Source organism: Carcharhinus amblyrhynchos, chromosome 29, assembly GCF_965287045.1.
Source record: "Carcharhinus amblyrhynchos chromosome 29, sCarAmb.v2.hapA, whole genome shotgun sequence".
Lineage (NCBI taxonomy): Eukaryota > Metazoa > Chordata > Chondrichthyes > Carcharhiniformes > Carcharhinidae > Carcharhinus > Carcharhinus amblyrhynchos.
In genome coordinates, this window is record NC_137352.1 from 19,470,626 (window position 1) to 19,542,714 (window position 72,089).

A 72,089-nucleotide genomic window follows, 5' to 3' on the forward strand; every position below is an offset into this window, starting at 1 on the left:
GGGGTGCGCCTGGGTACAACGCCCTTTTGAATGGGTATTCAGGCTCAATGAGCTGGATGGCCTCCTTCTGCACTGTAGGGACTCAATGGTTTTATAGTAGGATCGCCCAAAGGCACAGCATTGGCTTTCACCAATTGTACCTCACAAACCTCTCTCACGATTCCTCCCCACCTGCTGAATTCTCAGACTGCTTATCCAACAACGTAAAGATGTTTGGACAGAAATTTCCCCCAATTAAATATTAGGAGGACACAGTTAGCGCTCCAAACTCCGTTTCCCAATGATTGACTCCATCCCCATAGCCTGACAACATGCTTAAACTAAACCTGTCTGTTCACAGCCTTAATGTCACTTTTGACCCCAACATGAGCATCCAGCCCCATATTCATGCCATCACTGAGAGGCAGTGGCATAGTGGCATTGTCACCAGACCAGTAACCAGTAATGCTCTGGGGATCTGGGTTCAAATTTCAGCATGGCTGATACCGAAATTCGAATTCAATAAAAAAATCTGAAATTTTAAAGTTAATTTATAAGCACCACAAGTAGGCTTACATTAATACTGTAATGTAGTTACTATGAAAATCCCCTAGTTGCCACACGCTGGTGCCTGTTCAGGTACACTGAAGGAGAATTTAGCATGGCCAATGCAACTAACCACCATGTCTTTCGGATTGTGGGAGGAAAGGGGAGCACCCAGAGGAAACCCACGCAGACACGGGGACAATGTGCAGACTCCACACAGTCACCCAAGCTGGGAATCGAACTCTGGTCCCTGGTGCTGTGAAGCAGCAGCGCTAACCACAATGCCACTCAAAGTCTAATGACAAACATGAAACCATTGATCGATTGTTGTAAAAATCCCATCTGGCTCACTAAGATCCTTTAGAGAAGGAAATCTGTTGTCCAGATGCACTGCAAGGTGATTGCTTTTAAAATGCCCTCAGGGATGGGCAATAAATGCTAGCCCAGCCAACGATGCTGGCATCCCATGAAAGAAAAGACCATCTATTTCCACCTGTCACCACATTGCCCGATTTCACCCCTGTCTTAGTTCATTTGCTGCTGAATCCCTCAATCAGGTCTTTCTTGACTTGGCTGTGTCAATGTCAGGCTTCCAAATTCTACCCCCTGTAAATCTGAGGGTTTCCAAATACCTGCTGACCTTGTCTAAACCCGTACCAAATCCTTACATTCCCTGACCTAACACGGGCTCCCAGATTGGCTCCCCTGCTAAATTGCCCCTTAATATCCCAGGATGCATAGGTTAGACGGTTTAGTGGGGTAAATATGTGAGGTTACAGGGATAAGGCCTGGGTAGGGTTGTTGTTGGTGCAGACTGGATGGACTGAGTGGCCTCCTTCAGCACTGTAGGATTTCTATAATCTAAAATGGAAGCGCTTTGGAACATTTTACCAAGTGAAAGAAACTGTATGAATAAATATAAGCTGTTATGGCAGCATGGTGGCACAGTAGATTAGCACTGCTGCCTCACAGTGCCAGGGACCCAGCTTAATTTGCGGCCTTGGGTGACTGTGTGAAGTTAGTACACTCTCCCTGTGTCTGTGTGGGTTTCCTCTGGGTGCACTGGTTTCCTCCCACAGTCCAAAGCAGGGCAGATTAGACGGTTTGGCCATGCTGAATTGTGCCTTTGTGTCCCAAGATGATAGGTTAGGGGAATTAGCAGGGTGAATATGATGGGGATAAAGCCTAGGTAAGATGCTCTGTCAGAGAGTCAGTGCAGACTTGATGGGCTGAATGGCCTTCTTCTGCACTGTAGAGATTCTATGAATTCTATTTTATGAATTTAAATTGAGGACCTTGGAGGACAAAATCTTAGACTAACAGTGAGTGAGTTGTTGGGTGTGGGGACTTTTGGATAAACTGGGGCCCCGAATATTCTCTGAAAGAAACAATAAGGATCATTTGTCGGCTGCTTTGAAGAGTAGGGATGGTTTCCCTTGTGTCTTGACCAATATTTTAACCCCTCAACCAAAATCACTAAAAACAGCTGATCTGCTAATTGCAGTCAGTGGAAGTTTGCTGGACGCTAAAGCCTTGTTTCTGATATCTATAATAGTAATTACACTTGAAGAGTAGTTCATTGGCTGTGGGGCGTTTTGGGACATCATTAGTGGATGAAGGGATTTGTATAAATGCAGGTCTTTTCTCGACATTGTGGCCCTGATTTGAACTCAATCCCCCTGGCGCAAGGGGGTGAGTTTGGATTGGATCCTTGTTGCCAATCCTGTCCTGTGGGCATCAAACTAGTAGCTTGGTTACAATAACTGAATTTGAGTGTTGTTCTCTGGGTGGTTTCCCACTAATTAGCATTGAAACAAACAGCCCTGTCACCATCTGGGAGCATGATGCCATTATCACCATGACACTATCATTACATTCAGTAAAAACAATTGAATTGTTCTGTCTTATCTGATCAATATATTACCTACCAAAATCACTGTGTGTAATGCAAATAACTCCTGTTCTATTGGGTCTCCTTCTTTGTGTTACCAAGTAAGTTATTCTTTTCCTTGGTTTCCGCCAATTTTTGAACTAAAATTGATTTTCTTCCTTAAGAAGCGAAAGAACTGCGCTGTTGTACAAGAACATAAAGTTCGTGGACACAAGTGAGTGTGGGACTTGAGGAAGGCAAAGAGATTAGGCAAAGAGACACTGCAGCAATTTGTAATGAAGGAGAGTTGAAGGATTCTTGCTGATGCCTGTGATGTGAAAGGGACAATTGTTTCAGATGCGAAACTGAGAGATTCCTTCCCCCACCCCCCCACTTCCTGCTAACCCACCCCCCCTTCCCACCACCTCCATCCTCTATCCCCTCCCCCTCCAAACAGGCATTGCTGACACTTTAGGAAATTAAGTCTCTGATCCCTTCTTGAATAGGAATAGCAATTTGTTTTGTTGTTGAAGACAACGTTGTAGCCAAGGTTGGGCTTGCCAGCCCTGTTACTATTCAGCAGGAATTGCTGAGCTGACATGGGTGGCAGGGTGGCATTATGGTTAGCACTGTTGCCTCACAGTGCCAAGGACTCGGGTACCCCTATTGTATTGTAGGGCACATTAATACTGCAATGAAGTTACTGTGAAAATCCCCTAGTTGCCACACTCCGGCACCTGTTCGAGTACACAGGGAGAGAATTTAGCATGGCCAATGCACCTAATGTGCTTATCTTTGGACTGTGGGAGGAAACTGGAGAACCCGGAGGAAACCCACGCAGAACAGGGGGAACGTGTAAACTCTGCACAGACAGTGACTCAAACCGGGAATCGAACCCGGGTCCCTGGCGCTATGAGGCAACCTTTAAGGAAATCAATGGCAAACAATATCACAGCTCTCTCCATCCTACATATCTCATCTGCCATACTTCTGGAGATTTAAAGGGGTATTTACAGCTTTAATGCTACATGATTGAAATAACCACTTGGCAATGCATTCTGCCACTGAATACAACACAGCTCTGGGACTTCCATTTGTTAATATTATCTGCACTGACAATTACAGGGGCAAATAAACAAAAGACTTGCTTTATATAGCACTTGTCATTATCACCACCAGGTGTTTCAAAGTGCTTTACAATGACGTACTTTTAAACTGTACTTAAAGTTCTTAAAATTTATTTATTAATGCCATAAGTAGGCTTACATTAACACTGTAATGAAGTCACCGTGAAAATCCCCTAGTTGCCACACTCAGGTGCCTGTTTGGGTACACTGAGGGAGAATTTAGCATGGCCAGTACACCTAACCAGCATGTGTTTCTGACAGTGGGGGAAAATCGGAGCACCGAGGAAACCCACGCAGACACGGGGAGAACATGCAGACTCTGCACAGACAGTGGCTCAAGCTGGGAATCGAACCCAGGTCCCTGGCGCTGTGAGGCAACAGTACTAACCACTGTGTTGCCTTTATCATACCCTCTGAACAATACCCTCTGAACTCTATACAAATACACCACCTTGGCATCCCTCACATCAAGCTAACTGCGGCAGAATCATGATTTTAAAATCACGAATAGATTTTGGCTTTGTGTAATAGCTGACAGTGGGAACCAAAGTTAATGTTAAACCTTTATTTATTAGTCATAATTAGGCTTACACTAACACCGCAATGAAGTTACTGTGAAAATCCCCTAGTCGCCACACTCCGGCGCTAGTTGGGGTACACTGATGGAGAATTTAGCATGGCCAATGCATTAACCAACATGTCTTTCGGACTGTGGGAGGTAACCAGAGCACCCGGAGGGAGCCCACGCTGACATGGGGGGAGCATGCAGACAGACAGTGACCGAAGCTGGGATTCGAACCCTGGCGCTGTGGGGAAGCAGTGCTAACCACTGTGCCACCGTGCCATTGTGACAGCGAGCAAATTCAATAGAAATAAAACTCAAGAAAGTTATAAAGCAGCCTAATAACACGTTTTAAACATTTAACAGTTTCAGGCAAAGTCAAAATCTATCCTAGCATGTGTTGCAGGCTTGTTTCAGGGAATAAGGAAGGTGGTTAAAAAAAAGGTGGTCTCCGTCCTTGAAAGATACCATCAGACTGTTCATGCATATTCATATCAACTGAATTTGAATAACCTGGGTATTGGGGGGGAGGAGCATGCTGCCCTTGAGTTTTAAGCACAGCACCTGATTCTCAGGAACCATCAGAGCTAAAGCAGCAACTGACACCTCATCTCTTAGGAAATCCAGAGGACAATCCAACAAAGAGGAATGGCTTCAGTTTTGCCAGTGCTACTCCTTTGCCTGTTTCTTCAGTGCAAAGCATCTGCAGAAAAGCTGTGCATGATACAAAATGCTACAAGTGGAGGAGAATTCACCTTAAGCATTTCCCCAGAATACTATAAACCAAACAAAGCCTACAATGGTGAGTTGCTGATCTTCACAAAGGCATAGTTTCTTCTTTGGTTCAACTGTTCTTAAAGCATTTCAAATTGCCGCTAAAATCTGTTAAAATTCTTCTGTAAGGTGCAGACTTTTAAGCTTGTCTGTTTTGCATTCCACAGAAACCGTTCAGGTGAATGAATCTAGCCTTCTTTTTAGATTTCTTTTAGTTTGTCCTTGGGCTTGTATGTTACGAGGTAGACTGATTATTTCTCCCTCTAAGCCAAGAGCTTATCCACATTCAAGATTTTGCTCAGCAAGAATTTATAAATACATTTTGTTTTAAATGACAGTTTTTGACTTTACCATACTAGGTGCACAGAGAAAATCTTCCTGATTGGGTGTATGAAAGTTGACGTTTCACTGCATTTAAGGAATATTTAAAGGTTTTCTGGAAATCTTGAGTTTAAACCATCTATATTAATTGATTTCTAAGCCGGCTACCTGAATAGATTACTACCTGCCTGCAATATTTGTTCAGCTGCGATGCACATTTAAATAATTTCTGTTTGGCACCTGTACAGGAATAAAATGAAAGGCTCTGGAGCAATTAGCAATTTGGCATGATGAAATATAGAAAATAATATGAATGAGTCTTTTCAAAGATAGATATATCATAAGATACTAGCTGGACTTTAGCAGTCATGTTATGATAGATGGAGATCGCAAGGAGCATATCAATAATCAATAAATGATGGCGCAGTGGTTAGCACTGCTGCCTCATAGCGCCAGGGACCCGGGTTCGATTCCCAGTTTGAGTCACTGTCTGTGCAGAGTTTACACGTTCTCCCTGTTCTGCATGGGTTTCCTCCGGGTTCTCCAGTTTCCTCCCACAGTCCAAAGATAAGCACATTAGGTGCATTGGCCATGCTAAATTCTCTCCCTGTGTACTGGAACAGGTGCCGGAGTGTGGCAACTAGGGGATTTTCACAGTAACTTCATTGCAGTATTAACGTGTCCTACAATACAATAGGGGTACCTGAGTCCTTGGCACTGTGAGGCAGCAGTGCTAACCATAATGCCACCCTGCCACCCATGTCAGCTCAGCAATTCCTGCTGAATAGTGACAGGGCTGGCAAGCCCAACCTTGGCTACAACGTTGTCTTCAACAACAAAACAAATTGCATTTATAGAGCTTCTTTCGCATAGTAATGCACCTCCAAAGTGCATTATCAGATACAAAATTAATACCCACCTCCCTCCCTTCCCAAAGAGGGACAAGTCACCAAGTACCTGGTCATTGGACCCAAAAGATGTTCAAGGTCACACACAAACAATGGTGACTTGGGGAAAAGAAAAAAAGTAAAAACATAACCTACCCTGTGCAGAAGTTAAATATTAGGAATGTCCTTACTTTCTTTCTTCTTCCTTTGGAATAGTGGGTGGTGCGGTGGGTTGGAAAATGATCCCTGACAATATTTTGAGTTTAAATTCTTTGGAATGGTGGTATCTTTTCCCGATGGCTGTGCAGTGAGATTTTTCAGATTAAACTCAGTTCCTAAAGGGTAAGAGGCCACACCCCAGACTGGGACAATGATTTGCACACTTTACTTGTTGCATGGGGATTTCCCAGAGCCAAAAGCATACAGTTGCCTTCAGGAGGTGGTTAAGGACAGGATTAAAAAGATGTGTCTTAAGTGCTTCCAAGAGACAGAGAGAGTTGGCAGGTCAGCTGGGTGTGGGAAGGGAATTCCTGAGTGTTTGGAATAAATGGTGGAATTCTCTGCCACGAAAGTTGAAAAGAGGGATGCGGGGAGATGATACATAGCATGATAGCTGGAATCACTGAGGGTGTAAGTATGCGGAAGAAGCCGGGGGAAAGGCCAATGAATCACATCCCAAAGATATTAAAAGTTAAAAATAAAACTTTATTTATTAGTCACAAGTCAGCTTACATTAATACTGCAGTGAAACTACTGGGAAAATAACCTAGTCGCCACACTCAGGCACCTGTTCGGGTTACACTGAGGGAGACTTTAACATGGTCAATGCACCTAACCAGCATGTTTTTGGAGTGTGGGAGGAAACCAGAGCACCCAGAAGAAACCCACGCAGACACAGGGAGAATGTCGACTCCACACAGACAGAGACCTAACCTGGAATCCAACCTGGGTCTCTGGCACTGTGAGGCGGCAGTGCTAACCACAGTGCCACCGTGCCGCCCGGGATTACAAAATAGCACTGAATTTATAAACAAGCGTTTTGAAATCAGTGATTGGGAAATAGGGAAGAAATGGAATTCAGTGAGGAAAAGGGTGACATGAATAGAACTTACTTGCTGCTGGATAGGATTCCGTCAGAGAAGCTGTTAAAGTTTAAAGTGACAATGAGAACATATGGTAAGGCTGGAAATAGACAGAATTGTACAGGTGGAAATAAGTATCCGTGTCTTCAACTGCTTGGATCCTAGTCTCTGGAATTTCCTCCCTCAAGATTTATATGTCACCTACAGTCGTGATCAAGTTTTAGGCTTCTTCTGACCTGTTATTTCTTGGTAGGTTTCCTTTTTACCTCGTTATGAGATACTGTGGGAGATATTTTTCTAACTGCAGTTGCTGTCGTGTTCTGGATGTGAAGTTGGAAGCTCAGCTTAGATTCGGGGTGTTGTGGACACATGGCACAGTGGCAAGATAGTTCAGACTGCTGCCTCATGGCGCCAGAGACTTGGGTTTGATTCCTGGCTTGGGTCATTGTCTGCACGGAGTCTGCACATTCTCCTCGTGTCTGTTGGTTTCTTCCGGGTGTTCCGGTTTTCCTCCCATAGTCCGAAAGACGTGCTGGTTAGGTGCATTGGCCATGCTAAATTCTCCCTCAGTGTACCCAAACAGGTATTGGAGTGTGGTGACTAGGGGATTTTCACAGAACCTTCATTGCTGTGTCAATGTAAGCATACTTATGAGACTAATTCATAAGTTTAAATATATTGAAACTTGCACATGACACAACATATTGATAAGGAGTCCAAGGCAACACTGGGTGGGGGAGAGGAGTGTGCAGATGGGGAAGAGATTTGGAAGTGATGATAGGCACATGGAGGAGGAAATGATCTGGCTATATTGGAATTAGAAAATATAGGATTGTGCTACCCTAGAATTGGATCAGAAAACTAAAATGCTAGATTAAAGTAAAACAGTTGTCATTCCACAAACTATGGAAGTATTAAGAATAATGAATGTTTTCAAATGGCCTTTGAGTCTCTCGGGATGACCAAGATGTTGTGTTTGTTTGGGCACTAAAATTACTTGTAAAGGATTAAGAGAAATAAATACTGACAGTGTAAACTGTTGACTTGAAACCCCTTTGAGACGAATGGAAGCCTTAACTGGAGAGGTGGAAAAATCCAAGCTGGACATTTTAAAGAGAATCATAGGATGACTGATGTGGACTGGACTGGGGGGAACAACGTTTGAGAGACATGTCAGTTGACAAAACCTACCACAACTCAACACGAACTTAGAATTTATTTCAGTAACAACAGAAATATTAGATAGGTGCCATGAGAAACATTCTTTTGGGTGAAAATTGTAAAAGGAAAGAAATGTTATATCTGACCCAGGAATATTCCACAACTGGCATAAATTTCCAATAGGCCACTATCTCACACTTACCAACCTGCTTCCACAGTTGACATTCCATTGATTTATATTTGAAGTTAGTGGCCTGGCTAAGGGAACGGAATGGTGTTCCGTCTTAGTTGAATCATAGAATTCTACAGTGCAGGAGGAGGTTATTCAGCCCATCAAGTCTGCACCAACCACAATCCCACCTAGGGCCCTTTCCCATAACCCCATTTATTGACCCTACAAATCCTCTTCACATTAAGGGGCAATTTAGCATGGCCAATCAACCTAACCAGCACATCTTTCGATTGTGGGAGGAAACCAGAGCATCCGGAGGAAACCCACGCTGGCATGGGGAGAACACGCAAACTCCACACAGACAGTGACCTGAGGTAGGAATTGAACCCCGATCCTTGGTGATGAGGACATGGCCAGATACGCAGAAGAAGTTATTTTATTTTCTGCTTTTAAAAAATGCCCTTTCCTGGACCTCAGAATAGCTCCATTACAATGTAATTTTCTTATCCTATCGGTAGCTAAAGACATGGCCCTTGAGAGAAACTGGCAGATTAATGTTGTTAGCCCTGTTTTTATGCTTATGACTCAATGAGGCATACATTAACATCAAGATGTATGATGATGGTGCAATACCAGTGTTAGCCACATAACTTGGTCATTCTTCCACTGCATCAGCAATCAACATTTGAAATAGGAACAGAGAAAGGGAAAGGTGAAGGTCTGCACTGTGGTTAGCACTGCTGCCTCACAGTGCCAGGGACCCAGGTTCTATTCGAAGCTTGGGTCATTGTCTGTGCAGAGTTTTCACCTTCTCCCTGTGTCTGTGTGGGTTTCCTTCAGGTGCTAGGTAGGTGCATTGGCCATGCTAAATTCACCCTCAGTGTACCTGAACAGGCGTCTGCTTGTGGCAACAAGGGGATTTTCACAGTAACTTCATTGCAATGTTAATGTAAGCCTACTTGTGATACTAATAAATAAACTTTGATAAGAAAATGCCTGAGTGGAAGATGTTGCCTGTTTGCATTTCTGTTTGGCTTATGAACTCTACCCTGGTTGATAGGGTGAATGTAATGTTTGATAGCTCTGAGGATCTTGTTTGACTGGATAGCGGCCCCTCAATCCACTTTGTAATAAGAGCAGACCCATAGTAAAACATTAGCACTAATGTGCCATCCTCACTCAGCAAATCAGTAAAAAAAATGTGTGTGGGAAACACTACACTGGAGAATTTTCATCGGAGATGGAAATAAAAAATAAACCATTTTCTTATAAGTGAGCAAAGACTTGGAATTGGAAGTGTTTGATGTTAAATGTTGACTATTTAATTTCTCAGTTTCAATACCTCACCTGGGTGATCGAAATCAAAAGACATAACAAAAAACTCCAAATCTAACCATGTGGACATAAAGAAGAAACTGTCATTGTTGGCGATAGGGGTGCATCAGTGTTTGATGAGAAAAGGTTGTTTAAATGTTGGGTGGCGATCCTTTAAATAAGTATTTAAGTAAACACCGACATCTAATACTAAGTAGTACACTCACAAAAACCACAGTCATACAGCGCAGAAAAGGCCCTTCACTCATCCAGTCTGCATTAACAGTAGTGCGGCATGGTGGCACAATGGTTAGCACTGCTGCCTCACAGTGCCAGGGACCGGGTTTGATTCCCCGCTTGGGTCACTGTAAGTTTGCATGATTCTCCCCATCTCTGCGTGGGTTTCCTCCGGGTGCTCCAGTTTTCTCCCATAGTCCAAAAGATGTGCTGGTTAGGTATATTGACCATGCTAAATTCTCCCTCAGTGTAGTCATCAGAGTGTGGCGACTAGGGTACTTTCACAGTAATTTTATTGCAGTGTTAATGTAAGCCTACTTGTCATACTAATAAATAAACTTAAATCAGCAATAAAGGTGCACAAATCCCATTTTCCTGCATTTATTATCAACTATTGTATTTTGAGACTATGACCAGAATTTTACTGCTCTGCCCACCACAGGAATTGGAACTGGCGAGGGATGGACAATGAAAAGGTCCGTTGACCTTGGACAGAATTCGGGATGAGCGAGGCCATAAAATCCCGCCCAGTGCATGGTGTCAATGAGTTGAACATTAAACTGGAATTGGTTAAAAGAATGATAAGCCATGTTGACCAATTTATGGTCAATAAGAAACTTTAATTACTGTAATTAATGTGCAAGTCATTGATATTATTCCTTATTGTTTACACCCAGCCTGGTTAATGACTTATAACAATCCCAACCTATACTTTGGAGGAAAATATGACCCTACAACCCTCACATTCTTGGAAATTCAAAGCACAGTGCACACCTTTGTTTGCCTGTTGGGTAGCAGGCATGATGTCTCACCAGTATTTACATCAGTCACATCAAAGAGTAATGTTACACTTTCAGAGACTTCAGTGAACAGCGACACATTTATTTACAAGTATCCACAAGAGAAGCAACATATCTGCTGCTAGTTCTGGAATGCCTCTGCCCAGGAGAACTTCTCCCCCTGGGGTGATTCCCCACTCTGAGTCACAATTGGTCACCCAAGCCAGGCGGCCTTTACTCCACTGTGTTGCCCTGAAAGGGACAATCACCACACAAAGCCTTTGTCAATTGAAATTGTTTCTTGTGAAGTCTCGAACCAAATTCTGTAACTTACAAAGAGGCGGTTCTTGTCAGTGAATCACGTCCCAAAGATATTACAATGCAGATCTTGACACTAATGCGTGCAGCACAAATTAAGTTCACACACCCTTCAAATTGCAACCAAGTGACCTTTCTGTTATATTCTGCCCTAGAAGTAGATACATTTTCACATGTTGCATTTCATTGCGATTAACAGTACAGTATGTTTGCTTCCTCCCTAGTTACCATTGGCGGAAATAGCAAACTTGTTGAAGTGGCCCTCTCAGCTTCCTATAACAATAGCAGCTTTGGGATGTGGATGAACAAAACTTCAGGCTGCAATGGAGTTTTTGGGAACAGAACCCTACCATTCAAAGAAATATGGAACTCTCCGGATTTCATGATCATGATGCCTGTTGAATTCACGTATGTTGAACATTGTCTCCCTCATCATAAATTCTTACAAGTTGCTTCCCCTTGATGTCCATTCAATGTGCTATAGCTGTTACTGGCATGAGTGTAATATGTAGAATGCAATACATAGAAGTAAAAAGCCCGCGCACCATTTGCCATAGATGCGATATCATGAGTTTGATAGATGGGCGGGATGTTTATAGAACCATAGAATCCCTACAGTGCAGAAGGAGGCCATTTGGCCCATTGGGTCTGTATCGACCACCCTAGCCCTATTCCCGTAATCCCACGCATTTATACCCTCTAATCCCTCTGATGCTAGGGTCAATTTAGGATGGTCAATCAACCTAACCTACACATCTTTGGACTGTGGGAGGAGACCGGAGTGCCTAGAAGAAACCCACACAGACACAGGGAGAATGTGCAAACTCTGTGCAGACAGTGACCCGAGGCTGGAATTGAACCTGGGACCTGGCTCTGGCTATTCCTTTCGGCAGAATCTTCTGGTCCCACTAATAGTGACGGTGACGGCAACCCCCTCACCCGCTGTGGGTTCCCCAGTAGAATAGGGTGCGAACAATGGGAAACTCCCATTGACAATGGTGGGACTGGAGGATCCCTCCACCGGCCTATGGTGAGCTGTCTCCGTCGCTGCAAAACATGTCATGCGGGGGTGGGGTGAGGGAACGCTGAAAATCCCACCACTAGTATCATTTGTTCTGTTCTTCAGAGTCCTACACCTGAAATATACTCCAGAGATGTGCGGATTAGGTTGATTGGCCATGCCAAATTGCTCCTTAGTGTCAGGGGAACTTGCAGGGTAAATAGGTGATAGGACCTGGGTGGAATTGTTGTTTGTGCAGACTTGATGGGCTGAATGGCCTCCTTCTGCACTGCAGGGATTCTATGGTTCTAAGATGAGTGGAGGTAATGTAATCTAAATGACATGGATGTAGTAACTGTACAGGCATTGAAGCTTTTACTTGATGCACTTTTACCTGATTGTTTCTCCAATAGTTACATTTTGCCTATGCGGATACAAAATTGTCTGTAAAAAAACAGCAACTTGTATTTGCCACCTTGAACATGGGGTGCTTCACAGGCGAGTTTTGAAGCAAAATATCTCAACAAGACAAAAAGGGCAGTAGTAGGCCTGGCCAGATGCTCAAAAGCTTGGTAAAATGATTGGAAACAGAGATGGTGATTTGGAGCTGTTTAGGGTTGGAATTCCAGAGATTAGGACCTTAGAAATTAAAACAGTGGCCACCAATGATGGAGAAATCAAAATCAGGAATTCTGAAGGAACCAGAACTACGGTTAATATAGATATCCCACAGTATTGAGTCATTGAAGGAAATTAAAGTGATAGGGAGCGTTAAGGTCACAGAGAGATTTGCAAACAAAGTCGAGAATTTTAAAATTGAGGTTTCACTTAACTGGGGGGCAATGTAAGTCAACGAGCACAGAGCACACTTTACAACTGCCCATTTATCTCCTAGAAATCACTAGTTTAAGCTTCATGTACCTCATCAAATATATATCCTACAATCTTTGATTGCATTAACATGATAATGAATCACATTAGTAACACTTCATATTGTGTATTCATGTGAAAGCTGGAAGTAAAAAAGGAAAGGTTAGCTGATCCATCAAACATATTGCATCCACTACCTCTCTCACCAAATACCCATGACTTGCCACATAGCTAGCAAAGAACAATGCAAACTTTGCTCTGAGTGGGCACCCTAGCAGAGCAGACAATTTGCTGTCCCACCTCCAAAGGGTTCAACAGCACTTCAAAGGTATTTCAATGTCTGTAAAACCTGTGGTCATAAAATGCACTGTATAAATGTAAGCCCTGTTTTATACATCAGATTAAGATAAATAGACCAAACACAGATCCTTGTTGCAGTGACTCATAATTACTCAAGATAACAATCATGGTGAAAATACTTGAAAAATAGAACAAAGTACATTCGACCCATAAGTGCCATCTTCATTATTCAAGGTAGACGCATCACTTATGATTAAAATGAGGGGAAAGTCCAAAATTGCAAATAAGTTTCTAGTCGGATTGCTTTTGATTTTCATTCACACATAAATAATGAGGATTTTTATGACTTGTCCATATTTGGTGGGCAGAGAAATTTCCTGGGTAGATTTTGAGGATAAATTAATGTCTTTTAATATGTAATTCTAAATAAAGGCATGTGACATTCATAATTTTCCATTTTTCATCTAGAGTCTATGTCATGGCTGGAGGTGTAACTTATGTCAAGAGTAAAAGCATCCGATCAGGTAGGATTAATTTAAATGTTTAACAATGAATGGATCAATACAATATGAGTAAGTGCTTTTCTGTCATTTTGATTTCAATGAATTTTTTAGTTTTCTTTTTCTGTATTATTTCTCAAGTTTTGAACATTCAAGAGAATGTTTTGAATTCTAACCTCCACCCCACCCCCCCCACCCACTCCCTTCAATAACTTCAATAATTGAATCTGTAATTGTTTTGCTGTGATAATACTAAATTGGGAGTCTTGTGGTGCAGTGGCTAGCTTCCCTGCATTGAATTCAGAAGCTCAAGGCTCAAGTCCAGGAACTGATGGCTAAGGAAGGTGCAGTCACAATAAAGAAAAAAGAACAGTACAAGCACAGGAACAGACCCTTCAAGTCTGCGCCAATTATGTTGTCCTACTTAGACCATTTATATCCCTCTATTAAACAAAGAACAAAGAACAATATCAGCCTGGGAAACAGGCCCTACGGCCCAACGAGCCCACGCTGCCATCTCAACACTACCTCTCTACCCATGACCCCTATCTAACGTTTTATGGCCATCCAGATTGAGGGAAAATTGATTTAGGGACAATTTATTCCTGCCAATCAGCCTAACAGCACATCTTTGGGGTGTGGAAGGAAACCGGAGCACCCGGAGAAAACCCACGTGAGCACGGGGAGAATGCGCAAACTCCCACAGACACCGGCCCAAATCCATGTGTCTGCACAGCAGTCAGCGATAGTCACTGAGCTGTCGTCTTGCCCAGTATCTTGTCCAGTTTAGGCACACACTAACAACATCTCATCTGTTCATGTATCTATCCCAGATAAGTCTTAAATGTTGCTAACAATGTAACGATGTTGAGCATCAACCTGTAAATCTTTCTAAGGCGCACAAGTGGCAGGTGGTAAAGAGCGGGAGAGGTTCCTGTCAACTGTGTGTTGGGAAGAAATTAGAGCCCCGATTGTCAACGTCCACAGCTACACTACTCATGTAAAGACATCTGTTGCAACAGTAACTCACACTCCTCAGAAGGTTAGCTAAGTTGGCTGGATGGTCAACACAGATCAGGTTGGCGGCAACAGCACAGAGTTTGATCCCCATTCCGGCTGGGGTCGATTGAATACTTGCCTCCTTGCTCTAACTGTGGTGAGGATTGAGGCATTGTGAATCCAACCTGTCTTTCTGAGTTATATGGACTAAAACAGTTTGGATTCCTATCCTGACCTATCTTATCTGAGTTAGTTGGGGAAGCCAATGGAATGCTACATTTGAGCAGAATACCAATCTAAAAGCAAATTACTGAAGATGCTGGAATCTGAAATAAAAACAGAAAATGCTAGAAAATTTCAGCAGGTCTGACAGCATCTATGGAGAGAGAATAGAGTCAACATTTCGAGTCTGGGGAACCCTTCGTCAGAGCGCTCCTGAGAGGACAAGAGGTCATAGCCTTAAAATAAAGGGTAGCAAATTTAAAACAGAGTTGAGGAGAAACTATTTCTCCTAAAGGGTTGTGAATCTGTGGAATTCACTACGCCAAATTGCGGTGGATGCTGGGGCAGTAAGCAAATTTAAGGAGGATTAAGACAGATATTTAATTGGTTATGGGTTGAAGGGTTATGGGGAGAAGGCAGGAAAATGGGGATGAGGAGCATATCAGCCATGATCGAATGGCGGGGTGGACTTAAAGGGCCGAATGGCTGCTCTCACCATTTATAAAGAGCTGAAATGTTGGTTCTATTCTCCCTCAACACATGCTGTCAGATCAGCAGAGATTTTTCCAGCATTTTCTGTGTTACATCAATCTACCTAATTGCTTAGGGAGGGCACTGCTGCCTTTCTCCTAATCATTGCTCAGTGAACCTGAAGGGTTTTCAGATGAAACAGAATTTGTTTTAATCTGTCATGCCCACCATTTATCATGGTCTATGATTCTCTTAATGTCTGTCCACTTGGATGGGTTGCCAGAGGGATTTTTAGGGTGGGTAGAATCGTACCTTGGAACTGTCAAGATCGGAGAAAGCAACCAGGACTAAGAAAAATATAAGCAAATGACTGCAGATGCTGGAATCTACAACAAAAACAGAAAATGCTGGAAAATCTCAACAAGTCTAGCAGTATCTGTGGGGAGAGAATAAAGCTAATGTTTTGAGTCTGGATGACTGTACGTCAGAGCTCTGACAAAGGGCCATCCAGACGCAAAACACCAGAAATAGGAACCCTGGCTAATTCCCTCATGGGACATTGAGGATGATAATAACACAGCAGTAATTGTTCTCAAGTCCCAGAACTAAAAAACTTAAAACTGTTCTACAAGAAAGTACCGAATTGTGATTTTTAAAAGGCTGGGGAATTTGAACAATGCACAATTGAATTAAGTTTATTTATTTATTCGTGTCACAAGTAGGCTTACATTAACCCTGAAATAAAGTTACTGTGAAACTTCTCTAGCTGCCACACTCCGGCACTTGTTCGGATACACCGAGAGAGAATTTAGCATGGCCAATGCACCTAACCAACATGTCCTTTGGACTGTGGGAGGAAACCGGAGCATCCAGAAGAAACCCATGCTGATATGGGGAGAATGCGTAGATTCTGCACAAACTGTGATCCAAACTGCGAATCAAACCCAGGTCCCTGGCGCTGTGAAGCAGCAGCGCTAACTACTATGCCTCAAGTGGGATGACTATACACTTTGTGCTTGATAAACAAAAGGTGAATTTGAAACCTGTTCAAGCTGAAAAATGCCCTTGAGCTAAACATTTAAAGCTGCTGGCCCATCCAATGTAAACAAATTCCTAAGAAATATTATTGTTCCGATTCACTGGCCTGGATTGTCCATTCCTGCCTAGGGCAAGAGTCCACCCGGGTGGGACAGACAATATGACAGGCCAGCCAAAGGTCAGGAGCAGAAAACCCTGGCATTAGAGTAATTTACGCCACGGCTGGGAGGCCATTCAATCCATTGAACCCATGCCAGCTCCCCATGAAACAATCATATTAGTCACATTCCCCCATTTGGACCCTGGAACATTGAAGTATTTTTCTTTCATGTGGTGATCCAATTTCCTTTTGTTTCTGCTTGCACTACTCTTGTGGGAAGTGAGTTCCAAGCTATCACCACTCGCTGTATAAAAACACCTTCATCATATTCCCCCTTGCATCTCTTGCCCAAAATGGTAAATCTGTGAACCCTTGTACCAGCAGCTAATTGGAAGAGCTTTCACTAATCTACCTTATCTACGTCTGTTATGATTTATTACCTTTTATCAAATTTCTTATTAGTCTCCTTTGAGGAGAACAACTCCAGCCTTTCCAAATCTAACCTAAGGGCAGCACGGCGGCACAGTGGTTAGCACTGCTGCCTCACAGCATCAGGGTCTCAGACTTGGATTATTGTCTGTGCAGATTCTACACATTCTCCCCATGTCTGCGTGGATTTTTTCCGGGTGCTTCAGTTTTCTGCCACAGTACAAAAGACAAGCTGGTTAGGTGCATTGGCCAATGCTAAGTCCTCCTTCAGTTACCCAAATAAGCGTCAGAGTGTGGCGACTAGGGGGTTTTCACAGTGACTTCATTGCAGTATGAATGTAAGCCTACTTGTGACACTAATAAATAACTTAAACTTAGCCTTGTAACCAACACCCACCCCCACCCAATTCCTGAAACCTTTTTACAAATCTTCTCCACACTCTTTCAAGGATCTTCTCATTTTTCCTGAACGTAGTGACTAGACCTGGACACAATACTCCAGATGGAATCAAACCAGAACTTTATATAGGTTTGATGTGGAGATGTCGGCGTTGGACTTCAGTGGGTAGAGTAAGGAGTCTCATAACACCAGTTTAAAGTTCAACAGGTTTATTTGGAATCACGAGCTTTTGGAGCGCCGCTCCTTCATCAGGTGAGTGATGGAGTAGTACCCCGAAAGCTCGTGATTCCAAATAAACTTATTGTACTTTAACCTGGTGTTATTACATGGGTTCAGCATTAGTTTCCTCCTTTGGTATTCAATGCGTATGTTTATGAAGCCCAAGATTCTAAATTCTTTGCTAACTTAATAAATATGATGGTTTTCACACAGCTTCAATGACCACTGCTGCTCCAACGACAAGGAAGGACAATATGACCACACATGGCAACAATAGCACCATGACCTATGCTTCAACTATTAAGGCTACGGCAGGTGCCATTACCTTCAAGCCACTGGGTGGATTCGCCAGCGTTCTCTTGCTATTCATTTCAGTTCGAGAATTACTCTTCTAAAAGATTTGAAATGCCAACCTTCACAATTCCTAGCAACACAGTCTGTCACTAACAAAAACAGCCAGAAAGGCTCTGAAACTACTTTGAGTCCTTTTCCATAACAAAAAAACACATACATTCTTTTCCTTTGCTGTGTCAATCTTAAGGGACCAAAATTGGGAAATGCATTTTATAGGAACATTATGCTTTCTATCAAAAAAGAAGTCTGAACATCTGCCTTAATCATTAAGACTGTTCTCTGCTTCTCACTGTTTCAAGTTTCAGCTTATGTCCAGTTCAAACAAATTTAGTCAATCACCTTCTACTCTTTACTGGACTTCTGTACAGGGATGTAAATAATATAAAGAAGGCTATTACATAAACACTAAATAATAGCCTTGCTATGCACAAAGTTGAACTTTATTGGTAATATAAAATCTTTTAGAATATTAGGCAAGACCTTTGAAATGTCATTATGGGTCGACTAACTACCTTGAGATTTTTTTTAGTTCTATCCATGATTAATAGCCAAATCTTTCCCAGTCCTTTATTGTATTTGCTTTGCTATCTATAAGCTTGGGTGCAAGCAATATCACAATGTGAGTATGCAACACCTTCAATGTGGAGGTACTATCAAACTGGCTCAGATGTTAGGGTTGCCTTATTTTTATGTGTCTTTGACAAGCAGTCGCACTTTATCCCTTGCCCAACTAACAAGGCAGATACAAGTCTACAGCAAACACAAGATAAACCTCAATCATTAAAATACCTACATGGTTGAGCTATAGGGCCAAATTCTCCGACCTCACCCACGGCTGGTATTTTCCGGTCCCACTGCTATGAGCGGAGATTTGGCTGGGCGCCAAAATCTCCATTCTCACTGGTGGCAGAAGCGGGCATGCGAGAGTAGAGAATATCAGTCATTAAGTATGTAATTAGTTTCTATTTCTCAAGGAGGCTACTCCACTCTGCAGATTATAACAAATGTCTATTGGGCTGACAATGTTCTATATCATTGAATAGTTGCATAATACAAGTGGATAATATCAATAGATTATCACTGGAGTGTCATGGCGTGGTGGAAGACAATATTGACTAATGGCTTCCAATCTAACCTTTTTTTTAAGCCGTTAGAACTGCAAAACAAATCATCAAACTGAATCAAAATTTCATCACTTTGTTTTGTCTCCTGGCAGTTAAAATATTAGATTGTTGCTGTTTCCTGAAACATCAAATTTAGAAGTCCCAACAAGCGTGCGATTGGTAATCATTTGGCTTTTGTGAAATTTCCTGCTTTACACAGTATAGCAAAGTACAAATCCTTTACAAACTAGTTTTGTTTCTCAGTAATGAAGTAGCAGGCAGAAGAATTTGATGTAAATAGGGCAAACGCTCATCTGGTAATATTTGCTCAATGTAACTTCTAACCTAATCCATCTTCATAATTCCCAAGCCATCGACCTCATGCAGTCATTCAAAGTGACAATCTCAGGAACACTGCTTGCTGGTCACGTAGTTAAGTGGTTTCTTCTCATAAGAGATATCGTTAATCCTAAATAATAAACATCAATCATTGTTTTGGTTTGACCTTTTGCATATTTAACCTAATTTCACCTCTCCCAATTATTCCCCTTTAAATATATATTGATCTTCTATTGGTATTCAATGCAAGAAGAATTCGAGACAATCACAAATGATACCTAAGGCAATAATCTTTTGAATCACTGTACATGTTATGAAGCCCTGTAGACATTGGCCTACAGGCCTGATAATTCCCAAAAAATGAAGTATGTATTTGCTGGTATCGTGTCAAAAGATAAAGCCAAGGTTGAAAATTGCTGTTCGAAATATATTAAGCTATTTATAAATACGCTGAAGTGATTTACAAAAGCATTGTTAATGTCATTAATAAAAGTTGAACTTGATCTTCTATATATGTATCTGTGTTGCTTTTTTCTGAGAAGTGTAATTAACGGTGCAGCATTTTAGCCACGTTCTTTGCCTCAGAGATTTAAAACAGAATGAGATGGGGAATCTGGAGATCAGGTGCAGAGTCCCTGCGGTGCAAAAGGAGGCCATTCGGCCCATCGAGCCTGTACCAACAACAATCTCACCCAAGCCCCGTAACCCCATATATTTATTCTGAAAATCCTCCTACAACTAAGCGGCAATTGAGCATGGCCAATCCACCTAACCCCTGCACATCTTTGGACTGTGGGAGGAAAGCGGAGCACCCAGAGGAAACCCACGCAGACATGGGAAAACGTGCAGACTCCACACAGACGGTCATCTGAAGCTAGAATTGAACATAGTCTCTGGCACCGTGAGGCAGCAGTGCTAACCACTCTGCCATCCCACTGCCCTACAGGCTCTTAGTGATGGGCAATAAATGGGCATAGCCAGCAATATCCACATCCCTAAATGAAATATTTGAAATAATAAAGCGTAAAGTGTCTTGCATCTTTTGGAGTCTTAAGGCACTGCAATTTTTTACAGCCAGGAAGGCTTTCTGCATTCCTGTACAGGAAATATGTTAAAAGCTGCAGGCACTTCTATAGAATTATAGAATCCTACAGTGCAGAAGAAGGCCATTCGGCCCACTAAGTCTGCACTGACCACAATCCTACCCAGGCCCTATCCCCATAACCCCATGCACTTACCCTAGCTAGTCCCCCTGACACTGAGGGGCAATTTAGCATGGCCAAGCAACCTAACCAGCACGCCTTTGGACTGTGGGAGGAAACCAGAGCACCCGAAGGAAACCCATGCAGACACGGGGAGAATGTGCAAACTCCACACAGACAGTGACCCAATCCAGGAAAGGGGCCCAGGTCCCTGGTGCTTTGAGGCCGATAGTAGTCATGATGTGGATATGCCGGCGTTGGACTGGGGTAAACACAGTAAAAAGTCTGACAACACCAGGTTTCAGTCCAATAAATCGGTTGGACTGAAACCTGGTGTTGTCAGACTTTTTGCTGTGAGGCAGCAGTGCTTACCACTGTGCCACCTTGCAGCTGTCCTTAGCTAATAACTTTTTAAAAATCATTTTGGATTATTGGTGAGCCTTCACTTCTGTGGTCAGTTACAGTTTGCATGCCGCCACAGGAGTCTGCTGGAGGTTTCAAGCAAGGGATGATGAATAGTGTGGTACGTAGGTTCTATTGAGATGGTAGATAGCATGTGCAGCTGTCAGAGAATGCTGTACCATCTAAACTAAAGGCAAATAGTTCTTGCCAAACTGCCTTGCGTTGTGGCCCTATTTTTAGTGTTTCACACTTGGCATCACTCCCGATTGAAAATTGAGGGGAGAAAATTGTGAGGGATTCAAACACAAACATAAAAAGCGAAGGCACCCCCCATTATGTAGGCTCTGTTGGTATCAGGGAAGAGGCCTCAGAATGCTTAGAATTATGTCAGGCCAACAGGCGAGTAAATAATTGCAGCTACTTAAAGGCTGACCTACACAGCCAATACAGTAAGAAGTCTCACAACACCAGGTTAAAGTCCAACCACTTTATTTTGTAACATAAACAGGGCCTAGTTTTAAGGCTGATAAAATTGGATATCCTAAATTAAAGAATTGGGCATATTAAAAATCAAACAGTCAAACCTCAGGCAGGCCAATTGTACAATACACAAACCTGTCTGGGCCTGATGCATCAATCTCCCCTGCACCGTACTGATACTTAGCAAGAGATCATTGCACCCCATTGAAATGCACCAGCCTATTGTTAGAAGCCCAGATCAGGCCAGACTTTGTCACCACAAGTTCCTGCAGTTGGCTTAATCTGATAACAGGTTACATGTAAGCAACAGCATGAAGATGGACACCTGAGGGTGGACCCTGGTGTCCTGTCAGGCAGACATCAAGAAACCCACTGGGTATTGGAACCCCTTCCTGGGACCTCATTGGCTGGAAGCCAGAGAAGTTTCTGGAAAGGCAGGCAGGCAGGGGATAAAGGAATATACTTTCAGGCACCGGCAATGAAGACTCACGAAGACTCGATGGAGGAGGCGACCGTTGACCATTCGGAAGACTGACCAGAGAAGAGAGAAGCTGTCATCGAGACTCACCTTCATGATGATTGACCAGAGGGACTCAGAGAATCAAGCCTGCAGTTTTAACCAAACCAGCTTTGTGGGTAGTATATCTGATTTTGGGGTATCCTCTTATTTTATTTGGGTAATTTAAGGGTTAGTAGTGTTATAGTTAATAAACTTGTTGAACCTTTACTTGAGTTTGTCCTTTGTCCATCTTGCAAATAAGAGCACCGGGGTAAAACCTTAGAGTAAGCAAACTAGTCAAGCGAATCAGAGATTTTTAAAAGTACAACAGTGGCACCCCAGGTGGGATTTAGAAACAGACCCATTAGGATTTCAATTGGGTAATACAATATGTCATCACCCAGCTATCTTGGTTAAACTCCACCCAGAGGCAGAGCACATTCTAGGGTCCGATCTGATGAGCAAATGCAACCTATCTTTTGACCCCGCTAATTGTTGCATTTGGCAAATGCCAACCAGCAGTCAGTCCCCAGCGGAGGCGGCCACCGGCTGATACGTAGACTGAATCTCTACTTTTGGAGAATTGTGGATCAGGCCCACAGAAATGACAGAGGACCCTGAAGCACAGGGTATATTAGCCAAACACACACAAGCATTCGCCAGTCACAAGCATGACTGCGGCCAAATAACAGGGAAGGTAATCATAGAAGGTCCTGACCCTAAACCCCAAAGACAGTACAGCTTCCCTAAGCAAGCCGAAGGGAGAGTGGCCAAGGTGATTAGCAGTTTATTAAAACAAGGAGTCCTGCGCCCTGTTGCTTCCACTAACAACTCCCCCATATGGCCAGTAAGGAAATCGGACGGTTCCTGATGGCTTACAATTGATTATCGATGCCTAAATCAGACCACCCCCATCATAGCCCCCACAGTGGCGACTAGCCCAGAAGATATGATGAAACAAGCCCCACACGCAAAACTTTTCACAGTGTTGGACATCAGTAATGGTTTCTGGTCAATTCCCTTAGATCACCACTGCCAATACTGCCTTCACATTCCAGGGACAACAATATACCTGGACGTATTTACCACAAGGTTTTCATAATTCCCCCTCCATATTTCACCAGCACTTAGCAAAAGGCTTAGAGGGATTCTCCAAACCAGAATGTTTGGTACAATACGTAGATGATCTCCTCTTACAGACTGAAACAAGAGGTGAACATCAAAAGTTATTGGATGAACTGCTGACCCTCCTCACGACATTAGGATTAAAGGTAAATCCCAAGAAAGCACAGATCATGAGATGACAAGTCTCCTCCTTGGGCACAGTAGTGACTGAGGGAAAGCATGAGATAGAAAGGAAGCGAATTGAATCTGTAATACGTCTTCCCTTACCAAAGGACGCGAGTTCCCTGCGCTCCTTTCCAGGCTTAGGGGGATACTGCCGCAACCATATAGACGGTTTCACCACTAAAGCTGCTCCCCTGTCTGAACTTTTATGAGAAAACACCCCGTGGATTTGGACTGCGCGACACACACAAGCAGTCTCAGACCTCAAACAATCCCTTGCACAAGCCCCTGCCTTACAGGTACCCAACCCTGAACTCCCCTTTGCCCTTGAAGTAGCAGCCACCAACACCACACTAGCTGCCATGCTCCTCCAAGAACGGCACGGACGACTTGGCCCAATTACTTACACTTTCCGCCTACTAACTCCGGTTGAACAAAGTTTTTCGGTGTGCGAAACCCACTTATTAGCGGTTTTCTGGGCAGTGCACTGCTTTAACTATATAGTCAGCTCGAATCCTCTCACTATACTTACAGAACACACCCCCATACAGCTACTGCTAAATGGCTGAATTAAAGATGGGACGGTTAGTCAAAACCGTACTGCATGGTGGACACTCACGTTACAGGGGTCAAACACATCCGGGTCCCCACATTCCTGGCAGACAACCTAACCTACGGTGGGGAGCCCCATGAATGCCAGATTCTGGCAATAAAAGACCTCAAGGGGCCATTTTTGCCAAAACAAAAGAGGGGAGGAGCCACGGGAATGGGACAAACCCAGACACAGGACAGTTTAAAAATTTTTGTAGATGGGTCATCCATGGTGGAAGAGGGAAACAGAAGGACAGGATGTGGGATATATGTGGAAGACCACGAAGGCAAGCCCCTGAGGGAGATAGATTTAAAACTTCCAGCACACATGAGTGCACAAACTGCAGAACTGGCAGTGATAGCATCTGTAGTCAGGCATCTTGACCTGTTCCCCACGCCTACAGACATACACTCTGACAGTATGTATGTCTGCAACAGTTTAACAGACTTCATGCCCCTATGGGAAGCCAAGGGATTCATATCAGCAGATGGGAAACCTCTACCATCAGCCCCACTGTTAAGATTTATTTTCCAGGCTGCCCAAGGCCGGGAGTATGGCATCATTAAAGTAAAGGCCCACCACCGCACCTCCTCACTTGGGAACATAAGGGTGGATGAATTAGCCAAACAGGGTGCTAGAGAGGGGGAATTTTGGCAACCAATAGTTACAGAGCGAATTGAAGCTGTGACTGTTAACCAGACCAAGGTCAAAGTCCTAAAACAAGCCCAGATCAGTGACCAGGACCTGAAACTCATTCAGGAAGGGGCAAACCCTGCCTCCTTTGAAAAATGGCGAGACGCCATATCAGTACGGGATGGGCTTGTCCTTAAGGATGGCCTATATGTGGTCCCAACTAGGGGCCGTGACCAAATCATTTTCCAAAACCACGATGTCCAGGGCCATCAAGGGGCAGGAACCACAAGTGAGCGAATCAAAGGGTTGTGCTGGTGGCCGAACCTAGAACAGGATGTGCAGCATTATGTCGATAATTGTATCATCTGTGCACAGAACAATCCTGATAAATGTGCCCACAAAGGGGAACTGAGGCATACTCGCCCTATAGAAGGTCCCTGGACAAATCCCCAGATTGACTATATTGGTCCCCTACCGCCCAGAGCGGGAGGTTACAGATACATCCTGGTCATCATAGAAGCTTTTCCAACCCTCACTAACACAGCCAAGGTCACGGCTGACATCCTAGTGCAGCATATATTCACTAGGTGGGGCCTTGCTCGCAGCATCAAATCGGACCAGGGCACTCACTTCACTGCTCAGGTAATGCAACTCATAATGGAATTGTTCGGGATAAAGCAACAATTCCACATTGCTTACCACCCCCAATCTAGCCGTGTAGTAGAGAGGATGAACCGTACCCTCAAAGATATGATCCGGAAGACCGTTCAGCAGAACAATCACTCCTGGGACAAAGTCCTCCCCTTCGTATTAATGATAGTGTGCAAGTCCATATCTAGTTCCACCGGATTCACCGCCCCGCCATGTCCTCATGACTGGGCGACCTATGCGAGGAATTGAACCTTTACTCAGGCTGGATCTGTCCGGGCCTGAAGTCACGGCCCTTACCCACGAGAATGCCGTGCGAGCCATCCTAGAAAACATACAGGCTGCAGCCGTTAGGATAGGCAAACGGAAGCAGCAAAGCAAGGCCTATTTTGATGGTAAGGTAAAACCCATCAAATATGAGGTTGGGCAACAGATTTGTAATGATTGTGTAAAGATTTAAGCAGGAGTTAGTCAGGTTTTTAATTGGTAATGGGTTGAAGGGTTACAGGGAGAAGGCAGGAAAATGGGGACGAGAAGCTTATCAGCCATGATCGAGTGGTAGAGCAGACTCAATGGGCCGAATGGCCTAATTCTGCTCCTATATCTCATGAATGGTTTGGAAACCTTTTCTTTAATCTGAGAATGCAGAGCACTTGGGGAAAACAAAGGGTTTAACAAATTGAATCCACCAAGTGTTGCGGTAACCTGAATGATATGTACCTGCGCGTGCAAATAATTCCCTTCAGTCAAATTTTCTTCGATGTTTTTACATAGTAAATGTTGCTGAAAGCTCTAAACTTATGGAATGGTCGGAAAAGCTTTTGGAATAATTTAATAATTCCACACGGATGACATGCAAAAGGATATGGATGGCAATTACATAACATTTCCACACAGTTTTGTAATGATTGTGTAAAGACTTAAGGTCAATAATGGACCTTGGGCTCCAAAGTCAAAGCTCAGCAAGAATGCCACATTGTGGTTCACCTTATTTTACAATAATTATTTATTTTGACTTTCAAATCTGTCTCGAGTTCACGGCTTCCCTAATTTGCTGTTAAGTTTTGTGTTAGTTTAATTCCTTGTGTGAATATTACCCGCTTGCCCCCTCCGCAGGGTTTTGCGGGTTTTGCAGCCCAAATTTGGAGCGCATCTGAATACGGGCACCATATTGATTGCAAGCCAGGACAAAGTCAACTTCATGTCAACCACTCATTTGAAAGATTTTTGCATCTGGCCAATGCAAGCCGTGCAGCGCATTGTATGAGTGCATCATCATGGAACAGCTTAAAGCCAATCTGCAACTCTGGCGGAGGAGAGGCACTGTGGCTGGCTAGAGCAATGAGAAGTACTGAGCTGAGGAGAATCTAACCTGGGAGAGTGTGAGGAATGGCACAACACGTAAGGGGTTGCACACTAGATACTGCACAACAGGCTTTGTTTAAGAGGTGGAAAGATGAGATCCTTTATCTGCAATGAGGAAGGAGGCCTTCAAAACTCCTGCTCAAAAGACAATGGAAAAAGGCAGCTATGGGGGGTGGGGGTGGGGGGGGGTGGTGGTGGTCAAAGGCTGTAGGCAGGCCCCAAGGCCCTGGGCATAGTGCTGTAAGACTTCACATATCTGGCCAGTGACTATACCTTCCAATGTCCTTGCACCGCTAGCCTCAGCACTGCTGCTTATCTCACCACTTTCATCTAGCAACACTCTCTATTAATCAGGAATTAGATTGAGCATTCATTGTCTTCATTCACTTTAACCTCACATACTTAGCACTGCTACAAACCTCATGCTGATCATTAGCCAGCTAGCGCTGACTGCTGCCATCCACAGCTGGACTTTATAGGTTGTCCTCCAAGGCCACCTGGAGGACTGAGAGACAGCTGCCTTCCACTAACCTTGCAGCATGTTAACATCGCACTGGAGAGGCCTGGACAGGCAAAGCACACTCGAGACAGGCCCTGAGGGGATGCACAAGGGTGATTTGTTGACTTTTGAGTTGAATGTGGCATGATTTCATTTATGAATTAGTTTTGCGCTGATTTTTGTTATGGTTCCTTTTATATTGGCATTGTGACTCACACTATGATGGTGAAGGACAGAGGGTAGGTGTTGAGTTATTTGTGAGTAGATATTTTGGTTTGAATATTTAGTTTTGTGTGTGGATGAGTGCAAAAAGAAAGAGTGTCTTCTCTCGTCTTCCTCTACCTCTTTCTACTTACATAGAAAATAGAAGCAGGAGTAGGCCATTCAGCCCTTCAAGCCTGCTTCACCAATCATTATCATCATGGCTGATCACCGAGTTCAATATCCTGATCCTTTTTTTTATTCATGGGATGTGGGCATCGCTGGCCAGCCAACATTTATTCCCCCCATATCCCTTGATCCCTTTAGCCCCAAGAGCTATATCTAATTTCTTCTTGAAATCACACAACATTTTGGCCTCGATTACTTTCAGTGGCAGTGAATTCCACACATTCCCTACTCTCTGAGTGAAGAAATTTCTCCTCATTTCAGTTCTAAAAGACTTACCCTTTATCCTCAAACTATGACCTGTAATTCTGGATTCCCGCACCATAAGGAACATTCTTTCTGAATCTATCCTGTCTAAACCTGATAGAATTTTATAAATTTCTATGAGATCCCCTCTCACTCCACTGAATATAATCCTAACCGACTTAGCCTCTCCTCATATGACAGACCTGCCATCCCAGGAATCAGCCTGGTAAACCTTCACTGTGCTTCTTTTCATCCTTCTCACCCTCTCTTCCCGATGCTTCTGTTTAGCTAATGGAGGACCTGACACTTTAAGATGCCAAAGATGCAAGCAGCAACTAATGCAGGGTACCTTCAGAGTGCTCCAGGCAGCAGAAATATTCAATATGCTAACACTCTGCCCTATGACATTTTGTAGGACAGCAGAGTTCTCATTCTATGATGACTGCACACAGTGGGGTGGATTTTCCAGCCTCACCTGCCCCAGGACTGGAAGTTCCCACCCAAGGTCAATGGACCTTTCGTTGGTCTGTCAAATTATCCATACCGCACGCGACCATTCCCACGGTGGCCTCCACCAGAAGATACATCCCATTACGTGTGGTGTAAATATCAGAATCTTAAACCATACCTTCAAATTAGCCCTTGCACTCGGTAACCACACTGTGATTAGCTGTTCTGGCTTGAATAATGTTGGTGGGGTGGCCTGCCACATGGAGAAATCATCCGCTATTTTCAGAATACTGGGGCTTGATCTGCAAGATCCATTGCAGGGCGAGGAACCTTTCCTGGATGCAGTCCAGGTTGATGTGTAGCACCCAAAAAAAAGAGGCACTCACACCACAAGAAGCCTGCAGCCCTGGCAAAGCAGTGGGCTCACTTAGGCAAATGGGAAATGAAGTAAGCAGCTCTTCTGGAATGAAAACCCTCAATGGCCTTTCTTATCAGCAGTGGACAGCAAGCGCGAGATGTTGCAACCATCTGTGGCTGCAGTCTGGATGTCCATCACCGGGGTCACCTTCTCGCCCTTTGGCAATCTGGTTCTTGCCGGGCCCTGCAGATATTGTTGCAGGCATCCTTACTGACATTAGGGGTGGGATTTTCCAGCTTGCCCCAAGACCAGAAATTCCCGCCCCACCTTTGCATGGTCTGCTGAGTTTTCTGTCCCGCCCGCTATGGTTTCCATGGCGGGCGCAACGGGGAAATTCCATGCTAAATATCTGACAGTCTGTTTCTTGCTGAGAGTTAAGTAAGAAAATTATGGCCCTTGGGTGGGGTATTGGCCTCCTATTGAAAGTCTTTTTCCTTCCTTGAAAAACAATTTGATTTCCCTTCCACAGTGACAGCCCAGCTGCTGATGTTAAGAGTTGGGGAAGGCTCCGTCCCTCATCTGAAAAAGCCTCATTCAGCTTGTCCCTGAGCTTGATGAGCCTCCAACAGGCCCTCCAGCTTTGAGAGCAACCTCCCATTGGGTGGCAAACCCAACTCCAGGCCATTCTTTTGCAAACTCAGGGAATATTATTGCTGGGTCTACTCATTGGAGAGAGAGCAGCTCTTTACACACTTCTTCCTTTACACTGTAACTATACTGAGCAGCTCAATCATTAGGCTTTTATAAACAAAAGTATAGAATGAAGACTTTTCAGTCCTTACAGCTAAACGTTCTCAAAGAAATGGTATTTTTTTTTGTTTTGGTTCCCATTCAGTTCATTGTACCAGGGATATTCTGTGGCAAACACCGTTAATCCTGGGAGGCTTCAGTTTCTGTGGAACCAGCTTATCTGCTTTTCTGAGTTCACTGTTTCAGCGGAGATGCAGTTTCTCTCGCCTGTGATCTACCTCAGTGCAGCCGTGTGAACTGTTCACTGTTTTGTATGCAATGTTTTTTTGTGAACACAATAAATATTGCATAAAATACTAATCCTTTTCCAATGCAGCAGTCAGCTTCATGTCACCTTCAGAAACTCTGGGGGACAATCAGTTGGCCTGTGAGCTTAGAATCATTGCTTAGAAGTTTTGACAAAGGGTCATTTGGACTTGAAAGGTCAACTCTTTTCTCTTCTTACAGATGCTGCCAGAACTGCTGAGATTTTCCAGCATTTTCTCTTTTGGTTTCAGATTCCAGCATCCATAATAATTTGCTTTTATCCAGAGATAGAATCATATAACCATGCACCATTCAGCACGTCATGTTCATCTGAGTCATCCAATGCTGATAAACACCAACATTTTCATTGTAAATATTTTCTTTGTTGGCTTAAGTGTGACAGAAGTAGGTACAAAACCTTAGAATCTAATGGAAAAGAAACATTATTGGGTTAGAAATCATACCGTAGAATCACAGAATCCCTACAGTGCAGAAGAGACCATTCAGCCCATTGAGTCTACATTGACTCTCTCTGACAGACCATCTTACCCAGGCTTTTTTCCCCATCCTATCCCAATGACCCCATACGTGATCCCCCTAACCTACACATCTTGGGACAATAAGGGACAGTTTAGTCTGGCCAATCCACCTAACCTGCACATCTTTGGAGTGTGGGAGGAAACCAGAGCACCTGAAGGAAACTCAGGCAGGTATGAAGAGAACATGCAAACTCCACACAGACACATCACCCAAGGCTGAAATTGAACCTAGGTCCCTGGAGCTGCTGGCAGCAATGAAGTTACTGTGAAGATCCCCTAGTTGCCGGTTCAGGTACACTGAGGGCGAATTTAGCATGGTCAATGAAACTCACTTTGGGCTGGGGGAGGAAACTGGAGCACCCGGAAGAAACCCACAGAGACATTGGGAGAATGTGCAGACGCCACGCAGACAGTGACACAAGCCAGGAATGTGCAGATCAGGTGGGAAATGTGTCGGGTTACAGGAGTAGGTAAGATGGTCTGTTGGAGAGTCGATGCAGGTTTGATTGGCCAAATGGCCTCCTTCTGCACTGTAGGGATTCTAAATAGTGCTGCATGCTTGAGCCTGCATTGTGCTTTCTTTTTCTCCTTACCGAAAAATGGAGATGTTGCCAGGGCTTGCGTTGTCTGAATTTGGCCACATCAGCCACTTAGCTGAACTTATCAATGGCTAAATTTACATCAACTCAACAGACAAACAGCGCATAGAATCATAGAAAGTAGAAGAAGGAGCAGGCTATTCGGCCCTTCAATCCTGCTTTACCATTAATCTTGATTATGGCTGATCATTGAATTCAATTTCCTGATCCCCACTTCCTCCCAGTCGAGACCTTGAATCAAAGGAAGAGAAAGAAACAGGCTAATTTGAGTTGGATTGTCAGCCATGATCAAAATGAATGATGGGGCAGGCTCAAAGGGCTGAATGGCCTTCTCCTGCTCCTATTTTCTATGGAAAACCACATCGTAGAATTGTGATTCTATGGCACAGAAGGAGTCCATTTGGTCCATTGTGTCTACACCGGGTCTCCAAGTGAACACTATGGCCATTCTCCTGCCTTCTCCTGATTGTTCTCTGCACCCTAGCTATGACTGTAACTCTACTGGTGGCACAGTGGTTAACGCTGATGCCTCACTGATGCCTCACAGTGTCAGGGACTCGGGTTCAATTCCCAGATTGGGTCACTGTTTATGTGGAGTTTGTACATTCTCTCCATGTCTGCATGGGTTTCCTCCAGGTGTTCTGATTTCCTCCCGCAGTCCAAAGATGTGCGGGTTAGGTGGATTGGCTGTGCTAAATTGCTCCTTAGTGTCAGGGGGACTAGCGAGGGTAAATGCACGAGATTACAGGAGTAGGGCCAGGATTTGGATTGTAGTTGATGCAGACTCAATGGGCTGAATGGCCTCCCTCTGCACTATTATATGATTCTACATTCTGCACCCTCTACTTTCCTTCTCCTCTGTGAATGGTATGCTTTATCTGTATAGGGCGCAATAAATAATACTTTTCACTGTATCCCAATACATGTGACAATAATAAATCAAGTCAAATTCTACCTATACCTCTGTGTACTGTTTCTATTCAAATAATCACCTAATGTCCTTTTGAATGCTTTGATTGAACCTGCCTCCAACACATTTCCAGGCAGTGTATTCCAGACACGAGCCCACAATACTCACACATGATGTGTCAATAGCTTGCATACTCATAACATTCCATTGGTATCATTCAACAACCTCAAATTACGGAACAGCAATCATACTGAATCAACATCACGGTACAAGCAGGCCACAAAGGAAACTTCAGAGGTGAAGGAAACAGCAGGCATCTCGAGGGCCACAGTAGGGATGGGAATCCTTTTGCAGAGTTAAATCCTGTGCAAATTTACACCATAACAGTGCAAATCTGGAACACTTTTAGGATGTGATAATGGTGGTATATAAATAATCACTTCTTGGATTTTGGAAATGGTGCCTGGGTGTCTGTCCTGCTGTTATACCTGTTAATTCTTAGATGTGTTTGACCAGTTTGCTTACTCTAAGGTTTTACCCTGGTATCTATTTGCAAGATGGACAAAGGACAAACACAAGTAAAGGTTCAATAAGTTTATTAATAATAACACTATTAAGCTTTAAATTACCCACATAAAACAAGAGGATATCCCAGATTCAAGTATACTATCCGCAAAGATGGTTTGGTTTAACTGCAGGCTCGATTCTCTGAGTCCCTCTGGTCTGTCATCACGAAGGTGAATCTCGATGGCAGCTTCTTCCTTCCTTCCTTCTCTGGTCAGTCTTCCGAATGGTCAAGGGTCACCTCCCTCATCGAGTCTTCGCTCCTGGTGTGTCTGAAATGTGCCCCTTTATCCCCTGCCTGCCTGCCTTTCCAGAAACTTCTCTGGCTTCCAGCCAGAGGTCCCAGGAGGGGGGTTCCAATACCAAGTGGGTTTCTTGATGTCTGCCTGACAGGACACCAGGGTCTGCCCTCAGGTGTCCATCTCCATGCTGTTGCTTACATGTAACCTGTTATCAGATAAGCCAATTGTAGGAACTCTCGGTGACAGAAAATCTGGCCCGATCTGGGCTTCTAACAATTGGCCGGTGCAATTCAATCGGATGCAATGATCTCCTGCTAATTATCAGTAGAGTGCAACGACCTTTGATGGGTGATTGATGAGTCAGGGCCAGGCGTGTTTATGTATTCGTACAATTGGCCTGCCCGAGGTTTGGCTGTTTGATTTTAATATGCCCAATTCTTTAATTTAGGATATCCATTTATATCAGCCTTAAACTAAACCCTGCTTATATTACCACACTGCACAGTAAGAAGTTGCACAACACCAAGTTTAAGTCCAACAGGTTTATTTGGTAGCACAAGCCACAAGCTTTCAGAGCACTGCCCCTTCACCAGGTGAGTGGGAGTTGTGTTCACAAACAGGGCATATATAGACACAAACTCAATTTACAAGATAATGGTTGGAATGCGAGTCTTTGCAGGTGATCAAGTCTTTCAAAGATACAGACAATGTGAGTGGAAAGAGGGCTAAGCACAGGTTAAAGAGATGTGTATTGTCTCCAGCCAGGACAGTTAGTGAATTTTTGCAAGCCCAGGCAAGTCGTGGTGGTTACAGATAGTGTGACATGTTTGTGTCTATATATACACTGTTTGTGGATACAACTCCCACTCACCTGATGAAGGGGCAGTGCTCCAAAAGCTTGCGGCTTGTGCTACCAAATAAACCTGTTGGACTTTAACTTGGTGTTGTGAGACTTCTTACTGTGCTTATTCCAGTCCAACGCCGGCATCTCCACATCTGTCCTGCAGCAAAGAATTAACCTGAAGCATCTTCATTTGATTCTAGGAAGTCCATATACGGTGATTGTTCCTTTAAGGACAACACAGCAGAAGAAAGTCATCTGGCTTGGGGGACCAATGGGGACTGTGAGTGGGTAATCAACCCAGAGGATGGGACTCTCTTGGGCAGAAGATATGTAGGATACATGCAGGGAGGAGGGGTGCTGCCAGCCTCTGTACAGCTTTTGGTTTTTAATAAGTACCTTTGTGTTCCTGACAGAGCCTCTGAGCATGCATCGTTACACATATCTCATCAGTTCATGCATAATGGGGGCAATTTTACCATTTTGATTCTAAGTGCTGAATCTGGGTGTGATTCAGATCCGAACCCTGTTCTCAGGCGCCCCCATTTGCACTCAGCCTGAAAAGAAAGTCGCGAGTCTGAATCGCGCTGTGGGTGGGGCTTGTCTCACCTAAAACGCGGCTGCTCCGATCAGAGCCTTCAACTGCGCATACGCAGTGAAATGAAGTTTGAAAAACACTCCCCTGTCACATTGTTCCCGGGCCCCAGAAATACCAACAGATATTGACCCACCCCCGCAATGTAACTGTCCCCCTTATTCACACCCCCCCCCCCTTACTCAGGCTGATCGCAACCCCCTGCCCCCCATCCCACCCCAGCGAACACCCGCAAATTGGCAGCGGACCCCCATTCCCCCCACCGATTGCACCCACCTCCCACCCCCCCCCCAGACAAGAGAACACTCCGACCCTCCTCCCTTCCCCACCCCCACCACCAGAGAGTGCATGCAAATGCATTTAAATTGACATCGTGCCTGTTTCGGGCGCGGTTCGTATTGCGGCCATTTTCAGGCCTTGATGAAGTGGGAATCTGTGCGAACGCGGGCGTGGACCTCGCTTTTCATCTCACACCCGACTTTGACAAGTTTCCGTGCCCGAAAACGGGCGCCACACAATGGGAAAATCGCCCCCAATGTGTACCCGCATCTGAGCAATCGAGTCTACATTTTTAATCGTTCTGTTTTGGTAACAGATGAAATATTCCTGTTGAAAGCTGACACATTCTCCCAGCTCTCTACATGGCAGCTTTATGCTTCACCTCATTTGAAGGAGGCAGAAGTTGAACTAGAGGATTAGCGTGTGTGCAGTAAATTTAGTGGGGGGATGAGGGGGTGGAATTCCAGGGGGAGAAAATAGGAGACTGTGGATTGATGCAGGTTGATGCTATAATCTGCAGCACACTGCATGGGAGCAAATTCAATAATCATTTTCACAATAAAAAAGAATTAAATGCAAACTTGAAAGGCAGAGAATTTGGAGGGCCACAGGGAAAGAGTGGGCTGAGCTTTCCAAGAACTGGCAGGGGTGCAGTGGCCTCTCCTTCTACTGTATGCTTCTTTGATTCCACGGGCAGCGTTTAAAGGTTCAACGTTAAACTGCGGAAGGTGTCAAGGTCAGGGGAGCGGTGCTCATCTTCCAGCATTAGATGTGAGATTTACAAACTAGTTCTGGGATTTGTGGCTGACTTTTCCTTGAGAGATTTCAAAGGAATCAAAATGTTCTTTCTGTACGAGAAGCCTTCACTCTGCGCAAAGCCCAGGTCGTTTAGGTTGGGCAATATGGTCTCCATTTTGACCTGGAGGTGAGTTTTGGCTGGGTGGAGCGTGGGTGGGGGTGGGGGGCAGGGGGCTGAGGTGGGGGGTGGATGTAGTTCTGGGATGGGCTGATAGTTGTGCATGTCATTGTGAGGCTGAAGAATTAATTTTAGAAAGGGAATTCTGAGTCAGATCTCGGAGGCTAAGAATTACCTTTAAATTGGGGGTGAAGGGTAAGTGCACACAGCTGCAGGTGTGTCATATCTAATTTCCCCTCAAAAGCACCTTGCTGCAATATTTGCCTCAGTTACTCCTTGTGGTTTACTTTCTAATCACTTCTTGGAAAGGAAGCTCCTCCTGAACTCATTGTTTGTTTTAATAGAAACTGTCTTATCTTTATGGCCTCTAATTTTAGATTCGTTTATCAGAATTAATTATTACTCATGCACAGAAGTTAGAAACTGCTTTAAAAAAAATCAAAGAGAGAGAGTGGAGAGAGAGACCATTGAAATGATGTTCCTGCTAGTGAGGGAACCCAGAACCAGGGGGTCATACTTTAAGGATAAGGGGCTGAGGTGAGCAGAAATTTCTTCACCCAGAGAGTGGTGAATCTGTGGAATTCACTACTACAGAAAGTAGTTGAGGCCAAAACATTGTGTGATTTCAAGAAGAAATTAGATATAGCTCTTGGAACAAAAAGGGTCAAGGGATATGGAGGAGAAGGCAAGATCAGGATATTGAATTTGATGATCAGCCGTGGCCAAAATGAATGGTGGAACAGGCTTGGAGGGCCGAATGGCCTACTTCTGCTTCTATTTCTAAGTTTCAATGTGTAACTGGATTGGTTTAAGTGAGGGTGTTACCCATGGGCTGGAGGCTTTACGTACTTATTTCATAGAGTCAAATTCCAGAAGAGCAACTATGTATATTCAAGGAATGAGAGGACTAAAGGTATGCACTTCCCTTGGCCCATAAACAGTGTTGTAAAAGCATTTACCTCATTAACCCAACCCTTCATACCTCCTTTAAAATGTTGAGAACACTGTCTGCCTCTGCTTAAAATAGAATGACTGTTAAAATGAAGGCACTGGGCCTCATTAGAATTTGTAAGGGGCCATACCAGGATGTTGCCTGGTATGATGGGAAGGTCTTATGAGGAAAGGCTGAGGGACTTGAGGTTATTTTCATTAGAGAGAAGAAGGTTACGAGGTGACCTGATTGAGGCATACAAGGTGATCAAAGGATTGGATAGGATGGACAGTGAGAGTCTTTTACCTCGGATGGTGATGGCTAACACGAGGGGGCATAGCTTTAAATTAAGGGGTGGTAATTATAGGACGGATGTCAGAGGTAGGTTCTTTACTCAGAGGGTAGTAAGGTCGTGGAATGCCCTGCCTGCAGCAGTTGTGGACTCGCCAACTTTAAGGGCGTTCAAATGGTCAGTGGATAGACATATGGATAACATTGGAATAGTTTAGGTTAGAGGGTCATTAGATTGGTTCCACTGGTCAGCGCAACATTGAGGGCCGAAGGGCCTGTACTGCGCTGTAATGTTCTATGTTCTAAACTGTTTGCCATGAGCAGGTTTATTAGCCATTCTTTGCCCAGGGTTATAAAAGCCAGAGGCAGGTTCAGAATTCAAGCACCTCTCTAGTTTTTTTTTATATTCAGTCATAGAGCAACACAGCATGGAAACAGGTCCTTTGGCCCAACAAGCCCATGCTGACCATGGTGTCATCCCAGCTACTCCCAATTGCTTGCATTTGGCCCTTATCCCTCTAATCCTTTCCCAATAGAGTCATAGAGCAATACATGTTGAATCCCTAGTGCCTCCCCAACCCTTTTGGGCCATTAAGAACATAAGAACATAAGAAATAGGAGCAGGAGTAGGCCAACTAGCCCTTCGAGCCTGCCCCGCCATTCAATAAGATCATGGCTGATCTGTCGTGGCTCAGTTCCACATTCCCGCCCTCTCCCCATAACCCTTAATCCCCTCTCTTATCAAAAACCCATCAACCCGCGTCTTAAAAATATTTAGCGAGGTAGCCTCCACCACTTCAACGGGCAGAGAATTCCAGAGATTCACCACCCTTTGAGTGAAGAAGTTCCTCCTCAACTCCATTCTAAACTGCCCCCCCTTTATCTTGAGGCTGTCCCTCCTGGTCCTACTATCCTTTCTGAGCGGGAAGAGTCTCTCCACCTCTATCCTATCCATCCCATTCATCATCTTATACGTCTCAATGAGATCTCCCCTCATTCTTCTAAACTCTAACGAGTACAAGCCTAATTTATTCAGCCTCTCCTCATAGCTCAACCCCCTCAACTCTGGCATCAGCCTAGTAAACCTCCTCTGCACTCCCTCCAGGGCCAAAATATCCTTGCGTAAGTGCCGCGACCAAAACTGCACACAGTACTCCAGCTGCAGCCTCACCAATGCCCTATACAGCCGCAGCAAGACCTCCCTACTTTTATATTCAATCCCCCTCGCGATGAAGGCCAGCATCCCATTCGCCTTCCTGACCACCTGCTGCACCTGCAAGCTGGATTTTTGCGACTCATGCACAAGGACCCCGAGGTCCCTCTGCACCGTCGCCTGCTGCAGTTTTTCTCCACGTAAGTAATAATCCTTCCTACCATTATTCCTACCAAAGTGGACCACCTCGCACTTGCCAACATTAAATTCCATCTGCCATTTCCTGGCCCATTCGCCCAGCCTATCTAGATCCTTCTGCAGACTCTCACCACCCTCCACACAATTTGTCTTTCCACCAATTTTGGTGTCATCAGCAAATTTCGACACCCTGCACTCGGTTCCCTCCTCCAGATCATCTATATAAATGGTAAATAGCTGAGGCCCCAGCACCGACCCCTGGGGCACTCCACTAGTCACCAACCGCCAATCCGAATTAAATAAAGTTCAGTCCTATATTTAAAACATGAATTAAAAAGAAGTGCAAATTAGGTGTAGCTGGGAGTTCCCACTTGTCAAATAACAGAAAGAGCATCTTCACAATTATGTTGAATTCTTTCTGGACCGTCACAATAAGAGTGCAAATCAACTTTCACAAAATGTGTGTGGTTTGAGTTGAGTGTGATCAAATGAACATGTTGTACATAATTGCCTCTCCAATCTAAAGAATTATAGAATCTCTACAGTGCATAAGAAGGCCATTCGGCCCATCAAGACTGCACCGACCACAATCCCACCCAGGACCTATTCCCATAACCCCACCAATTTACCCTGGTAATTCCCCGACACTAAGGGCATTTTAGCATGACCAGTTAACCTAACCCACCAATCTTTGGACTGTGGGAGGAAACCGGAGCACCCAGAGGAAACCCACGCTGGCACGGGGAGAATGTGCGAACTCCATTCAGACAGTGATCTGAGGCCAGAATTGAACACAGATCCCTGGCGCTGTGAGGCAGCCAGTGATAACCACTGTGCCATTGTGCCGCCCCACCTGTGGAAGAAATATTTTTTGCGAACATTTCTTTAATGTGGATGGAAATGGTGACCTGCCTTTGAGTCTAGGCCCTTTACCTTAACCACTCCAAGCTGGACCCAGTCAAGTGGGACCCAATCAGCCCATTCGCTGGAGTGGAGCAAATTTGTCCCATATAATGGAACAAAACAAGAAGATAACACAGCAAATATTGACTGAAGTTGCAGGAAGTTGCCTGTACACTCATTCATGTCAATATTCTAAGGGCGTTTAATTCCTAGATTTTAAACAATTTAATAAATGATACTACTGCTGAATATGAAATAACAAGATGCACATTTATGAATACTTATCATTAAATGTGTGATTTATAGGGTCTGCAAAACAATGGAAAACTGTCCCTCAACATTAGAAACATAGAATCCCTGCAGTGTAGAAGGAGGCCAATCTGCCCATCGAGTCTACACCAACAACAATCCCACCTATCTCCATAATCCCACATATTTATCCTGTTAACCTACACATCCCATGACACCAAGGGAGAATTTAGCCTGACCAATGCACTTAACCCGCACATCTTTGGACTGAGGGAGGAAACCAGAGCACCCGGAGGAAACCCACACAAAGACAGGGAGGACGTGCAATCCCCACACAGTGACCCACTGCCAGGAATCGAACCCAGCTCCCTGAAGCTGCAAAGCAGCAGTGCTTCACTGTGCCACTGTGCTACTTACTGATGAGTTGCAGTCACAGTCATCAGAACATCCAAAACATCACAAGGCTATTAAAGAAACATAATTCAATCAGTCAGTCATTTGCAAGGTGTCACCTTATCACAACATGCTGAGGCTGCATTTACACATCTCAACAAGGATGAAATTATAAATCTCCTGAAGGTTGCAAGGCCTTGGTTTATGATTACAATGTTTAGTTGGTGACAAGGCCTATTTCTCTCAGGGGTAGACTCAATGGGACAAAGACCAAAATAGGCAGTGATATCAATTAGAGGTTAATTAGCATTGCTTTTGGAAATTTCAGTCTGAGCCCTGGAAGGCTGGAAATGTTACTTCTCTCTCTCTCCCTCTTTTTCTACCTCAGTCACACACACACACACACACACACACACACACACACACACACACACACACACACACACACACACACACACACACACACACACAGAGATATGTATTCTCCAGCCATTCATGCCCCACCGCTGCTGCCAGTGAGAATGGAGAATTTGGCCAAATCTCCAGTCACTGCAGCAGGACCAGAGAATCCCAATGCGGAGGAGGTTGGACAATCCAGCCCATACGCTCTTTTTCAATATAATGTTCCAATTAAACATTTGAAACAAAAGCAGAAAATGCGGGAAAATCTCAGGTCTGACCACATCTGTGGAGAGAGAATAGAGCCAATGTTTCAAGTCTGGATGACCCTTCGTCAGAGCTGTTTCCTTTACTTTTGATTTGATTTATTATTGTCACATGTATTAGCATACAGAAAAAAGTATGGTTTCTTGCATGCTATACAGACAAACCATACAGTTCATAGGGAAGGAAAGGAGAGAGTGCATAATGTATTGTTCTAGTCATAGCTAGGGTCTAGAGAAAGATCAACTTAATATGAGGTAGGTCCATTCAAAAGCCTGATGGCACAGGGAAGAAGCTGTTCTTGAGTCAGATGGGACGTGTCCTCAGACTTTTGTTTCTTTTTCCTGACAGAAAAGGGTGGAAGAGAACATGTGCTGGGTGCATAGGGTCCTTGATTAGGCTGCCTGCTTTTCCGAGGCAGCGGGAAGTGTAGATAGAGTCAATGGATGGGAAGCTGGTTTGCGTGATGGACTGGACTTCGTTCATGACCCTTTGTGTATTTTTGCAGTCTTAGACAGAGCAGGATCATACCAAGCTCTGATACACCAGAAAGAATGCTCTCTATGGTGGATTTATAGAAGTTGATGAGAGTCATAGCGGACATGTCAAATTTCCATGGCCTCCTGAAAAAGTAGACGCGTTGGTGGGTTTTCTTAACTATAGTGTCGGCGTGGAGGGACCAGGGCAGGTTGTTGGCGATTTGGACACCTAAAAGCTTGAACCGTTTGACCATTCCACTTCGTCCTCATTGATGTAGATAGGGGCAGGTCTTCCACTACGTTTCCTGAAGTTGATGACTATCTCCTTCATTTTGTTGCCATTGAGGGGGAGCTTATTGTTGTTACATCAGTTCACCAGATGCTCTAGCTCTTTCCTGCGGCTGTAGGTGAACTGTAGTAGATCCAGGCAATCTGGAAGGATGGAATTGATTTGTGCCATGACAACCTTTCAAAGTAAAAAGTCTGACAACACCAGGTTTTAGTCCAACCTATTTATTTGATAATATACTCACAAGCTTTCGAGGGGACTGCCTCTTCGTCAGGTGAATGGAGAGTTCAGCGCAGAGTCGCTGAACAGAGACTGATAGCCAAGTTCTGCACACATGAGGACGGTCTCAACAGGGATCTTGGGTTCATGTCGCACTATCTGTAACCCCCGTGACTTGCCTGGGTTTGCAAAACCTCACTTACTGTACTGTCTGGAGACAATACACATCTCTTTAAACTGTGATCAGTGCTCCTTCCACTCACATTATCAACCACTTCAGGTCTTGAACAGCAGGTTAGGTGTAAGGATTCGCATTTTAATCAGTAATCTCTAAACTGTCTGTGCTTTATATGCTCTGTCTGAGGCCAGAACTCTCCATTCACCTGACGAAGAGGCAGTCCCCTCGAAAGCTTGTGAGTATATTATCAAATAAATAGGTTGGACTAAAACCTGGTGTTGTCAGACTTTTTATTGTGTTTACGCCAGTCCAACGCCGGCATACCCACATCAAACCTTTCAAAGCACATCATAATGATGGTTGTCAGAGCCACCAGATGATAGTCATTAAGACACACTGCCTGCCAGGGATGATGATCATCTTCTTGAAGCAGATAGGGACCTCAGATTGGTGTAAAGAGAGGTGAAAGGATGTCTGTGAACACCCCCTCCAGCTAGTCCACGCAGGATCTGAGTACTCGTCCAGGTATCCTAGCTGGGCCAGTCACTTTCCATGGGTTGATTTTCAAGAAAACGGCTTTGATGTCAGGTATAGATTTGTCCAAGGCTTCCAGGGTGGAGGGTGTGCTCTCACTGATCTCCTGCTCAAAGCGGGCAGAGAATGCATTGAGCCGATGTGGGAGGGGGGTGTTGGAGCCGACGATTTTACATGCTTTCGTCTTGTAGTCCAAAGACCAAGAGTAAAATCTCGGTGCCCCAGGATCAAACCCCACCATGGCAGTGGGTGAAATTTGAATTAGTTAAAAAATCTGGAATTAAAAAGTCCAATGATGACAATGAAGTGATTTTTGTAGTGACATCTGCTTCACAAATGTCCTTTAGGGAAGGAAATCTGCCATCCTTACCTGGTCTGGCCCACATGTGACTTCAGATCCACACATGCTGCTTAGGTACATTGGCTGTGCTAAATTCTCCCTCGGCGTACCTGAAAAGGTGCCAGAATGTGGCGACTTGGGGATTTTCATATTAACTTCATTGCAGTGTTAATGTAAGCCTACTTGTGACGCTAATAAATAAACTTTTTGAAAAAAGTGGTTGACTCTTAAATGCCTTCTGAAATGGCCTAAGTTCAAGGACAATTACGGATGGGCAACAACCGCTGGCCCAGCCAGCTACATCCACACCCCTTGAATAAGTAGAAAGGACTTTCATCTCCATTATATCTTTATTGCAGCATGCCTTTCTGGTTGTAAAGAGCTAATCTTATCTTAGAGGAAAGAATTTTATAGCAGGCTAAGTTACTTAGCTACCTGATCTGATAGTGTCTGAAAACCAATAGAGGATTTTACTTTTTGAGCTGTTCATAGAATCACAGAATCCCTGCAATGCAGAAGGCGGCAATTCGGCCTCTCGAGTCTGCACCCAGTCACAATCCCACCCAGACCCTATTCCTGTAACTCCACAAATTTATCTGCTAATCCCCCTGACACTAGGGTCAATTTAGCATGGCCAATCAACCTAACCCGCACACCTTTCGAGTGTGGGAGGAACCCGGGGCACTCGTAGGAGACACACGCAGACAGTGAGGCCGGAATTGAACCCGGTGCGGGTGGCATGGTAGCACAGTGGTTAGGACTGCTGCTTCACAGCTCTAGGGTCCTGGGTTCAATTCCTGGCTTGGGTCACTGTCTGTGTGGAGTTTGCACATTCTCCTCGTGTCTGCGTGGGTTTCCTCTGGGTGCTCCAGTTTCCTCCCACAGTCCAAAAATGTGTGGGTTAGGTTGAGTGGCCATGCTAAGAAATTGCCCCTTAGTGTCCAGGGATGCGTAGGTTAGAGGGATTAGTGGGTATAATATGTAGGGATATGGGGGTAGGCCTGGGTGGAGTTGTGTTCAGTGCAGACTCGATGGGCCGAAGGGCCTCTTTCTGCACTGTAGGGTTCTTTAATTGTACACTGATTTTTGTTTCCATGAATAATGCAGATGAATGTCCATAAAGAAAACAATAAATCAATATGAGGAACCACACATTTTTGAAATGGTGCACTGGTCACGTTGAGCCCCACTCTGAATTGGTTCTAACTTACAGCACGAGGAGTGTATCATTTCTTACACTCTCTGATTCTGATGGGCAACACACCCTCAAAATGTTAAAAGCAGACACAAGCTACACACTGAAGATTGATTGCATGAGAATTGTATACGAAGCTGACATATTGAATTGTCTGACTGGGCCTATGGCCTGGTAACTAAATGAGTTTCTTTTAATGACATAGCAGGTTGGAAATCCAGAATGTGGGAAAATCCTAAATCTGGCATTGCGTTTGTCCAGAGTTTGCCAGATTTGAGATAGCGTATTTTCATTATATTGGAATTAAGGCCAAATTTCAATGTTGATGTGTTGTTATTATTAAGTGCATGTGAGTGTTGAACTTTCATAACATTGGATCCTTCTGCATCAGAGATCGGGATCTTGGTCAATATAGTCAATTAGGCATCATTGTTTGTAAGCGACAACAAGTTTAGTACTTTCTGTATGAAAAGATTGGATCAGCAAAATAGCTTAGTAATTCTCCCTGGAAGCCAGTTTGCTCAATATTAAAAAGCACTGTAGGTAATACCCATAACTTCCTGACCAGGGCACTGCTCTCAGTGGGGAATGGGCCCACACTTTCAAAGCACTCTCCTCACACGCACCTTATGCAGTCCGACATTCATTTTGCTGGATCTTCACAAAGGTGTTCCAGCATGGAGTTCCTACTTGGCCTTGCCCTTAGACTCTCTGGCCAGAATTTCCTGACCGTTCAAGATAATGAGACTTTCCCATCCCGCTGCAATGAACGGAGATTTGGTCTGCCATGATGTGAACAGGCGGAAGAATTGCGCACTCCTCCTCATATCCCCATTCTGGGGATGCCTTCATTCACTTGTGTCTGCCGTTTCTCCTCCCGGACCTTTCTATATTTCCTCAGCATTTGCACATACAGACAAACATTTAAACTCCATTTTGAAGCTTTATGAAAGGTTGGAACAATATTTGCTTTTATACAGAGCTGTTAATTTTTAGGTGCGCACATCCCTTTAAATTTAAACTGCATCTTCATTAGCTGCTGCTGCAAGATGATACTTCCTGAAGGGTAGATGGGAATGATTTAAATACAGTGACATCACCAAATTGGCCAATTATTTCAATGCAAGGTGGCCCAATTTAATCCAGGTTTCCAGCCATTATTATACATTGCATTGCTAGCAAATTCTCCTCAACTCCATCCAGCAACTTTTGCCAGGTATCTCAGACCTGTGCCCCTGGTTACCAGAACCAATTTCCTATCTATTACTATTTGCCAGTGGCACAGTGGTTAGCACTGCTGCCTCACAGCACCAGGGACCCGGATTCGATTCCCAGCTTGGATTACTGTCTATGTGGAGTTTGCACATTCTCCCCATGTCTATGTGGGTTTCCTCCAGGTGCTCAGGTTGCCTCCCACAGTCCAATGCTGTGCGGGTTAGGTGGATTGACCATGCTAAATTGCCCCTTAGTGTCAGGGGGACTAGCTAGGGTGAATGCATGGGTTTAAGAGAATAGGGCCTGGGTGGGATTGTGGTCAGTGCCGACTCAATGGGCCGAATGGCCCCCTTTGCACTGTAGGATTCTATACTTCTAGACTCTATACGGATTTTGATCTTGTAAAATAAGGTCTTCTGTTCCTTCATCTCCCCTTCTACTCAACTCAACTTAGCTTTTGTCTTTTGTTTTAACCAAATTTGAAACAGCTATGGGGGCCAGAAAGAAACAAAACAACTTTCCTCAATCTCCATCTGATTTCAAAACCAAATGGGACAGTGGCACAGTGGTTAGCACTGCTGCCTCACAGCGCTGGGGACATGGGTTCAATTCCTAGTTTGGGTCACTGTCTGTATTGAGTTTACACATTCCACCCATGTCTGCATATTTTCTCCCACATTCCAAAGGTGTGTGGGTTAGATTGATTGGCCATATTAAATTTCCCCTTAGTGTCAGGGGACTGGGAGTGTAAAATATGTGGGGATACAGTAATAGGACCTGGGGGGGATTGTTGTCAGCACAGGCTCAATGGGCCAAATGGCGTCCTTCTGCACTGTAGATTCTATGAAGCATTGAGAATTGGCTGCTGCTTTTAAGCCATAAGTGAATGTGCGCCAATGGAAACCAAAAATTGGCCATTAAGCTTTGACAAAGGGTCACCTGGACTTGAAAAGTCAGCATTTTTCTCTCCTTACAGATACTGCCAGACCTGCTGAGATTTTCCAGCATTTTCTCTTTTGGATTCAGATTCCAGCATCTGCGGTATTTTGACTATTGATACTGACTATTGATTTGTGTGTGTTTTATGGTATCCATGATTAAAGGTGCATCGCCAAGAAAGGAGAGGTCAAGAGGCAGGAAAATGGACAGAGAAGAGGGTGGAATAAAGGACAATTTAGCAACGGAAACAAAAAAATGAGCAGGACCCGCATATCCTTTCGAATTGAAATCAGAACGTGCTGAGAATAAAAAGAGACAAAAACAGGAAACACTGGGGAAATGAACAGGGCCTGAGCCTCTTAAAGAATAGATACAGTCATTTAGAACATAGAATAGTACAGCACAGTACAGGCCCTTCAGCCCTCGATGCTGTGCCAAGCTATGTACAAAACCAAGATCAAGCTATCCCACTCCATATCATTCTGGTGTGCTCCATGTGTCTATCCAATAACCGCTTGAAAGTTCCTAAAATGTCCGACTCCACTATCACAGCAGGCAGTGCATTCCACAGCCCAACCATTCTCTGAGTAAAGAATCTACCTCAGACATCCCTCCTATACTCCCACCATGAACCTTATAGCTATGCCCCCTAGTAAGAGCCACATCCACCTAAGGAAATAGTGTTTGCACCTCCACTCTATCTATCCCCCTCATCATCTTATAAACCTCTGTTAAGTCGCCTCTCAACCTCCTCTGCTCTAAAGAGAAAAGCCCCAGCTCCCTCAACCTTTCCTCATAAGATCTACCCTCCAAACCAGGCAGCAACCTGATAAATCTCCTCTGCACTCTCTCCAATGCTTCCACATCATTTTTATAGTGAGGTGACCAGAACTGCACACAATATTCCAAATGTGGTCTCACCAAGGTCCTGTATAATTGCAGCATAACCCCATGGCTCTTAAACTCAAACCCCCCATTAATAAACACTAACACACTATAAGCCTTCTTCACGGCTCTATCCACTTGAGTGGCAACCTCCCAGAGATCATTGGATATGAACCCCAAGATCTGTCTGTTCCTCCATATTCATCAGAACCAAACATTCAAGTTTGTCCTACCAAAATGAATCACCTTGCACTTATCAGGGTTAAACTCCATCTGCCAATTTTCTACCCAACTCTGCATCCTATCAATGTCTCTTTGTAGCCTGCAAGAGCCCTCCGCCTCATCCACTTGGTGTCATCATCAAATTTACTAACCCACCCTTCAGCCCCCTCTTCCAAGTCACTGATAAAAATCACAAATTTCTGTAAAACCAGTTCCCCACAAATAACCCCTGTCTGCACAGAGGATTGAAAATGTCACGATGTGAAGATTGTACCTTATCGTGCATGTTCAGTGTCAGTAGAACGACTCAGCAATGTTCCAAGTGTTTGTGGTTTCTTTCTCTTTAATTGGAAACTATGAGCTTGGGGAAGCGCAGTAGGCTTTTTATATCCCTGCAAACAAACATTGACTGAACCGTGTCGATGGTAAAAATTTTAATATCTCCCAAATATAACCTCCTTAAGTAAGCAAATGCAAATATTTTAATCTTTGTCTTTGCCGCCACTTAACTCTGCAAAATATCGGGAGTTCATTAGATTTTGTTTAATTTCCACATGATATTCCTCCATGTAATGCTTCATGAACATTCACTGATCAGTGCAACTCACAATAGATAACTCAGTAGCTGATAGCATCTTTTTTTAAGAATACAAAGATCACTGATTTGGAAAAGTGACACTTCTTGCATTTAACTGCAACATAGGCCCCCACAGTCTCATATGCATACGGCCTTGCCCTCTGATGAATGGTGCAAATGTTACCCTTCTACCATATCCTGGCGACATGCCACTCACCAGATATCCCACCCTGTGCAAATGTAGTCTCTATGCTATCCTCTGAGGCACCTGCAGTGTCAGTATCATTGCAACAGAGAGAGTGGGGCGGTATGATGACACAGTGGTTAGCACGGCTGTCTCATAGCCCCAGGGACCCAGGTTTGATTCCTGGCTTGTGTCACTGTCTGTGCAGAGTCTGCACATTCTCGCTGTATCTGCATGGGTTTCCTCCTACAATCCAAAAGACATGCTGGTTAGTTCATTGACCATGCTAAATTCTCCCTCAGTGTACCCGAACAGGTGCTGGACTGTGGCGGCTAGAGGATTTTTACAGTGACTCCATTACAGTGTTAATATAAGCCTACTTGTGAAATAAAATTCAAAGTGCAACGCTTGTAAAATCCCACCCAAGGCCAACGAAGAATTCTTCTGCAAGCCTCGCCCACCCCACTCCTCCTGCCTGCATCCCACCCCCCCCAACCACCCCCACCCCCTGTGGAATCCTTCCTTAGATAGGGGGCCCAAAACTGCTCACAATACTCCATATGGGATCTGACCAGAGCCTTAGAAGTACATCCCTGCTCCTGTATTCTAGCCCTCTTGACACGAATGCTAACATTGCATTTGCCTTCCTAACTGTCGAAGTTAACCTTAGGGGCATCTTGAACAAGGACTCCCAAATTCCTTTATGTTTCTGATTTCCTAAGCATTTCCCCGTTTACAAAATAGCCTATGCCTCCATTCCTCCTTCCATTGTATGCCATCTGCCACTTCTTTGCCCACTCTCGTAGTCCACTCAAGTCGTTCTGTAGCCCCCCCGCCCCTTTTCCACAACACTATCTAGCCCTCTATATATCTTTATATCATCTGCAAACTTAGTAATAGTGCCTTCAGTTCCTTCTTCCACATTATTAATGTATATTGTGAAAATTAAAATTTGATTAAAGGGGTCGATAATGCACACTAGCCCCTGCAGTGCCCAGCGGGCACAGAATGCCTCCACATTGCTCTTGGACACTGCATGCTCCCTCTCCAGGGACACCCAGCCATGAATATAGCCGCAGTAGAGGGTCAGACAGTTGGGTTGGATGATCCCCCTCGGTCACCCCTCTGCCTGGACCTGTTGATGGCAAGCTTTGCCAGGCCCAGGAGCAGGTTGACAGGGGCTAGTCAAGGGCTAGGAAATGGGAGCATCATCAGAGGCTAAAAAGCAACTTTAAACTTCCCTGAATGGTTTCCCCCTCTGTCCTCCCTAAATAATAAAACTGAGGACAATGCAAGCCCTTTTGCCTTGGGAGAGAAAAGATTTGTACATTTTTTTAAAACGCATATGTTCTATAATGTGACAATAGATTGATTCCTCCCTGTTTTGAACAGTTAGTGTACAAAGAAAAGTATTCTTGCTGGGTATTTTTGCTTTTCTGTAATTAAATGCTTGGAAATAAACTTGAATACAATGGGCAGAATTTTACCGGCACATCTGCCTGATGTTCAAATGATCCCACCCGAGGCCAATAAATGCCATTCTCTGAGCCTCGTCCGCTCCTGGGATGGGGGCAGGCGTGCCGGTAAAGTTCCGACTATGTATCAAGCGTTCCTTCTCTGAAACCCTCTGAGATGATTGCATTTTAGATTTCAGGGAATTCTGGTTTTCAGATTCTGCACATCAGTGATGGCGATGGCCTAGTCATATTATACTAGACTATTAATCCAGAAACTCAACAAATGTTCTCGGGACCTGGGTTCAAATCCCATCATGGCAGATGATGGAATTTGAATTCAATAAAAAATATGTGGAATTAGGAATCTACTGATGACCATGAAACCATTGTCAATTATCGTAAAAAATTATCTATTTCACTAATGTCCCTTTGAGAAGGAAATTTGCCATCCTTACCTCGTCTGGCCTACATGTAACATCAGAGGCACAGCAATGTGGTTGACTCCCAACTGCCCTCGGACAACTAAGGATAGGCAATAAATGCTGACTAGCCAGCCATACCCATGACCCACGAATACATTTTAAAACATCTTAGCCAATCTATAGTCTAAAGGAAATAAAACGGCCAGAAAGTTCAGATGTATCACTGAATAATACATACAGGGTACCCGAAATAGATTTCATACTGGCAAATCGCAAGCTCAAAAGTCAACTAGGCTTCCTGTAATAAACATCGATGAAGTTCACAACAAGTTCCAGTTTTTGGATGTGTTTGAATGTTAGATTTACAGATAAAAGTTATTCCACCATTATGGGTAGATCATCACATCTGTATGCTGCCGCCCTTGGCAGATTCTCTTCTCCCACTTCTTTGTCAGCCAACATAATAAGAGCTATGAACTCAGATCCCCCCACTGTTGAAGAACTTGTGGATCCAGAATTGGACTCTTCACTCATCTGAAGACTCAGCAAGCCTGACCAATGTCTTCCTCAATTTCAAAGGACTGCTGTTGACTCCACCTGTAGTTTTTGCCTCAATGTCCCTTCTCTGGTGGTATGGATCTTCTTGTCTTTTGAAATGATCAGGAATATATGTCAGAAAGTCATTAACAAGGAAAAAGATCAATTGTTATTTCTGGAACATGAAATTTATTTACAGGGAGCATAAATTTGACAGTCAATGGGAGAGAAGGATCTGATTATTAAATCTGCCGTCTTGATGTAAATATTGATAACACCAATGAGAGGAAACTTGAGGTGGTCTCACATCTCTTTTCCAATATTTACTCATAGAATCCCTACTGTGTAGTAGGAAGCCATTTGGCCCATCAAGCCTGCACTCACAACAATCGCACGCAGTCCCTATCCCCGTAACCCCACATATTTATCCTGCTAGTCTCCCTGACATTAAGGGGCAATTTAACATTGCCAATCCACCAAACGCACACATCTTTGGAGTGTGGGGAGAAACTGGAGCACCCAGAGGAAACCTATGCAGACATGTGGAGAAAGTACAAACTCCACACAGTTTCCCAAGGCTGGAATTGAACCCAGTCCCTGGTGCTGTGAGGCACTGTGCCACTGTGCTGCCCCTATTGAATTTATGATGCTGGACAGAGTGTTTCAAAGTATTTTTATGCTTCCACTTGCATTGCAGTCAAGTTTGAGCCAGGGATAAATGTAACATTCACTCACCTTTGCAGTCAAAATAACATGTTGGTCTCTATAATAATACCAGGCACCAATTTTTCTGGGAGATTTCTAGAGAACAGTGCTTTCGTAGCAAAGAATAAATCTTCTTTCAAGGACAAGGTCACACAGCAATATTGCTAAATACCTGGGTTTAACATTCATCCCATTGAACTTCCAGTAGATTGTACATCTGTAATGTAAAACCAAATTAACTGTGTTTCATGTGCAGATTTGAAAGCGTAGGAGGAGGCCAAGGGAGGCAATGGTGTAGTGGTATAATCACAAAGTTATTAATCCAGAAATTCAGCTAATGTTTTGGGGATTTGGGTTCGACTCCTGCCACGGCAGATGGTGAAATTTGAAATCAATAAAAAAAATCTGGAATTAAGAATCTACTGATGACAATAAAGCCATTGTCAATTGTTGCATAAACACATCTGGTTCACTAATGTCCTTCCCTTGTCTGGCCTACATATGACGATGTGGAGATGCTGGTGTTAGACTGGGATACCTGATGAAGGAGCAGTGCCCCAAAACCTAGTGGCTTTTGCTACCAAATAAACCTGTTGGACTTTAACCTGGTGTTGTGAGACTTCTTACTACATGTAACTCCAGAGCTACAGCAATGCGATTGACTCTTAACTGCCCTCAGAAATGACCGAGCAAACCATTCAGTTTCAAGGGCAACTAGGAAGGGGCAATAAATGCTGGCCAGTCAGCAACACCCATGCCCCATGAATGAATACTGAAAAAAATTATCTGTTCCATTAATTCTCTTTAGGGGAGGAAATCTGACATCGTGATCTGGTTTGGCCGACATATGACTGCAGAGTCCTCGGGCAACTAGTGGTGGGCAATAAATGCCGGCCAGCCAGCAATGTCCATGTCCTACATATGAATAAAAGAAATGTAGATCAAGGCAGCAAAGAAGGAAATTGTTTGACACATCATGCCTGTGCTGGTTCTTAGATAGAGATATCCAATTGATCCTACTCCAGGGTTCTATCCCAATAACTCTGCCATTTTCTTTCCATCAAGCATTTATCTTTTTTTTAATGCTGCTATTAAATCTCCTTGCACCGGCCTTCCAGGCAATCCCAAACCCACCTTGTAAATAATGTTTGCTCTTGCCGCCTCTGCTTCTTTTCCCAATGAGCAGAAAGCTGTGTTCCACGGTTAACAGCCCTCAAAGCAACAGTTGATATTTAATAGCTTATATTTGGCTGAACGATTCACAGGAATGTTACCAAGCAAAATTCAGAGCCGCATCACATGAGGAGATTCTAAGACAGGTGATCAAAATCTTGGTCAAAGAGGATGGGCAGAATTTTCCTGTCCCACCTGCCAGGGGAATCATAGTGGGGAGGTGGGGGAGGGGAGGGGTGGGGAGCATGGTAGTGCGCATTAGGGGTGGACAGACCACGCAAAGGTCCTTTGACCTCAAGTGGGATTTTCCAATCTTGGAGCGAACACGGCTGATAAGTCCCATCCAATGTCCTGAAGGAACATCTTAAAAGGAGGAAGAGAGAGGTAGCAAGGGGGAAGGGTTAAAGAAAGGAACAGGTTCCTGGCAACCAAAGGCAGGGCGGATGATAAAAATTGTAGGCTAAAATTGGAGGACACCAGAGATCACAAAGGGTTAGCAGGCTGAAAGTTCTTATTGTGTGTTACATTAGCGAAATACCTTTAGAAGGTTAATGTGACATCAATAGCAGGTTGAACAATTTTCTGGCCGCTCTGTACTATATCTCTATCAATAGGCCTGAAGTAATTTCCCTCTTCCTGCAGTAGCAGCTGTCACTCAAGATTGCAATACCTGCAATTTGGTTCCAATAAAGAAGGCAAATCTTATTGGAACCAAATTGTTCACTGGTTAAACAACATAGAAATTGTCAACAGGAGATGAAGTAGGCAAAAGTATTAATAAACTGTGATGTCGCAACAACAGAAGAAGGAGAAAAATGCACTACACCTAAGACGCAATTTACATTTCATGATGGGCTTAAACTAATTATTGGCTTTCTTCTAGAATGTCATGACTTAGCTCAACTGCAAATTCCTTACACATTAAATCTTCTGAAGGCTTCAGTCTGCAGGCAAATGAGAGAGAGAGTGAGAGAGAGAGTGAGGATGGGGTGGAATGTGAGAGAGAACCAGAACGAGATAGAGAGAGAGACAGAGAGAGAGACAGAGAGAGAATGAGTGAGAGAGTGGGAATGGGGTGGAGTGTGAGAGAGAACCAGAGAGAGAGCGAGGGAGAGAGAGAGAGTGCTCCTCTCTGTCCACTCAGAAATCGAAAGAAATCCTGTCGAGGCCTCGGGCTCTCGGCTGCTGGCTGGTAAGATGGCAGGAGACCCAGGCAGGCAGGTTCATTTCAGAAAAGGCCACTGGACCCGGATCAAATTAGGCAGTGGTGAGGACAGCAAGCAAGCCTTAGCTGGAATGAAGACACGCAAAGTTGGGAGATGGTGGAGGGGGGAGGGGAGGGTTGGAAATCTTGCCAACAGAAAACTGCTTCCTACTCACCCTATCTACACCCTGCATAATCTTGTACACCTCAATCATGTCCCCCCTCAGCCTTCCCTGCCCTAAAGAAAACAATTCAAGTCTGTCAATTCTCTCCTTATATCTCAAATGTTCCGTCCCAGGCAATATCCTGGTGAATCTCCTCTGTAGCCCATCTAGTGCAATCACATTCTTCCTGCTGCCTTCAGGGATCTAGGAATAAGTACCCCAAGATCTATTTGTTCCTCTAAATTTCCTAGTGACCTGCTATTCATTAAATATTGTGAAAATTCCCCAGTTGCCACACCACGACACCTGTTCGGGTAAACTGAGGGAGAATTTAGCATGGCAAGTGCACCTAACCTATATATCTTTGGATTATGAGAGGAAACCGGAGCATCCAAAGGAAACCCATGCAGACATGGGGAAAATGTGCAAACTCCACACAGATAGTGACCCAAGCCAGGAATCGAACTCTGATCCCTGGTGCTGTGGGGCAGCAGTGCTAACCACTAGGCCACTGTGCCACCTCCATAGTGTGGCGACTAGGGGATTTTCACAGTAAAGTCATTGCAGTGTTAATATAAGCCTATTTGTTACTAATAAATAAGCTTTAAAACTATATCATTTATGTATATAGTAAGCAGTAAGGGACTCAGCACTGAATCTAGTGGCACGCCACAGAATACCGGCCTTCTGTTATTCAAACAGCCTTCCACCACTACCCTTTGTCTCCTATTACTAAGCCAGTTTCAGATCCATCTCACCAAATTTCCCTGTATTCTACGTGATTCAACCTTCTGAATTGGTCTCCCATGTGGGACATTGTCAAAGGCTTTGCAGAAGTGCATATAAACTACACCAAGTATACTCCCCTCATCCACACATGATCACATTTTCGAAAAATTCTATCAAATTTGTTAGGCGCCACTTCCCTCTGACAAAGCCACATTGACTATCCGTAATCAACCAATAGATAAAAGCAAAATAACACAGATGCTGGAATCTGAAACAAAAACAGAAAATGCTAGAAACCTCAGCAGGTCTGACAGCATCTGTGGAGAGAGGATAGAGCCAACATTTTGAGTCTAGATGACCCTTCATCAGAGCTTTGAGGAAGAGTCATCTAGACTTGAAATATTGGCTCTATTCTCTCCCCACAGATGCTGTCAGACTTGCTGAGATTTTCCTAACCGACCCATGCCTTTTCAAGTGGAGATTAATTCTCTCCTGCAGAATTATCTGCAATGATTTCCCTACCATCTACAGGATGTATGGCAAGAACTTACCAAGGTTCCTTTCATGTATCTGGTTCCCTTGTCCTTTTAGATAGTAGCATCATGTGTTTGGGGGGTGCTGCCTAAGGAATCTTGGTAAGTTCCTGCCTCACTGGTCTGTAAGCTCCTGGTTCATCACTACCACCCTTCTTGATAAGTGAAATTTCAGTAGTTGTCCTCCAGTCCTCTGGCACTTCCCCCATGGCCAGAGAGGAATTAAAACTTCGCATCAGAGCCCCTACAATTTCCAGTCCCTCCTCCCACAGTAGTCAGGGATGCAATTCATCCCGGCCTGGGGATTTGTCCAGTTTTAAACTCGTCAAGGCCTCTAATACTTTCCCACTTCCTATGTCAAACTGCTCAAGGTCCTCAGCCCCCTTTTCCTGATTTCTGTATCTCTGATTTCCTTTTCCTGAGTGAGGACCAATCAGAAGTATTCACTTAACTTCATTTAACCAAAGTCTCACAGGCAATGAAGGTGAAAATTACCTTTAAAGATTTCAACCCATTTAGCACAGCATACAATTGTATTTTCCACAAGCGTCAGAAGCATTTGGAGTCAATTATATGAAAAATTAGCCTCTAAATACACAACTTAAATGTCTACACTTCTTGATGTGTTTAGATTAGTGTGGCACTTAGTCAAATCAGGTGAAATGGTTTACAGTGCTATTTGCATGTGCAATTTATGAAAGAGAATTTAAAGAACTTTGTAAAGTTGTGTTGTCATTTGATGCAATTTTGGAACTCTGTTTGTTTCTTTCCTCGTTCTATTCAGTGGGGGAAGACACTTTGCTGTGTTTTGTTTTTGGACATCAGTGACACTGTGACCATGGAAACTTTGTATTATTCATGTCCTTTGAGAGTGAAGAGAACAGGAGCTATGGAGAAATGTCAAGCAGACCAAACTGGAGCACAGATAGGCTCTAAGCTGTTTTACAAAGCCATCAACAGCAGCATACACTTACATTGTGCTTTAAACATGGTAGCGTTTTTATTAATTTATGGCAAAGTCCAATATTTATTGCCCATCCCTAATTGCCCTTGAGAGAGTAGTGCTGAGCAGCCACCTTGAACTGCTGCAGTTCCGTGGTGTAGTACACCCACAGTGCTTTTGGGAAGAGAGATCCAGTATTTTGACCCAGCAACAATGAAGGAACAGGGGTGTATTTCTAAATCGGGATAGTGAGTGGCTTAGAGGCGTTGCGCCTACCACACAGTCTGTTTTAACCTTTATTCAAAGAATTGTGAGTAGACTTCTTGTTAGTACAACAATGTTTATTTAAAACACAATTAATAATCACCCACCCAACCAATAATAAGTTATCTTACAGAAATACTAAAGTTCAGGTCTTATACTAAACTTTGATTTAACTTTTGCGTGACTGACAAGTACACAGGCAGATATTGGCCTTTATCTGTGTGCTGGTCTCTGTAGCCCTTTGTGTAGTCTGATCCTTTGGTCTGTTCTGACATTCTGGCTCTGGTCTTCCTTCCTTCTCGGGTGTGCCGGCTCTCCTCATGCTGGTCGTTGCTGGCGATGATCACCGTTGTTGTAGCTCATTCATGGGGTCGGAGAGAGAGAGGGAGGTTCTTGGTTGCACTGCACCCTTTATACCCCATTGGTTTTGGCACCCCTTTTGGCCATTGTCAATCAATCGATCAGGACTTGAACACCCTGATGATAAAGTCCAGTCTGGTGCTGCCACACCAATCTCTGGGTGTGTTCCCAATGGCCATGTCTGGAAGTGTTGGGGGCACGTGAGACACACACCTCCCTCCCAAATAAGGGGTTAAGGTGCCCCTCTGTCTGATAAACAACCAGTTTGACCAGAAAGTCCCCTTTGTCGTGGAGATGGCCCATATCCTGTGTATTCAGTCGTCTGAGCTGCAGCCTGTTTATCTCTGTCTTTTAGACTGCAGCCTGCTGTTTTAGTTCTTGCCCAAATGTCCCAGAATGCTTTATAAATTGCCATTTTAGGTGGCCCATTTGGCCAAGGTGGGAAATTTTCACATGGTGGTTTTTCCGTGTGTCTGATGCCCTCGTCCTTCTAGATGGTAACATCATGTGTTTGGGAGGTGCTGACTAAGTAACTTTGGTAAGTGCCTGCCATATATCTTGTAGATGGTGCACACTGCTGCATCATGCAGAAGGAAAGAAATGGGGAAATAAAAACATTGGTCTCAATAGGTCTTGTATACTTTAAAATGGAACACTGCAGAGAGTGGATGTTTGTAGCCTCGGGGGCCAATCAAACAGGCTGTTTTTTCTGGATGTTGTCAAGCTTATAGAAATCATAGAAGACCCTACAATGCAGAAGGAGGCCTTTGACCCATCAAGTCTGCACTGACCACAATCCCACCCATTCCATATCCCCATAATCTTACCTATTTACACTGTTAGTCCCTTACATTAAAGGGCAATTTAACATGGCCAATCCACCTAACCCGCACACCTTTGTACTGTAGGAGGAGACCAGACCACATAGATGATACCCATAGAGACACGGGGAGAAGGTGCAAACTCCACATAGATAGTTACCTAAGGCTGGATTTGAACCTGGGTTCCTGGCGCTGTGAGGCAGCAGTGCTAACCACTGTGCCACCATGCCGCTTTTTGAGTGCTGTTGGAGCTGTACTCACTCAGGCAAGTTGGGGGTATTCCAATACACTCCTAATTGGGTTTGGGGAGTCAGAAGCTGAGGTACTGACTGTAAGATTCCAAGCCTCTGACTGTTAAATGTCTAATATACCACTTCACAGGAAAATTATCAATAGAAATTGGACACCAAGCCTCATTAGGAGATATTAGGACAAGGAGTTAGACATTTACTTTGGTTATAAAGAACATTTCAAAGTGGAAAGAGAGGAAAGGAAGTAACGAATTTTCAGAGTGGAATGGGTGGCATGACAGGGATTCTATTTTATTCTTTGAATCATTGAGCTCAGACCACAGGATTGAAGGCGGATCATTAAAGGTGGAGTGACTGACATTGTGCAAGAGACTAAAATTGGAAGCGAACAGATAATGTCAAAGTACCGTAGGCCTGGTGACGTTTACAAAGATAGATAGGTGAGAGGTAAAGGACGGGCTTGAAAACAAAGATGAGAATCTTAAAATGGAGGCATTGGCACGTATGTGATAATGAGCAGTCGGAATCAGCTTTCATAGGCTCCAAGTCAGCAGGCACCCAGATGCAGTGCTGTACCATCTGCTGCTAGGTTGCATTGGTGCCTAACTTGCACATGGGTCTGACACTGCTAACGGCTATAATGTGTGGCTATCAACAGTGCCTTCAAAACCCTCTTCCTTTATCTCCTGCTCAGAATGCTACAGAATCTCCTCTGTAGCTGAAAGCAACTCCATCTGACTCACAACCTTGCACTTTGCCATCCATCTATTGAGGGTTTCGAACACATATTGTGCTCTTCCATCACTTGAGTACAGGCTCCATTCCCTGTCAGACAATTATTACTGTGGGTTCTTTAACCAGATCTTCTCTTTTTCTGTACTCCAACAAACTTTGCAAAGATTGAAATATACAGAGATGAAATTTAGTAAGGCATTGAAATTATTTACTTTTTTTTAAAGAAATGTTTTAAAAATTAGCTGTACAGATTTGTCACAAGATGCATGCTGGAGAATATATAGTGACATCTCCTCTTGTACGTTTTTGCCCTTCCTGGAATCCTTTGAACCTACTAGGATTCTGGCTCAGGTGCTTAATTTGAAGGTAGCTGGAATAAGTTGTGTTGCGTGAATTGGAAGTTATCCATCAATTGTTGAAAAGACATTGGGCGGAATTTTCCTGTCCCGCCCACCACAGGTGGATCTGGAGAAATCAGGCTGTATGTTAATTTAGCCCCTTTAATTTTATGTACCTTGCCCCTAGGCTTATGTGCTTATGTACAATTAAAGCGAATTGTGCAAAACTCCCAAATGTTGGAATTAATTCTTTAGCGAACTCTTAGTTTTATCATCTTAAACTATGGAGAAGTGTAATATGGATTTGAAACATTGGGTAGGACTTTCTGGCTGTTCCCACTGGTGGGATCATCCACTCCCGCCGATGGTAAGCCCCTGCCATGGGGGAACTCACGGTGGAGGGTGCAAACAACAGGAATCCTGTTGAAGCAGCGGGACTGAAAGATCCCTCCCATTGGCTAATGGCCAGCTGTCTGCGCCAAACATGTTGCGGCGGGACCGGAAAATCCCATTAATGCTTAAAGCACGATGCACTGAAATTTCCCAATATTAAAGGAATACTGAGTTGTAGATTGGGGGTTGGGGGCGGGGGGGAATGAGAAAAAAGAATAGAAGAATAGCATCCCAGGATGATCTCTAATCTGAGAAGTAACAGGGGAATAAAATAAAACATCGGCTTCAATTTTCCATGAAGATATAACAAGTGTAACCGAAACAAACAATTATAAATGCATGGGTCCATTGTAAATGTGTCAACTATATATTTATGAACTGCCTTCACAAATTATTTTGTATCCCGATAGCAGTAACATATAATTTGCTGCCGTAACAACAGTCATTCATCTTTTTGTATGTGAACTATTTTAAAATATCTGTAAAGAGGATGGATATATGTCTTTATTCTTTCTTTGATGTCAATACAATGTCCCTGTTTCCATTTTATTCCGAGATTGTTTTCAGCTTATAGGGAACGTAATTACCTCCAGTGCAGGAACAATAGGAAAACAGCAAGCAAGTTGACTAAGACTAAGGTTCCAGTGCAGGGTTTCAATAGCCTCATTCTCCTTAGAAATTATTGGGAAAACCCAAACAAGAGAAAGAAATGACATTCATGTTCTTTCACTTCTCCAGGGCATCCCAAAACTCTTTATGGCCAGTGAGTTATTTCTGATAAAAGTAAAGTACTGCAGGTGCTGGAAATTGGAAATAAAAATAGAAAATGGTGGAAAAACTCAGCAGGTCTGGCTACATCTGTGGCGAGAGAAACGCTTTGGCTCCAATACAACCCTTCTTCGGAATGGGAGAGAGGCAGAAACATGATGGGATTGTTGCCAATGAAAATGTGGGAAGTGGCAGGTGGAGCAAAATAGGAGGTCAGGGATAGGTTAGCGGACAGGAGAGGTCATATGATAAAGATATCATGGAACACAAGGCAAAGGGAGTGGAAATGATAGAATCAAGATGGAAGCTTTGGTCCAGAATTGCTGTTGAATAGACTGGACCTGTACTCATTGGAGTTTAGAAGGCTGAGGGGGGATCTTATAGAGACTTACAAGATAATGAAGGGGCTAGACAGGGTAGAGGTAGAGAGATTCTTTCCACTTAGAAAGGAAACCAGAACTAGAGGACACAGCCTCAAAATAAGGGGGCTGGGGGGATGCAGTTTAGAACAGAGTTGAGGAAGAACTTCTTCTCTCAGAGGGTGGTGAATCTCTGGAATTCTCTGCCCATTGAAATGGCGGAGGGTACCTTGTTGAATATGTTTAAGTCACAGGTAGAAAGATTTATGATTGATAAGGGAATTAAAGGTTATGGGGAGCAGGCGGGTAAGTGGAACTGATCCACTTCAGATCAGCCAGGCAGGCTCGAAGGGCTAGATGGCTGCTCCTATTTCTTAGGTTCTTATGATAGCAGAATAAAAGTCAGCACTGTCTGAAAACAACATAGCAGAATGTGTTAATAGCAAAAGATCAGGGGGTCACGGCTATCTCAAAGCAAAAACATGAGAAGAAGGTATCAGCTGGCACTTGGGTAGACAAATGCAAAATGGACAACGCTTTTCATGGCCTGAAGTTTTTGAATTCTATGTTGAGCAGTAAAGTATCTAATCGGAAAATGAGGTGCTGTTCCTCCAGCTTACTTGGACTTCAGTGGAACATTGCAGCAGGCCAAGGGCAGAAGTGTGAACATGAGAATAATGTGATGAACTGAAAGGGCAAAAAACCAGAAGGTCATGAGCCTGCTTGCGGACTGAGGGAAGGCATTCCGAAAAGTGGTCACCCTGTCTGTGTTTAATCTTCCTGATGGGGATGAACGAGACCATATGTGGGCAGCAAATAAGACCATAAGATATAGGAGCAGAATTAGGCCCATCGGGTTTGCTCTGCCATTCAATCATGGCTGATCAGTTTCTCAACCTCGTTATCCTGCCTTTTCCCCATAACTTTTGATTCCCTCACCAACCAAAAATCCAGTGAATGGAATTGAAAGAAGTACAGTTTAAATTGCTGCTTCACCTGGAGGGACTGTTCAGGGCCTTTGGGTGTTGAGGAGGGAGAGATGTTGCACCCTCTGTGATTGAGTGGGAAGGTGCCATGGGAAGGGGATGAGGTGCTGGAGTGATAAGTGAGTGGATCAGGGTGCCACAGAGGGAAATGTCCCTCTGGAATGCTGAGAGGGAGCTGTGGGGATAATACATTTGGTGATGGTATTGTGCTGGAGTTGGCAAAAATGAAGGAGGATGAATAGAAAAGCGAGTGAAGTGAAGAGAAGAGTGACGACAGGGGAAACCTTATTATGTTTCCGGGAGAGAAGGAAGGTGTGAACAGAGGTTTGGGACATGATTGAGGGTCCAGTCGATCACAGTGAGGAGAAGAAAGGAAGATGTGTCATAAGTGTCGCTGTGAAAGGTAGTCATCATCATCACAACAGATGCGATGAAGACGGAGAAATGGGGAGAATGGAATGGAAACAAAATGTTAGGAGGTGTAGTGGACGTAGCTATGGGAGTTGGTAGCCTGGTAGTAGATTCTGGTAGGCATTCTATCACTAGAAATAGAGACAAAGTGTTGGAGATAGAGCATGTAAAGGCAAGAGAGGAGTGGATATTGGAAGCAAAACTGTTGAATTCTTCCAAACCTAGACAAGAGCATGAAGTGACACTGATACAGTTATTGAAGTGCTAGAAAATAATAGTTTGGAATATTGCAGCACTCAGGACTGAACATTGAGTTCGGCAACTTTTAGTTCCGACGAAGGGTCCATGACTCAAATGCATTTCTCTCTTGAGATGATGGCAGGCCTCGTAACTTGTTTATTTAAGAAAAAGAGTAGAGTTAGAACAAGGAATGTCCCACATATCCGACAAACAACAGGCCTAACTAAAGCCTATGTGGCTACTCATTACCACACCTGTTATTTGGAGGGAATGAGAGACGAGTGAAAGGTGAAATTGTTCAATGAGAAAACAAATTCAACCAGGTAGAGATGGGTGAGTTAGTTCATCCTCCACCAGGACAGTCTGAGGGCTCTCCACTTCTTCCTTCGACACAGGCCATGGGCCATGGAGTGCCCACAAAACAGCCTCTCTGGAACCTGCTGGAAAGTCACCATGTTTCACCCAATGGTTTCCCCACACAGTGGCAGGCCTCCTCAAGGGAAGGCAGTGGTATTGTCACTAGTAAACCAGAGACCCAGGTAATTCTCTGGGGAGCCGGGTTCAAATCCCACCATGGCAAATGAGGGTTTTGAATTCCATGAAAATCTGGAATTTAGGGTGGGATTTTCCGACCGTGCTTGGCCTAAGGCAGGAAATTCCCGTCTGAGGTCAACAGACCTTTGCATGGTCTACTTCTATTCACTATGATTCCCGTGGCAGGTGGGAGAGTAAAAATCTGCCCTTGAAGTTCAATGATGACCACAAAACCATTGTTGATTGTCATAAAAGTCCAATTGGTTCACTCCATCCTTAACTAGTCTGGCCTAGATCCTACATGTGACTTCAGGCCCATTGCAATGTTGCTGACTTTTAACCGCCCTCTGAAATGACCTAGCAAGCCACTTCAAGGACATTAGGGATGGGCAACAAATGCTGGCATTACCAACAATGCCCACAGCCCAAGAAAGGATAAAGAAAAATATATATTCAAGATGCCTAAGAAACTAGGAAGTGGCCCTAAACTGGCTACATAAGTGACTCATTTGCCTTGCAACCCATATCCCACCACCCCCCCTTCCACCACACCTCTTGAACGGCTGCTCTGCCAACCTTCCCACCACCAGCTAAATAGCGCTTTGGACACACCTCCTGATGCCTTCTTGCACTATTTCACCAGCCTTCCCTCCTCCCAGCCAGTTTTAAAAACTCAGATCATAGAGGTATTGTGGCGCAGAAGCGTGCCATTCAGGCCATCGAGCCATGCCAGCTGTCTGGAACACAACCCAATCAGTCCTATTCCCCTACTCCAACCCTAATTTCCTTCAAGTTCCATTCCAATTCCTTTATGTAATCATTGTTCGTCCCCAATTCCACCACCCTCATGGGTAGGCACTGCTTGTTGTGGGAAAAGGTTCTTCCTCATAACTCCACTTTATCTCTCCCCAAAATCTTAAATCCATGTCCCTCAGTCCTTGTATAATCATCTAATGGGAGCATTGTCTTTTTTTCTCTTCTTAGCTAAACCTGTTATAATCTTAAGCAGCCATCAAATCTTGTCTCAATCTCCTTGACACCAAGGAGGACAAACCCAGATTTTCTCCCACTAACCATTTTTAGTTGATAACTCAATTATGTGGAGCCTCAACTTATTAGCTCATCTGAAAGAAAGACCCCTCAACTAACCCTCAACTCCTCAGTCCTACACTCAAGTGCCATCCTTGACTTTATATAGAGAAGAGTGAGCCTCAAACTTATTTATTAGTGTCACAAGTAGGCTTGCATTAACACTGCAATGAAGTTGCTTTGAAAATCCCCTAGTCACCACACTCCGGCACCTGTTTGGATACACTGAAGGAGAATTTAGCATGGCCAATGCACTTAACCAAACATCTTTCAGACTGTGGGGGGAAACTGAAGCACCCGGAGGAAACCCACGCAGTCATGGGGAGAATGTGCAGACTACAAGCCGATCCAAGCCGGGGATCAAACCCGGATTCCTGGCTCTGTGAGGCAGCAGTGCGAACCATTGTGCCACGCTGCCACTCTTAAGACAGAATTAAAGAAAAATTAATCCAAGGCTGGTAAATGCATAAAATAATCAGATAATTTCCATTAAGATGAAAACAGTTTTCAGAATATGATCATTGTTTATGTCTTGATGGATTAATAATATATTTCCAAATCAACCAATGGACTTTTGAAACCATTGAATTGAAATGCTCACAACAGTGTTGCTAAATTTACTGCTCTGAAATTTAGTTACGCCATGAAACAATTATTTTCTAATTTATACATAGAATTTAATGATTGGCTGATTATTCAACGAGAAGTTCAAAATAATAATTAGTCTGCTCATTTAAGGACTTGTATAATTTGAGATATGTTGACTCATTGAACTGATACCGAAATGGACAGGATGGATAAGGAGCAGCTGATCCCCTTAGTTGAAGGGTCAGTCCTGAGGGGACGTAGATTCAAGGTGAGGGGCAGGAGGTTTAGGGTGGTGACGGTCTGGAATGTGCTGTCAGGGAGGGTGGTAGATGTGGGTTGCCTCACACCCCTTAAAAAGTAACTGGATCAGCACTTGGCATGTAATAAGATTCAAAGCTATGGGCTAAGTGTTGGTAGATGGGATTAGGCAGAAATTCAGGTGTTCCTCAGGTGTTATTGCAAACTCGATGGGCTGAAGGGCCTCTTCTGTGATTCTATGATTCTATAAGAAACTGCTATTGTGAATAACTTAACAAAAAATGAAAGACTGGAATTTGCCATTAGTTCATATGAAACTTTTCTGTCTTCTAGTTTAACAGTGACATTAATCCATTTATTTAAAACATCTTAACTTGCACATTTTAGAGTACAGTACGGAGTTTTGGAATCTATGTTATAGGAAGGATGCGATAACACTGGAAAGGGTGCAGAGGAGATTTACCAGGATGTTACCTGGATAGGAGAACTTTAGTTATGAACAAAGATTGGATAGGCTGGGGTTGTTTTCACTGGCACAGAGGAGACTGAGGGGGACATGATTGAGATGTATAAAATTATGAAGGACATAGAAAGAATAAACAGGAAAAAACTTTTCCCCTTGGTGGAGAGACCAATAACCAGGGGGCACAGATTTAAGGTAAGGGCCAGGAGGTTTCGAGGGGATGTGAGGAAAAATATTTTCACCCAGAGTGTGGTGGGAGTCTGAAACTTGCTGCCTGAAATGGTGGGGGAGGCAGAGGCCATCATAACATTTCAGAAATAGTTAGATATGCATTTGAGATACCAAGGCTATGGCCCAAGTGCTGGAAAATGGGATTAGAATAGTTAGGTGGTATGTCTTTGACAGGCGCAGATGTGATGGGCCGAAGGGCCTTTTTCTATGCTGTAGAGCTCTATGACTCTCTGTTTTATTCTTCTTATTTTCTATGGATTGACATTTATGAGACATGAACAAAACTAATTTTAAGAACTTAAGGACATAAGGCGCAGGAGAAGACCATACAACCATTGAGTCTGCTCCATCATTCAGTACGGTTAAAACTGATCTTTGGCTTCTACACCATTTTTCCTCTACTGATTCCCTGAAAGATCAAAAGTGTGTCCACCTTAGCCTTAAGTCCTGCTACAGTTGTCTGGGGCTTTGATGAAATTACAGTTGGAATACTGAGTACAATTTTAGCCTCCATAGTTAAAAAACATTGAAAGGAGTTCAACTAGAGTTGACTAGATTGGATCGTGGAATGAGAGTGATGTCCAATAATTGTAAGCTAAGTAAAATAGTAAATATTCTCTGTAGATTAGAAGACTGAGACAAGATCTCACTGAAAAATTCAAGACTATGAAGGGATTTTATTGATTATATGACATTGTTTCCCCTGGCTGAAGAATCTAGAACAAGTTTCAGGATAAGGAGACAATCATTCAGGACTGAGATGAGGAGAAATTTCTTCACTCAAAATGTTGTGAACCTTTGACATTCCCTTCCCCAGAGGCCTGTGAATGAATCATCATTGAGTGTACTTAAGGCTGAGATAGATGTATTCTTGATTCCTCAGGAAACCAAGCAATGCGGAGACAGGGGGAAGTGGAGCAAAGACACAAGGTCAGCCATGATCATATTGAACAGCAAAGCAGGCTCCATTGACTATATGATCTCATCCTGCTCCAGTTTCTTACATATTTACGTTCCTAATTAAATTCACGATCGAGCATCTTAACAAAATGGGACTTGTTCATATTAAGGTTGGTGAACCCTACCGTTGGGCGTGGAAGGAATTTTATGTACATGTACTACCCTTTCCCCACATTTTCTCTATCCCCGCTCCTCCAGTTTTTGACATTTTCTAAATGTCAGTCCAAGAAATGCAAAGACATTTTTTTCATTGTTCAGATTTTAATGCACTTCCAGGGCCTGGGCTTTCCGAAGCAGTTTATATTCTGCACTCCACCCCGAAAGACAAATCATCCCATTGATCCAGTTATCTGTAACTTGACATGCTGGATGGAAAGTAAGGATACCTTGAGCCAAAATCTGATGGGTCAGGAATGAGGTGGAACTTGATCCCATCGCCAACCTACATTCCTTCAAGAGGCCTCGACAGACTTGAGGAGTGGATTTAAAGTTGTAATGTTTCATGTCATTGGAAAACATCTGCTGGAAGGACAGGAAATTGAACTTTGAAAGAGCTAAGGGGAGAGAAGAACTTTGAAACATAACTATCTGTTTGAAGAAACAGTAACTTTGGAGTTAGCAGCAGAAAGAGCTCTTGGGATTTGAATATATCACCTGAGGTAAAGCAGAAGGAAAATTAACTCTTGTTCTCAAAAACCAGGGAGTCTCAGAAAAGAATGGTTCAGTCTGCTTGGAGAAAATTGCAAAAAAGATCTGTGCAACTCTACCACTTCAAGACGGACTGCAGAATGCAGGAAGCAATTTGATAACTCCTAAATGTAGCCAAGGTAAGTCTAAATGTCACTATCAATCCACATCCTGCATCTGCGCTAAAGGCTTCCCTCATCTCTCCTAATCTTTATGATCATTTGAGTGCCATGGAAATTTATTCATGCAAATTTTAAGAAATAGGAGCAGGAGTAGGCCAACTAGCCCTTCGAGCCTGCCCCGCCACTCAATAAGATCATGGCTGATCTGAAGTAGATCAGTTCCACTTTCCCGCTTTCTCCCCATAACCCTTAATTCCCCTGTCTATCAAAAACCTATCTGCCCGTGACTTAAATATATTTAGCGAGGTAGCCTCCACCACATCAATGGGCAGAGAATTCCAGAGATTCACCACCCTTTGAGTGAAGACGTTCCTCCTCAACTCTGGTCTAAACTGCCCCCGCCTTATCTTGAGGCTGTGCCCTCTAGTCCTGCTATCCTTTCTAAGCAGGAAGAATCTCTCTACCTCTACCCTATCCATCCCCTTCATTATTTTATACGTCTCTATAAGATCCCCCCTCATCCTTCTAAACTCCTACATAGTCTCTTCTCTTCATAGTCCAACCCCCTCATCTCCAGTATCAGCCTAGTGAACCTCCTCTGCACTCCCTCCCAGGCCAATATATCGTTCCGCAAGTGCGGCGACCAAAACTGCACACAGTACTCCAGCTGCGGCCTCACCAGTACCCTGTACAGTTGCAGCAAGACCTCCCTACTTTTATATTCTATCCCCCTCGCTATAAAGGCCAACATTCCATTCGCCTTCCTGATCACCTGCTGCACCTGCAGACTGGGTTTTTGCGACTCGTGCACAAGGACCCCCAGGTCCCTCTGCACCGTAGCATGCTGCAGCTTTTCGCCTTTTAAATAATAATCCTTCCTACTATTATTTCTGCCAAAGTGGATAACCTCACACTTGTTAACATTATAGTCCATCTGCCAGGTCCTCGCCCACTCGCTCAGCCTATCCAGATCTCTCTGCAGACTTTCCACACCCTCCACGCAATTTGCTTTTCCACTCATCTTCATGTCATCAGCAAATTTCGTCACCCTACATTCAGCACCCCCTCCTCCATAAAATATGGCCTCTGCAAACATTCGAGCACCATCTGAACTCACAACTATTCCATCAGTCCACACAGCCTATCACAGCATGATCTACAAATCTTCAAGGACAGTTCATATAAAGGGCAAATGCACCTGCACTTCTTATAATGATAGAGCCTGCAGAAGGAGGCCATTCAGCCCATCGAGCCTGCACCGACTCTCCAACAAAGGATCTTACCCAGGTCTTACTACCATCCCCCACATCCCCATAACTCCATGTATTTATCCAACTAATCTTCCTAACCTACACATCTTGGGACAATTAGGGTTAATTTAGTATGACCAATCCACCCAACCTACACATCTTTGGACCGTGGGAGGAAACTGAAGCTCTTGGTGGAAACACACGCATATATGGGGAGAATGTGCAAATACCACACAGTCAATGACCGAAAGCCAGCAATTGAATCCGGGTCCCTGGGGCAGTGAGGTAGCAGTGCTAACCACTGTGCCACCGTGCCACCAAGAGAAAGCTGTGCTCACCTGGAGGAAAATAGGCCATGATATCTCTCACGATCCTTTAACATTGTGGTTTAGTTCTACAAATGTAAAACTGATCAAGAACAGCAAGTGGGGGACAAACATCAACAAGATGAGAAATAGTTTGGAACCTCGATGGCAACGAGAACTTGGTAATGGCTGAAAAAGAACTGGATTGTCCCATACTGAGAGGTCCTGAAGTTTCTGAAAGGATTCAGCCATTATTTGTTCCAGTTACCACTGTCCTTGTGAGCACATCTTTCTCCTTTGGTACACTTTGTGGGGAATGCCTTCAGGGTGAGCGGTCAGCCATTGTGATGATCCCAGGACTGCAAATTACAGACCTGCAATCCTTGAAACTTCATCGCTAACACTGCCAGGGCATCCTTCCCATACAAGCAGAGAATAGTCGAGGGATTTTATAAGCACCAGGGAACATGAGACATTGGAAGAGAAGGAGATTGATCCCAAGGAAAGTCTTATTTTGAGTCTATTCACTGCTTTTGAGAAAGTGCTTGAGAAACATAATAAGGTGCATGTCTATTGCAATTACACAAACCCCTGCACTGAAGTAACATACACATACCACCAAGATGTCACTAAAAGGATTGCAATTTTGAGTATAAGGACGTTGAATTGCCAATAATTAAATAGATGTGATCATTAAAGCAGAAAACAATTTATATGTGTAATTAGGAGCAAATATTCCTTCTCACACAACAGCATCACTATTTCACTTACCTGCAACTTCCATTGAGTTTTGGAGCACAACTACATGTAAATTAGTAGTAGCTCAAAATCCTGTTCACTTGCATTATGTCCACCTACATACCTGTACACCTCTACCCTGGATCTTGATATTTTAACCTCCAGAATTTGTAGCTAGCGTCAGCGCGTGTGTTCATTCTTAAACATTCAGAGGCCAGAACTTTCCCCTCCGGCCTGCCATGGGAATTGTAGCGGGCAGGACAGGATCACGCAAAGGTCTGTTGATCTCGGGCAAGATTTTCCGGTCTTAGGTCGAGTGTGGCTGGAAAATCCCGACCACCGAGTCTGCAAAGCTAAGAAGTCAGATTCATGCAGGTGGATACACATAAACATCATAATATTATGGTATAAAGTCAGGAGATATTGGCTAGTTTTATTTAATTACTATATTGGGGGCATTGTTGCTTGCATCTGCAGGAGCTGGATTGCTCTACTGTATAGATTCCATCCAGAGATTTTTCTTTACTCTTTCTTGTATTTTGCCTCTCTCCTTCAATCCTATCTTTCTTTCTCTCACTTTTACCGAATTTGATTTGACATTGAATTCACCAAATCTAATAGATAGTTTCTTTTCCCCAGTCCTTTCTTTGTTTATTCCATAATCCATGATTGATGAATGGGTTGGACAATTGTTTCTCCTGTTCATTCAGTTCCTGGGAACTTCAATGCATCATTATCAGCTCGCAATTTCAGCAACTTATCATGCAGAGAAAGGTATTTTTATGGTCAAAATTTTCCAGCCATTCCTGACAGTGACCACCACCATCCCCCAATCAACACCCACCTCTCCCACCCCCCCCCCCACCCACCCCCTCCCACCCTCCCCCCCCCCTCCCAAACCCCCTGGCTGTGGGTTTCTCAGCATCAGACATCTACAAACAACAGGAAAACCCGTTGACAGCGACGGGGCCAGAAGATCCCACCACTGGCCGAGACCTGCCATGAAGGGAGGGTGGGTTGCAAAAATCCCACCCCTAATGTACAAGAATAACAATCACAGATGCTGTTAAATGCCCCGCCCACTGTAAAATCTGGCCTATGGTTTCGATACCAAAGATATTAACAGTGTGGGATTGTAACAGTGTAATTTGTTTTAATATCCGTTTAAGGAATGAGCGCATCGCTGGCTGGTCCAGCATTTATTGCCCTCCCTAACTGCCTTTGAACAGAATGGCTTGCTAGGTAATTTCAGAAGGCATTTAAGAATCAATCACATTTCTGTGGGTCTGAAGTCACATATAGGCCAGGTCAGGTAAGGATGGCAGGTTTCCTTCCCTAAAGGACATTATAAGTTCATAAGATATAGGAGGAGAATTAGGCCATTCAGCCCATTGAGTCTGCTCCACTGTTATGCTCCTCATCTCCATTTTCCTGCCTTCCTCCCATAACCCTTCCATCCATTACCAATTAACAATCTGTTCAACTCCTCCTTAAATTTACTCACTGTCCCAGCATCCACTGCATTTTGGAATAGCAAATTCCACAACCCTTTGGGAGAAGTCGTTTCTCCTCAACTCTGTTTTAAATTTGCTATCCCTCATCCTAAATCTATGACCTCTCATCCTAGAATGCCACACAAGAGGAAGCATCTGCTCCATGTCTAATTTATCCGTACCTTTTATCATCTTATGTACCTCAATTTGATCTCCCCTCATTCTTCTAAATTCCAGAGAGTATGGACTTAAACTGTTCAATCTCTCTTCATATGATAAACCCCTATTCTCTGCAATCAATCTAGTGAACCTCCTCTGAACTACCTCCAACGCCATTACATCTTTCCTCAAATATGGGGACCAAAATTCTGCACAATCAGTTCACAACTAGTGAACCACATGGTTCTTTATAACAATTGATAATAGTTTCATGGTTCTCCTTTACTTCCAGATTTTTACTGAATTCAAATTCAAATGCCACGGTGGCATTGGCGTATAGCCAATTTAGCATGGAAATTCACTATGACACTAACATATCGGCTCGATCTCACTCTTATCAACATGATTCGCTGCTTATTATAACACTAGGTCTGTGTTTAATTTTAAGGTGTCAATGGTAATCATGATGTGGAGATGCTGGCATTGGACTGGGGTAAACACAGTAAGAAGTCTCACAACACCAGGTTAAAGTCCAAAAGGTTTATTTGATAGTCAACACCTCTAGCTTTCGGAACGCTGGTCCTTTGTCAGGTGAGTCCTGATGAAGGAACAGCGTTCCGAAAGCTAGTGGTATTTACTACCAAATAAACCTGTTGGACTTTAACCTATTGTTGTGAGACTTTTTACTTTAATGTTAAGGGCGGGGCAGATCATTGGAGCAAAGGAACCTTATTGCAGTCATTGGTCATGGCAGCTTGACTTAAGAAACAGTATCACCACAACGACACAGAAACAAAAGTTCTAAGGAACCGCTCTTGTCACACCAATGATAAAAATCAATTCCCAGCACCGTTTAGTCATCGTTCAAACTTGTGTACACATTAATTTAAACAAAGCAGGTTTCACAGATAATGCCACTCGAGAGTCAATTTAGTTTTCAACTAATCTGGACCTGTTAAATCAAGTGTCATTACAACATTTTTAACAAAAGGAGTTTTCCATTTGCATGTTCAAAGGAGATTCCAATTTTTCAGGTACTCGAGTACTTGGATAGATTACATTTGAAGGGGCCAGTGTCAATCTGTTGTGTAACATAACAAGTAGCTTTTAATTTTACACTCGGGAGTTCCACTTCATGTTTTGAATAAATCTCACCAATTAGCAGAATGCACAAAATATCAATGCAGACTGTTCAAATTATCCCCGTCAGCTTCATTTAGACAAAAACTGTCTCTTTGTTCTGAATATTTGCTCCATAAGGTCAGTGATGTGAGAGCCACATTTTTTCACCCTTTGTAACGGGGAACTAAAGTAGGATAGGCCCATTTGACTGAATAATGGGCTCCTTTTAAAGCAGATGTGTGATTACAGTCATGAACCCTAGCCCAACCCAGTCACCACCTGAGGGGAATTCATATTTGATATTCAATGAGTTGCTGGGTAACCAAAATCCTCCTGTAATAAGTCTTTGGAGGCAATCCCTTTATTTACAAGCTCCAACAGCCATACACAGAGTGCTATCAGTCAGGGGTGGGTGGGGGGGGGGATCTCCTCAGACAAACTTGACACTCCCGGTTAAGTACAAGGCAAAAACTCCCTGATTGGTCCATCAATTGGATCCAATCTTTTTGGCCATCCAAATAAATGAAATCAAATTAACGAGGAGACAAATTAAAACGGGCAACTCCCAAAAGAAGGGGAACTGCCCCAAACAAAGGACAAAGTGGAAAGGAAACTTAAAACATCAAATCAAAATGTGATTAGAAGGGTCAATAATGCACCCCCACGGTGTCCAGCAGGCATGGAAGGTGTTAACGGTGCCCTCAGACACTGCACGCTCCTTTTCCAGGGACACCCAGCCACAAATATACCCGCAGTGGAGGGGCAGACAGTCCGCTATCTGGACATGTTTATGGCAAGTTTTGCCAGCCCAGGAACAGGTTCACAAGGATGTCTCCCTCCTTCCCCAACTCTTTCCGCACCGGGTGTACTTACACCGCTGCCTCACAGCACCACGGACCCGGATTCAATTCCTGGCTTTGGTCACTGTCAGTGTGGAGTCTGCATGTTCTCCCGTGACCGTGTGGGTTTCCTCACACACTCCAAAGATATGCGGGTTAGGTTGAATGGCCATGCTAAATTTCCCCCGAGTGTCAGTGGATTATCAGGGTAAATATACGGGGTTAAGGGATAGGGCCTAGATGGGATTGTTCTTGGTGCAGGCTGGGTGGGCTGAATGGCCTCCTTCTCCACTGCAGGGATTCTATGATTCTCTGCTTTTATAATCCCTCTCACTCTCTCACTCTTCCCTAATCCTCCA

At 43.9% G+C, this 72,089-nt stretch overlaps 1 long non-coding RNA gene across 1 annotated transcript; it reads left to right on the top strand.

The window, feature by feature from the left end:
• The first annotated feature begins 4,643 nt into the window (after positions 1 to 4,643).
• Positions 4,644 to 19,983, top strand: LOC145359835 (uncharacterized). Its single transcript, XR_013889640.1, has 3 exons — positions 4,644 to 4,886; positions 13,768 to 13,823; positions 17,891 to 19,983. It is a non-coding gene; the product is annotated as an uncharacterized LOC145359835 (long non-coding RNA).
• Positions 19,984 to 72,089: the final 52,106 nt, after the last annotated feature.